Source organism: Brachyistius frenatus, unplaced genomic scaffold, assembly GCF_029030835.1.
Source record: "Brachyistius frenatus isolate BFR_SWC_R1_liver_20210118 unplaced genomic scaffold, ASM2903083v1 Contig_4, whole genome shotgun sequence".
Taxonomy (NCBI): domain Eukaryota; kingdom Metazoa; phylum Chordata; class Actinopteri; family Embiotocidae; genus Brachyistius; species Brachyistius frenatus.
The window spans coordinates 772,259-836,996 of NW_027210603.1; the positions used below are offsets into that span (position 1 = coordinate 772,259).

The window sequence follows — 64,738 nt, forward strand, 5'->3', positions numbered from 1 at the left end:
AGGAGAGAGCGAGCTGCTTCGATGACCTACTTTACATCATAGATGTGTTGTTGTGCTGCTCTCTCTTTAAAGCCACCGTGATATGTTCACGGTCAGAAACAGCATAAATTATTGACGCTGCTGACATGTCACGTCCGAGCGTGATTAAAGCTCTGCACACGTTACACGCCAGGCCTTCGTCAGCGTGTCACGTGAGGCAGCTGATTACCGTCTCTGCTTCACCTCGTGTTCATCGCTGATGGAGGGAATCATTATCACCGCAGTCAAGGAAAACCAGCTCCAAGTTCACATCGGCAACACGACGAATCAGCAGTTTTCATGTCATCAGTGAAACACGAGGAGGGTTGAAGCAAAGTTTATCTGTACGGGGAGTTCCTAAGAGTCCGAACACACACATGATGTCAGCGTCCTCTTCAAACTGATGTGTGGTTTTATTCCTAAAGCAGAGAGGACTTTACACGGAGGTATGAAATGTTAATGTTAATGTTAGGCTTCTGCAGACACTCGAAGATAAAACAGGATCGGGTCAAACCAGCTGCACACATCTGGATAGACATGAGCAGCAGCCCTGTTTCCTATAGGACACACTATATTTACTGCCCCATAATTTATTTTTCTGTGTAAAAAACAAAACAACAACAACAACAACAACAGCGGAACAAAGCAGTGCGTCAGTGAAATGTGCACTACTTCCTGTTTACTGTCCCTCACTGTAGTTGGCAGCATTTAATGGATGTAAAGATGATCCTGTTATGTTTCACTTCAACCATTAAATGTCGAACATTTCTAGTTTAGTCAAAGAGTGAACGACGGGATGATGTTGGACGCAGACTCCTGCATCAGCTCCCAAAGACCAGCGAACACATCAGCTGTCTGCTGCACTGGTATCAAGGAGTTACAGTATTCATCACCTAAACCTGCTTTAGAATTAAAAAAAGGAACGTGAGTCTGAATTTATACACGATGCAACCTTTATTGTGAATTGCACGTCTCGGACACCCAAGAAGAAAAGATCTGAACACTGCCTTTACATTGGTCAGTAGATTAAAGACTTTTTACAAGTGGAAAAGTATGAGATTACAAAATAAAACGTCTGAACAGCTGTAAAAAGTCAGATTACTTTCCTTTTCTCTGCTGGCTGTCTCTGGATGTGGTTTCAACTGTGTGAAGATTGCTGGTTCACTACAAACTTTCATAAAAAGCAGTCAAATTAACTGACTTTAAAAAATTCACAGAAAACCCACAGACAATCCGCCCAGGTTCAGTAACGAGTCTGTTTCCAACTCTGCATGTCACACAGCGTTTGAGCTGCTCGCTGCACCAGACGGGATTACTGCTGCAGAGTCGGTGCTGTCTGGGCCTCTGTGGTGGCCGAGACAATCTAACCCCTTCAGTCTTTAATCCATCCATCAGTCTGTGTGTCACATTAAACAATCTCAGCAGCTGAAGTATAAATAGTCACAGAAACTATTCTCCTTTAAACGCGTTGGAGTTTTTATCCTCACAGAGGGCTTACACACATAATAAAAGTGTTCATTAGTTGGCTGTCCATAACGCCTGCATGCGATGATGCATTAGCAGCCTGCGTGCAGTCCGGATGGCCGTCCAGCTGTTGCTCCGTGGGAAAATGACACATTACGTAACTGTGTCAAACAAACATGACGGGCTGAGTCGCTCGGCTCGGCGGTGACCTGGACGTCACGGAGACCTCGGCGCACCATTAAGGCTTCGCTTCTGAGAAAATGTTGAAGTATTTGTAGAAAACGCTGCCGTGTGGTGTGCGTGTCGCCTCCTGCAGACAGATGGCGAGCTGCTTCACCGTGTTTCTGAACGACCTGACAGAGATAACAAAGACGAGGGGAGCAGATGGCTGCTTCTGCTCAGGGTTACAGGATGCAGTGTGTGCGTCTGATTCTCTTTAATTTGTTCTGTTCTCAAAAGCTCATAAAGTCATAAAGCTGCTTTGACATTTTGTGGTTAAGTTTCGGGATGTTTTTTTTTATTATTATTTATTAGCTGCTGTAGAAAGACAGGACATGTCGTCAGGTGCTAAGATCGTCATTACTGTCTCAGCGGGACTCTTCTCACATGTTGAGAATAAAGCTGAAAGTCGAAATATTGAGAAGCAAAGAAAGAGTCTTTGTTTTTTTTCGTAGTTTGGCCTGAGCACTCGGCTGCAGCTTCACAGAGCCGCCAGCACGGCAGTAAAGTTCTGCAGCTGTGTTGCTTTTATTTCTCTTCTTCTCCATTAATCAACGCTTTGTTCTTCTTTTAAATTCTCAGCCCTGGATTTATTATTGTTTCTTCTACTTTCCTAAACTGGTCAGTTGTTTTTGGTCAGTATGACTTATGATGAGATTCATTTGGTGCCAGCTCGTCTCTCCTCCCTCCACATCATCCAAGTAGTTTGACTCATGACACTGACTGCAACAAACTCATGTGGCTGTTTGTCTTATTTGAATCCGGCCTACTTTGATTGTTTATTAAGGATATCTTTTCATGTAATGTCATGAAGATTAAACCTTAATATTTATGTATTCTTGTCCTGATTTTTGTTAAAAGAAAAGCACATTATTAACTACTCTACTGTCAATATGACGTCGTGTTTAATGGCTGTTTCGGGACGTTTTTTGGCAAATGGCTGACCCAGATTTCCACTGGCTTCTTGAAAGCTTGTTATTATGATTACGGCTTACATAAATGTGCTGACAGGGAAATAGTGGCTTCTGGGAAGAGGCCAACGCGACAAAATGGGGCTCCTGAAATGTTCCACTTTGCTGCGCTCAGCGAAACAGCGTGAAACGTTAATGTCAGGGTGCCGGATTGAAACGGTGCGGTCGAGGACCGGGTACCAGTTTCCACAGATGGAAACCAGATCCAGCCGTGGTGTGAAAGGGTGTCATCTCCCGCACCGGTTCTGTCTGAGTCGTGGAATTAGGGCAGTTCAGTGCCGACGGGACGACCGCACAGTTGAGACTAACTTCAGCTCACATTATTCAAAATACATGAATTTAATTTTTGTATTTTTAAAAAGCTTCGTTCACTCTGATGTGTGACTGATGAAACAAGAGACCTGCGGGATTCACGTATACATTTTGGGTAAAAATGAAATAGTGTTATTAACCATCTCTTAATGTTGTGTCATACGACCCAGTGCAGCTTTTTATTTGTGTTGCATTGTTTTGAAGTACATCAAATCACCATACTGTAATATTTTTTTAAGCATTTCCACTTCAAGCTCAATAACATTCAAAGGCTGGTTGGTAATTAATTTTTTGCAATGATAATTATCATCTAACTTTATAATATTTAATAACATAACACTGACAGGGCTCATTCTGCTGCCTAAAGAACTCTTATTTTGATAATTTACTGTTTTAAGTACTTTATGCACATTTTTTTAAACTAAAAATAAATAAATATCAGAATACTTGAATTAGTGTTAAATAGAAGAGGGATCTATTGTTGGTTTAACTACATTTTCTTGTACACATCACATAGAAACTGTATAAAGTTTGGATTCCTTCCTGGTGAGAACTTTCCTGGTTTTGTGTCTAACTCGTAGTTGCAGTCGCTGCAGCTCCTAAAGTTACTGTTGGGGCTTAACGCAGGAAATTGAAGGACATTTTTGTGCAGAAATCTGTCTGCACCATCTGACCCGAGAGGATGAACCCCACAATTAGCTGCAGTGCTTCATCCCTCTCCTCCCTCCGGCCGTCTCTCTCTGCAGCCGAGTCGTACGCCGTGGCGGGCGGCGACGGCGGCGTCCCTCCGCCCGCGGGCTCCGTGCTCCTCCAGGCCTCGGGCAGCTCCAGCCCCCGCTCCCACTCCCCGTCTGGAGCGTCGCGGCACCCCGTCAGCGCCCTGAAGAAATGGCTCACCAACCCCGTCCGCAAGCTGAGCTCCGATGCCAGGAGCGGCGCGGGGAGAGCGGAGAAGCAGCTCTCCCACACTGAGGCTCAGCCGAGGCCTCTGGAGACGCACGACAGCTCCGCCATCCTCCCCTCCGGAGACACGGTGAGACCTTCAGCCGCATTCCTGAGGAGACACATCTCACGTACGTGTCCCTAACGACTCTTTATTTCTGTGTGCAGGAGTGGAAAGACGGCCTGTCGAGTCCGGCAGCTACTTCTCCCTCACAGCCGCCGAGTCAGAGCTGCTTACCCGACCTGCAAGACACTCGGAGTCTCGTAATGTCACTTTTCTATTCTTTCTTTCCTTTACACACACATGCAGCATCCAGACGGGATGATTCAGAGGCCGTCTTCATGTCTGTCAGCACATAAACTGCAGCTGGAGGTGAATGTGCCTCTACAACAGCAGTTTAACACTTTTGATTCATGTTAATTAGAAGCTAAAAGTAAGTCTGGAGTATGTCATGGCTCAAAGGCAGGTAGGACCAAAACAGGAGGTTCAAAGTCAAAAGGTGAACGACATCAAGGTGCAGGAACAGAAATCACAAGACAGAGGAGGATTTCAAAATAAAAGAGGAAACGCAGAGCTGAAATAAAAACGGCAAAACAGAAAAGAAGTCCAAACCATTACAGATAAAAGGTGAATTTTATCACTCCGAGTGTTTTATTACTACAAACAGAAACTGTAAGATTCAACAAAAACACAGAGTAATAAATCAACTTTGTAGTTCGATGAATACTTGAACAGGATTGTGATTTGAGAGATATTTATATGTCTGTCATCATCCTCTACTCAGCCAGCTTTATTAATAAAAAGATCAAAAACAGAGTTGCTTTGGAAGAAGTGGAGGAAGTAAAAGATTTTTAAATATTTCAAATGCAAATGTTTGATCTGCTTTAGCGCCTGAACTTTATTTTCTAGGGTGAAAGAAAAATCAACAGAATCATACAAAAGATACAAGTCGTCGTATAAAATGAGATTTTTCTGATGAGAACATGTCGAGAAATTAGTCGAGGAAGTAAAAGTCAGACGCACTCAGTGGGGCCTCTCTGCTCTAAAACCTTCATGTTGGCTTCGTAGCTAATAATAAATGAGACAACACACACAAACACACACAAACACTCTCAAATATCAGGACACACTCTGGACTGCAAACACACACATCCTGTTTGTGTGTGTTTGCACATGAAAGTGATCTGATTCGCTCATATCGTTTGACTTTCAGCAGCCGAGACAAATATTTTCACACACACACACACACACACACACACACACACACACACACACACACACACACACACACACACACACACACACACACACACACACACACACACACACACACACACACACACACACACACACACACACACACACACACACACACACACACACACACACACACACACACACACACACACACACACACACACACACACACACACACACACAGACACACACACACACACACACACACACACACACACACACACACACACACACACACACACACACACACACACACACACACACACACACACACACACAGACACACACACACACACACACACACACACACACACACACACACACACACACACACACACACACACACACACACACACACACACACACACACACACACACACACACACACACACACACACACACACACACACAGCGTCTCCCACTGACCCCTGTGTGTACGGAGTAATCTCTGACAGGGAATCAGTCCTGTGGGCTTTCTGAGCTGATAACATCTGGAAGTAATCAACTATCTGAGCCGTGTTTAACGGGCTGACGGGGTCACGGTCGGGTTGAGGAGGAGCGGACGCCAAATTTAGAAGAAGAAGAGGCCTGAAGGAAAGGTGAGAGACGAGCCTGTGGCTGCCGGACAGCTCTTAAAGCCAAGTTTCAGAAGCATTACATAAGAGATGAGAAGAGTTTCACCCTGAAAGCACACTGTTGTGTTTGATAAATGAAGCCTCGGTTTAGTTTTATTTAATAGACACCTGCAGGTTTACATAGATTTAAGCATCCTTGTGCTGCCTGGATCCGTGTGAACAGTCTCACTGTTCCTTTAAAGGAAGTAGTTTGACATTTTTGCAGTTTTCATCTGAGATCGATGTCTGAATGGTAAATATAGTTAAACAGCCAGCAGCCTGTTAGTTCAGCACAAAGACTAGAAACAGCTGAAACAGCTACGAATCTGTCTGAAGCTAACGAGTCCTCCTACCAGCACGTCTACAGATCACAAATGAACATTTTATATCACATTTCTTTAATATAAACAAATACATAAGTGTAAAGATGACGGGATTACAAGTGCAAGTAACTCCACATACCACATAATCTCTTGTAAAAGGAGAAATTATAGTTTTTACAGTCAACTTTGTGACACATATGGTGCACATTGATTCGATTTAGAAGTTCCAGTAGTTTCCACAGAGCCTGTTTCCTCCTGTTTCCTGTCTTTAGGATGTTAGCTGTGATAAGTGGAGGCTGCTTCTAGATGCGTGAGATTGGGATCAACAGTTTCATCTGACTCAGCAGGACGAGGAATGAGCAGCGGTCCCGAAAATGTCGAACTATTCCTTAAAGCTCGTCTATCTGATGAGAAATGACTGAGAAAGATGCAGGTTGCGTTCAGAGCAACAACCGAGCTGCAGCGGGTTTCTCAGTTCAGACCTCTGCAGGGAGAAGAAGTCTGAATCAGCCTCCGACTGTTTTCAGGACGGTGTTTTGTGCCGACTCGGAGAGAGGACAAAGAAAAACAAAGGACAAACACAAAGTGCATATTTGACCTACAAATGTGCAGCGGTCCTGCAGGAGGATTACGGACGTGGTGCACCGGAGCGGAGGACAGAATGAGTTGAGACTACAGTATGTCGAGAGGATTACAGTCAAATTCACATTAGATTAAACTGCTTTTAGGAGAGGAGTGATATTTATTATATAACTTCTCTGTGTCCGTGGTCCGTCACACTGATCTGTGATACACGACTCGACAAACACTCGTCCTTTCTGACCAACCGTCTCCTCAGCTGCACGGGAGAAAATGACTGTCAGGTTATTTAAAATGATGCGTTACAGTCAGGAGATGCTGATGAAGCTTAATGATTTAAGATTGTGAGGATGGATCCTTCAGCACAGAGTTTCAATGATGCATTCAGAGGGTTTACTCAATTAGAAATACTGCTATAACTTCATTAAACTACATAAGTGCAGCAAAATGCACTTCAAGTATCAAAAGTAAGAATTCATTGCACAGAACTATTTGGCTGACATTATTATGCTGTATATAGATGTATTAATGTTTAATGTGTAAGACAGGTTGTTGGTTTTGATGTGTAAGTGAAGCTACTCTAAACTTCTTTATTACTCAGTTGTCGTTTACTGAAGGTCCGTTTCCTCCATCTTAAAAGTTTAATCTTAATCAAGAATTAATCTTAAAGTATTGTGAGGTGATTAATGGAGTTGAAAAAAAAAGTTCTGTTAAATAAATGTGTACTTTTAATTTTATTTTCTAAAATCTTTGCTTCTTTGTGGGATAATTTGACTCCCTGAGGCCTTTTTGCACGCTCTTAAAGCTTTTGAATTTCCTCCCGTAATCTATAATAATAATTAGAATTTACGTGCAGGTTTTATTTTTTTATTAAAGGAGTAAAAATCCTCCCCTGTTTGCCTTTGAATGAAATGTAGTGGAATAAAGTACAAATAGCTGTAAAATAAATGTTCTGTTATTTTCTGGCTTTGCATTTCACATCCACACAGATCTCCGCCTCCTCTTAGATGATGTGTGACAGCGATGTTTACCAAAAGCTGTAATATCTTTCTTCGTGTGTTTCAGAGTCAGAAATCGAGCATCAACACCTTCCAAGGGGAGGACAGCTGCACGGTGACCGACGACTCGGCCAGCCAGTGGTCGGCTGTGGTGGACAGCGAGGAGGAGAGGAACGCTGCCTTGGAGAAGAGCATGTAGGTGTTCAGTGTTTAAAGAAATAGTTCAGCAGCTTGGAAAATGCATGTTTTCACCTAAAGAGAAGAGTGATAACGCGCTCATGTCCGCAGACAGTTAGTTCCCCTTAAAGAATAGAAACAGTCTTATTTGGCCAAACTGTTTGAAAATGTCAAATATGTCGTTCTAATATCAGATTTAACTTATAAAATCCAGAGTTTCCCTTCGACTGGGACCCACTGCCCCTTGAAAGAAACACGTCTAAATATAAACCTAGTTTACAGCTGGACCCCGTGTGAAACTGGAGGGCTTTTAATTTGAAAAGTGACAAACATTCTTTATAGCTCCGCCCCCTCTGTTACGGTCCAGACGAAAATATTGTATTTATGTTATTGACCTAATTTATGAGCAGCCGTTTGTTTCCAGCTCAGCGTGAGAGTCTCTGCTGTGTTTCTGTCCTCTGATCTCTGTCTCACTGTGGGTGGAGCTTAAACCTCTGCTGCCTTTGTGTCCTCTGATCTCTGTCTCACTGTGGGCGGAGCTTAAACCTCTGCTGCCTTTGTGTCCTCTGATCTCTGTCTCACTGTGGGCGGAGCTTAAACCTCTGCTGTGTTTCTGTCCTCTGATCTCTGTCTCACTGTGGGCGGAGCTTAAACCTCTGCTGCCTTTGTGTCCTCTGATCTCTATCTCACTGTGGGCGGAGCTTAAACCTCTGCTGCGTTTGTGTCCTCTGATCTCTGTGTGTCTCACTGTGGGCGGAGCTCCGCCTCTGCTGGGTGCAGAGCAGAGGAGAGATCGTCCACTCAAATCCATCCTGTTGATAGCTTCCTTCTCTCAGACAGGTTAAAAAAATGAATAAATGATGAAATGAATTGACAAATATAGGTGAGAGACTCCTGCCCCAGGTTGCTGGTTCAATCCCTGCCTCCTCCACTCCACCTGCTGAAGTGTCCTTAGACGAGACACTAAAGTTACTGCCTTGCTTGGCAGCTCTGTCCCCATTGGTGATAAAAAGGATCTGTATAAGTTCAAACTGTTTATCCAGGATGGGTGTTTCCTCTTGTTTCACGCCTTTATGCTGAGCTAAGCTGTTTCCCAGCTTCTTACTTTGCATGACAGCGGTATCAACTATCTCTCCTAACAACCAGCAAGTGAGCAAATACATTTCCAAGTGTAAATTCCTGCTTTTATTTTGCTCAGTCATATTTTCTTCCTCTCTCAGATATGTGCTGACCGAGCTGATCGAGACAGAGAGGTTGTATGTGGAGGATCTTGGACTCATCGTGCAGGTGCGTCTCCGAACTGGTTCTCCTATTTAAGAAACGAGCAGTTTACGATGTGATTGATGACGTGTGTGTGTGTGTGTGTGTGTGTGTGTGTGTGTGTGTGTGTGTGTGTGTGTGTGTGTGTGTGTGTGTGTGTGTGTGTGTGTGTGTGTGTGTGTGTGTGTGTGTGTGTGTGCTCGCTCAGGGCTACATGACCACCATGTCCAGTCAGGGCGTGCCGGAGGACATGAGAGGGAAGGACAGGATCGTGTTCGGAAACATCCATCAGATCTACGACTGGCACAAGGAGTGAGTCGGAGACGTCTCGCTTCCTCCCAACAGTCTCTCACTTTCTGAGCTCCTCGTGTTTCACGGCGGTTCAGTGTGTGTCACGTCCCCTGTGGTCGCTGCGTATCCTGCCTCTGAGTGTGTGTGTGTTTATGTGTGTGTGTGTGTGTGTGTGTGTGTGTGTGTGTGTGTGTGTGTGTGTGTGTGTGTGTGTTTATGACTGGTCCTGCTTGACCTTCTCCGTCACGTGTCCCGCAGTTATTTCCTGGGAGAGCTGGAGAAATGTGTGGGTGATCCGGACAGCTTGGCCAAGCTCTTCATCAAACACGTGAGTGTGAAGCTCAGCGAGCAGCGAGTGAGGATGTGAAAGTCTCTCTGCGTGTTTCCAGTTTGGCTTCAGCTCCCGCCGGTGCGAAGCTTCGTCCCGCTGCCGTGCACACGTGTTTTCTTTTAGCAGATCAGTCGCCTGCAGGTGCAGCTGCAGAACAAGAAACGGTTCCTGTAATCACTCCGGTTTGACCAAAGAGCTCTCAGGCAGCAATCAGCCTTAAAGACGCTCCGCGGAGACCCGGCTGTGTGTGAAAATGAACTTTCAGACTTCTAAAAACTGTATTTTAACCCGTTTTGACTTCAAATCAGATTTTCATGAAACACAAAACAACTGATGAATTACAACTTTTATTGAGAGGCTTAAAGAAAGCCAACAAATTCACTCTTCATCAAAGTTCAACCCTGTTTCCAAAGAAAGTTGGGACGATGTGTAAAAGGTAAATAAAAACAGAATAGATGATCTGCAAATCATGTAAACTCATATTTAACTGCAAAAAGATGAAAGACGACATATCAAACGATGAAACTGAGAAACTTTATTGTTTTATATAAAATATGTGCTTACAGCAAGAAAATAAACTCTTTAAACTAACTTTTAGAAAGTTTCCATTCAGTGCAGGTTTTTCATCTCAGTCCATCAGAAGGTTTAATTAATCTGAATTAAACTGTTCTTTTTGATCCACTGGAATTTATTTAATGAAGCAAATTTCCTGCACAGATAATGGAAATAATCTGCAGGGAAACACAATAAACCAAAGAGGAGATGTGTCAAGCAAGACAAGCTGTTCCTTCTTCACACACACACACACACACACACACACACACACACACACACACACACACACACACACACACACACACACACACACACACACACACACACACACACACACACACACACACACATCTTTTGACATTTGTGATTTATTTGTGTCTGTTGAACTTGCAGGAACGCCGTCTCCACATGTACGTGGTTTACTGTCAGAACAAACCCAAGTCGGAGCACCTCGTCTCCGAGTACATCGAGACCTACTTCGAGGTGAGAGACGGACTTTATTGTTTGCTTTTTAAACTTCTCATATCTGACATCTGTCACAGGTGTGCCTCTGTTTCTGTCTGAACACCTGAAGCCACATTTCTTCTTCCTTCTTTTTGTGTCGGCAGGATCTCCGGATCCAGCTGGGTCACAGGCTGCAGCTCAACGACCTGCTCATCAAACCTGTTCAGAGGATCATGAAGTACCAGCTGCTCCTGAAGGTTGGCTGTTTAAACTCACTGTGTACTCACATGCACTGTTACATGGTAATATTACTTTTTCATGTAGTTTTGGACACTTTTTTCCCCCGAAAATTGCAACGTTATTAATGTGAAAATTGATGATAAATAAGGAAATATATGATAAACGAACAAATCAGAGAAGCTGTTTGCTTTGAAATAAACCCTTGAAGAGGACCACAGTGTCGTCAGTATATTTGACTCTTTAAAAAAAAAAATTATTCACCTTTCTTGTCCATCTTGAATTTTTGACATTTATTTCTGTTCTCGTGGGTATTTTGCTTTTGTGTTACTTCATAATCAGATTCAAGTCACAGATTCTTATTTGTTTATTTATAAAAAGTGCAATTTGTCTTTATTAAAAAAATAATTAAAATATAAGTAAACCTCTCTTTGACTGCCCCCCTCAGGACTTCCTGAAGTACTACAGCAAAGCTGGGAGGGACATCGAGGAGCTGCAGGTGAGAACTCTTTATGAAAAATACTTTTACATCTTATTTTTGTGCACCACATTTTGTTTTCACGCGCGTTGAACTGATTTTGTCCACCAGAGGGCGGTGGAGGTGATGTGTTTCGTGCCAAAGCGCTGTAATGATATGATGAATGTGGGACGGCTCCAAGGCTTTGAGGTAAGATGCAGCACTTTTTTTTATTTATTTATTTTTTTTATAATTTGTCTTGTTATATGTTTTTTTTTTTTTTTTTTTTTTTTTTTTTTTAAAGCGTTTGTGAATTACAAACTGTTTCAGGGTAAAATCACGGCTCAGGGGAAGCTGCTACAGCAGGATACCTTCTCTGTCAGCGAGCAGGAAGCCGGCCTTCTGTCCAGAGCGAGAGAGAGGCGGGTCTTCCTGTTTGAGCAGCTGGTCATCTTAAGTGAGCCAATCGATAAGAAGAAAGGCTTCTCTTTGCCGGGGTACACCTTTAAAAACAGCATCAAGGTAAGAGTTAAACTATCTGTAAATACAACCCCACTTACAAAAACGTTGGGATGCTGTGTAAAATGTAAATAATGATTATTTTCAAATCATGTAAATCCATATTTAATTGGAAATACACCAAAGACAACATTTCAAATTGTATTGTTTTATTGAAAATATATGCTCATTTTGAATTTGATGGCAGCAAAACATTTAAAAAAAAAATAGTTGGCACAGCGGCATCACCTCTTCTTTTAATAACACTCTGTAAACATTTGGGAACAGAGGAAACCAGTTTCTGGAGTTTTGAAAGTGAAATGTGGTCCCACACTTACCTGATAGAGGATTTGCATTGTTTTCAGACGTGTTCCTGAGCCCATGCAGTGATTTCCACGACAAAATTGTGTCTGTTTTTGATTAAAAATTGATGTTTCTCATAAAACAATACAATTTCTGTTTTAACATTTCATACGTTGTCTTTATTTTCAATAAAATATGGATTTATGTGATTTGCAAATCATCGCATTCTGTTTTTATTTACATTTTAAAGAGCGTCCCAACTTTTTGGGAAACGAAGTTTTACAACTTTGTCTTCAAGGTTGTTTTTTTGTGTGTGTAACGAAGACACTTTGTTCTGCAGGTGAGCTGCTTGGGTGTAGAGGAGGACTCTGTAGACGATCCCTGCTGTCTGGTCCTGACCTCCCGGGGGACTGACAGCAGCGTGACGCGCTTCATCATGCATGCGTCATCTCCGGAAATACAGCAAGCTTGGCTCAATGACGTGGTCCAGATCTTAGAGACTCAGAGGAACTTCCTGAACGGTACCACAGCTCAGCTTTTCTTCAGTAAAACCCTGGATTTAATCGTTTGAGTGATGTGAGGTGTCTTCCTGTCCGCTGCAGCTCTTCAGTCTCCAATCGAGTACCAACGCAAGGAGAGCAAGTCCAACAGTCTGGGCCGGACCATGAAGTCTCCCTCTGCACCGGCGTCCGGCCTGCGTCCTCACTCCTCAGCGTCCATGGACCGACGGCAGCAGCCCTGCCTGCTGTCCTACAACCACTCGCTGCCCTCCCTGCACTCGTCTCAACAACACTGCCCGGCGGTGAAGGTGGTGCGTGTGCAGCAACGCTCGTCATCATATCGGTCTTTTCTTCCACCCCGTCTTCACTCCGATGTCTCCGTGTGGTTCTCAGGTGTCTAACCCCGATGCCGGGACACCTGGAGTCGCTCTCCCTTCGCTGGCCTCCCACCAGCAGCTCGGCTTCTGCACAGAGGTCAACGGCCTGCCGCCCGGCAGCCATCGCAGCCTGCAGGTACGTCAGCGGGGGAAAGAGGACTCCGACACTGAGATAGAAGAAGTGACGTCACAGTTCAGCCCATTTATTTACCACATGGGACATCTTGTTTTAGTTGCCAGTTTTAAAGGTGAGGTGAGTTAGTCGCAGCGGTGGTCTGTGAGGCTGTTTGCTGTCCTGAGCACCGGTGATCGGGGGGGAAATGACTCAAACATCCTGTTGTTGTTTCTCCGTGGATGTGAACAAACCTGCTGGAGCCGAACCTGCAGCCGGTGTCGTTCACTCATCCAGTGGATGGAAAACCTCCCTGACCTGCGTTTTTTTTTTTATCTCATGTGTTCAGACTTCCACCAGGAGGAGGAAGGAGTCTGATCTCTGTGCTCGTGTTAGACGTGCAGACCTGGCCTCAGTCCACACAGTTGTTCTCGTCCTCTTGGCTCTCTCTCCTTCTTGTTTTTTGATCAGCAGTCTTTTCATTGTGCTTTAGATGCACAGGAGTACACACACGTTTCCCATGTTCCTAAAATAGTGTTTTTATCTGGCCTCTGTCAGACCTTTCTTGCTTAATGCTGTCTCTGGACACTTTGTTATCTTAAAATTCAGCACCAGTCAGATTAAAATACATCTCAGCATAATCGAAGAAGCTCAGAAAGTAATGTCCTTTAATCTCCTGTGTGATTCTGCAGCTGTAGAGAAAGCAGGAGAGTTTTACTGCAACTGTTTAGCAATTTAAATTGCTACAAGCTTTTTTAAATTTAAAACAAGCTGCTGCACGAGGCTTGTTTCACCAAAGCCTCATCTGCATTTCTATTTTTTTATTTTTAATTATTTTGTGTAATTTCCGACCCCTTCATTGATCCACAGCAGAGCAACACAACAATGAATTAATCTGACCCGAATCATTGAGGTTCTGACAGTTCAGGTTCCTGTTCTTGTGCACGCAGCTGGTGGTCAGAAAGAACCAGTTAATTTTGCCTAAACAGAATAATTCAATGAGTCATTGTTTATTCTCATATCTTGTTGTTTTTGGCCTCTGGTGGTTTAGAAATGAGTAACATTACATTTAAAACCTACATAAAACCATTTCATTTACATTTAGGCTCGTCCAGAGAACCAGAATCGGTGTCGCTTCTTTGAAACTCACCAATAAATATGAACTTCCTTCTTATTCCCTCTCAGCGTGTGGCTGCCAGTTTCCAGGCGATCACATTCAACGAGGGCGGGATGTATTCAGCACATCGGCTGAAGGAGAGCGAGCAGTGATGACACATGAACTCTGACCTTCTGGAGACGGTTTGTTTCTCTCCTGCAAAGAAGTCTGACAACTTCAAATCCTCCTTTAGGTTTAATTCTGGTGCAGGATAATTAGGATTTAATCTTGTGTAATCGTAGCTTTCTTTTGAGTGTGTAAATACAGATGCAGAGACTGTGCTTCATGATGTATATGTATAAATTTCTTACTATTTCCATTGAAATTTCCTTGATGGATATTTTTGTAATGCATATTATTTTTCACAAGGAACCAACTCCATGTTTATTCCCCCTGAGTTTTCAAATCCCTCGATGCAGTTCATGACTGCCCTCAAACAACCGTGAGCTCTGTTGTGTGTGTGTGTGTGCGCGCATGTGTGTGTTTTCCGTCTGGTGGGCTATTTTCACGCCGCCATTGTCAGCATTATCTGGACTCAACACACAAAGAACGTGTCACAATGAGGCGAAGAAGTGAACGAAGAGGAAAACAGAGGTGCTCGTCTGTCAGTCATCCTCAATGTAAATAATCGTGTGTGCGATCGGATCAATAAAAACCTGAAGCACACGTAGGATTAAAGAGGAACACTGAATCGTCATTCTTACTGAAGAAACTTCCTCACATGTTGATACTTTGGTTGATTTTCCAGGAAGAAATCGTATCCATCATTTCAAACTGTTGTGCCCGTGAAGTCTCTGCCCGCTCCAGTTCCCACTTGTAATTATAAATAGACCCAAACACCCCGGAGGATACACAGACTTTAATGACTTTACAAGTTACTGCAGAGTCGAGAAATAATGAAAGCATCAGCGGCAGTCAAACAACCAATGTGTACTCCCACTGTAAGAGGATGATGGCCATTAGATCTATTTTTGTCATTTATTGTCTTATGTAGCCATTTAACACTCACCTTTACCTTTTTAAATGTGTATTATTATCTGTTTTTACCTCAACTGTCTTCATACGGTAGACTTTCTGTTCAGAAATGTTTATTTATATGCAGAAAACAAGACTTTTTCCAGGTTTATTTAAAAAAAATATATCAAAAATGTAATTACATCAGATTTTTGCACTGTTTTCATTTCAGAACCGTGAACCTGTTGGTGTACAGCGCCATCTAGTGGAGCATAATGCTCATGATTATTAATGATTATTTACCAATGCCATAGGTTTGATGGCAAACCTATGGTTTGATATAATAAATATGTTTAGGCAGAATTTTTTTTTTTTAATAGTGATGATGTAGTTTGTTTTTAATCGTGTCGTTAACATGGGGAAAAAAACCATAAAAAAAAAAATCAAAGTGAGGGGAAGTAAGAAGCCGTCCTGCTGACGTACCCTCGTGCCAGGCATTAAATCTGCTGGTTGTTTTGCAGCTCAGAGATCGAGACCCACAGCGCATGAACAGCTGGAGTTAGAATGAATGAGCAGGAGGGACGCTCTGCCCGTGTTTGGTTGTTACGTTGGACGAGGTTACAGGTTAGGATAAAGGTTTGGGAACACTTGACTGACAGCGAAAAACAACCAATCACAGCAGCGTCCCTCCGGCCGATCCAACCTTTCACGGCTCCAGCCCCGAAGTCTTCCTCCATCCGGTCCCCCTGCAGTCCATCCGGTCCCCCTGCAGTCCATCCGGTCCCCCTGCAGTCCATCCGGTCCCCCTGCAGCTCAGCCCGCCTCTGGCGTGATGACACATGACGTCCCAGAGGCTCGTGGCTCATTTACACCGACGCTCTGGTGCAAGTGAGGTCAGACTCACACTGTTCACTGCTCCAATTATCATCTGTCCCAGCAGGTCTTCTCACGTAGACCCTCGACACACGTTTCCCTTTAGAGCAGCATCAACAAACCGTTTTTTTTTTTTTTTTTCTGTGTATAATCATGGTGTCTCACTCTGTTTTCTCGGATTTTAAAGACGTGTGATTTGGGACATTTAATTTGAATTGCATGAGTATAAAGATAATCAGGAGGCAGTGAACTATATATGAAGAGGGTGGTTTGCTATTTTTATACGGTGGGAGCATTTATCAATGCAGCACAAGAGGCTGCTGATATTTCAGCATATTTCATTAAACTACATTAACATTTTCATTTTCTCACCAGAGGATGGAGGTGGGTGGGGGAGGGGGGGGGCACCCCTCCTCATGTCGCCTGCTCAGTACGACTGTAGATTTATTAGCTGTGATTTTTCTGAAAACCTGATGGCCTTTTTTCCTCCTTCACACATCCTGTGTCCTTCATAATAATTTCTGGTTAACAGATAATTAACATGTGATGATAAACATTTATTTTCCACACCGTTAGTTTAATTCATTATTTAAAAAAAAGTCACTGACACTGACAATCATCTTTGAATTCAGTTATGAGATCATTTGTGTAACAAAGTGAACCAACACAAAACAAGACTTGATGATGCAGCTGCCAACATCTGCGTTCAACTCTTTAATGACAGAAAATAAATGATATTCACAGTAAACATGAAATATGATCTGAATCCAGTGGGTGAAGAAAACAAGGCAAAAAAAAATCAAATTATTTTTAATTATTAAGCGCACTCCAGCAACTATGAAATTTACAGAATTTAAATTAAAGTGTTTAATCAAGTTTTTTACATTTTCAGGACAGAGATGTCTTGAAGGACACTTGACGAGAGCAAAGTTTTTTCCACAGACATTTTAATAACATTTAAAGTAAATAAATATTTTTTTGAAAAAAGGTTCATGATGCTGCAAACGACTCATACAAGTGTTTCTTTTAGGTGAAGCAGGCAGGTTATATTTCCGTGTCAACACAAAAACGTCACCATTAAAAAAAGTTTTCCGCTCGGCTAAAGATCCGTTACGAATTCTAACATGGGACGAAGTTTTGAACGCACAGCTACACGAAAGATTTTCAGAACGGGATCACGGATGCTTCTCGCGTCTGTCAACAGAGCTAACATCGCATTAAAAAAAAAAATCCAGAACAGACGGAAACGTCACAAAATAGTTTCAAAATATTCCTCTCCAGATTTAAAGAGGAAAAAAAATAATCAGGTAAATCTCTGGCACCTCGTTAATAACAAATGGCTGTTAAAATCTTATTAAGAAACAATACAGTGACACAAAGGCGCCATCTAAAGGCCATGGTATAAAAGAACAGCGTCATCACTTCAGGCATGAGTATAAAAACAGGCTCTGGTGCTTCGCTCGGCTCCTTTCACTCAACATCATTATTAATTCTGCCTGTTTTCTTCTTTCATCATGATGGAAAATAAACATGCACTTTGGTTCATCCCACGTTTTCTTTTAGGCAGCATGTAAAGATGCGATCACGTTTCACCACACCAACGCTCTTCGTCTTTAGATGCTCGTTGAAGAAAGTTCCCCCGGGTCAGTGGGGGGTGGAGGTGGGGGTGGACACTGGGTGTGTGCGTGTGTGTGGAGGGGGGAGCGATGGGGGGGGGGGGCACGACCCAAAGTTTCTCCTCCTCACAGGTGACACAAAGGATTCTGGGTAGAAAAACCAAAACACAAACACATCAGAACACCTCAAAGCCATCAGCGGAACCGTCGCGTGGCTTCGTTAGAAGGACGCCGTCGCTCCGAGTCCACGGGACCGTCACTTTCTCCGAAGTGTCCTTTTGTCCTCGATCGCGTCCCCGACCTCCCTCTATTTTCAGATAGTGCAAAATTGAAGTGGAACCTGCGATGGAGGACCGTCTGGACGCTACCTGTCGGGAGGATGTAGAGCCAAATAAGATCTGTCAGCATGAACTTCTAAAACCCTGAATTAAAGGACGAAAGGACTCGTTTCACTACAGCTGCTTTCCCTCCAGAAGAACCTCCATATTCTGGACGACGGGAGGGTTTTTTTTTCAGCCGTGCACCGACAGATAAAACATGCTAAAACCGAAGACCGGAAACCGTTTCAAGGTTTCCGAGACGAGGCGAACCGAAGAGGTCGTCCGACATCTTATCTGACGAGACGCGGAGGAGGAGAACTTCTCTGGCAACTCAGGAGGAGCGGACGGACCTTCGGGACGGGGAGGAGAGGCGGAGCTAATTATGAGTCAAACACTGGAACCGGTTCTTGAAGAACAGGAGGCCGTTCTTGGTGTGCGTGGCGTCGGAGGAGGCCGGCGGGTAGCGGAACTTGGCGTACGTCTTGTCGCTCCCCGACTGGCTCGCCCACGGCAGCTTGATTTTGGTGGCGTGATTGACGATGACGTCATCGCAGGAGCCGACGTGCAGGGATCCCAGGCCATCGATGAAAAACTCTGAGAGGGAAAAATATCAAATTCATAACTTCAAACTCCTAAAATGATTAAAAAGCAGACAAACTTTTTTTCAAACCCACAAAACTTTTTATATTTTAATGACCGAACATTAAAATCAAAAATGATGCAGAAGAAATCTGAAATACTTTCACTTGATGACATACTGCAGGCGTAAAAACATTATAAAAGAAACTGAATGAGTGGAGTGGAAGAAACCGCTGATAAAACTGAAGTTTAATTAAACTGAATTAAATAAGAGCGTTCAGTTGAATTACAGACGAGGACTCTTCGATGGTAGCGTGTGCTGATAAGAAGATTTCACAGTTTAATTGATGAGCCAAAATTATCTTCACATATGATGCTATCTGAATAACTTGAATCAGATATAGATCTTTAAATAAAAACCTTTTGGCTGCCTTTTTCATTAGTAGTTTTGTGAAGTTGACCTTTGACCTTTTAGATATACAACATCATCATTTTATCCTTTTAGACCAGGGGTGTCAAACTCATTTTAGTTAAGGGGCCACATCTCAAGTGGGCTCAAGTGGGCCAGACCAGTAAAATCATAGCATAATAACGCATACATAACGACAATATTTCTCTGTTTAAATCACTGGTGAAGGTTTTTGGATGATAAACCCTATTTTAAGGTCTTTCTACAATAAACTAGAAACATAAAGACCAAAAACTCAGACATCAGCCCACTGTTTATCTGCCCGGCTCTCCTCTGCAGATTCCCTCGCTTTGTGACGCGTTTGACGTCAAACGCGTCACAAAGCGAGCAGCGAGCGCTTCCTCCTCCGGAGCAGACGTCGCATTTACGCTGTTTTTAAAGCAATTACTGGATCGATTAAAAAAAAAATAACAAAATGTTTGTAGTCATAAACCTCCATATTCTCATAGAAATGCAATTTATGTCTTTCTGTAATTTTCACACTTAGCAAAGTCATCCGGCGGGCCGAGCTGGACCCCCTGGTGGGCCGGATCCGGCCCGCGGGCCGTATGTTTGACACCCCTGTTTTAGACAATCGTGTAAAATATATATATTTTTTTATAATTAGCGAATTAATTCCTGTCTTATGGCCACAAACATCTGTGAAGAAGACCACGAGATCTTTAACGAGATCATAGTTTGTTCCGGGTGACATACTTCCTTTAGCACACAAACAAATAGTGCTCTTACGTATCAGGACTCTGACAGCAGAAACTCTGAACATCTTCACCACAAACTAAAAACACTCCTCCTCCTCCTCCTCCTCCTCCTCCTCCTCCTCCACCTCCTCCTCCTTTACCTTGAACAGTAGAACTTTGGTATCTTAACATGGAACTTACTGATAGAACTTTGTAGTTTGGCTTTCTGGAAGAAATGGTATTTTCTTGATTCCTGTTGTTCTGGTTTTGAACCCTCATGGTTGAAATTAACTTATTGTAAGTCGCTTTGGATAAAAGCATCAGATAAATGAAATGTAAAGTGATGACCTCATCATGTGAACACATCACCCTCCAACATATCTGGAGCTTTAATTATTTTACCCAGAAATCAACGTGTTTTCGTGTCCTCGTGCTTCCTCCGACACCTTATTTTGAGAACTCTTTATGCCCCGCCCCCTTCCTCTACGGAGCCAAGATGGCGACCGTTTTGAGTGGAAAGTGTCCAGAGTTTCACACTTCTTTTGAATTTTTTTGGACCGTTTTGAGTGCATCGTCCTGGCACTTGTTCTGTTCTGTATGTTTCTGTACTGACAGTGTGAACACACTGATGAGTGAGAACACCAGTACAACATCTGGAACGCAGCACTCGTGAACGTTCGTGCCAAATTTAAAGACATCGTTTCCTAAGAAAGTGAAGGAAATGTCAGCTGCTGTTATTACGATGAGTCACATCATTTTACTGTTCGCTACGTGAAACATTTCCGCGTGAGCGCGTTGACTTTACTCACCCAGGTGAGCCACCCTGGCGAGGCGCGGGTCGAAGCCGACCTGCTGCACTTTGTCGGTGCGAGCCAAGAAGAAGTTGATGACCCCGTCGGTCACCACGCAGTTGGGGAACCCTCGGATGACGTGATGGAAGCCTCTCCGCATGTGTAAACAGTCGCCGTTCTCCTCTCCGGGCTCGATGGAGATGGTTTGTCGGTAGGTGGCAGTGTAACCCGTGGCCTCCCGCACGGCCCCGCCCACCTGGACACACACACACACACACACACACACACACACACACACACACACACACACACACACACACACACACACACACACACACACACACACACACACACACACACACACACACACACACACACTGATGTCACCAACATGTCAGCAGTAACTCGTGGCCAGCAGCGGTTTCCTCCTCCGTCTCTCACCAGATCCAGAGTGGTCCTCTCCAAAACATCCACCAGCTTCTCCAGCTTGGTGTTGGCCGTGAAGATGAAGTCGTCGTCCACCCACAGCACGTACTTCGTGGTCACCTGGGAGACGGCCAGGTTTCGGCCGGCAAACCAACCCTGCGACACGAGACACGAGACGGTCAGAGAGCGTGAACGGAGACGGCGGAGACGCGTTAAAGGACTCGTCGGCGCCCCCTACCTTCCCGAAGGGCATGATGTAATGCTCGATGTACGGCCCCGAGATGGTTTTGGGGTTCTCGCTGTCGTCGGCGATGACGATGGTGACGGTGGGGTAGTATTTCCTGATGCTGTCGATGAGATCTTGGAGCTTATTGTACCGCAGGAAAGTCTTCGTTGCTATGGTAACAAGGGCGCTGACGTTGTACTCTGCAGAGAAGAGATAGAGGGGAGGTTTCTTTAGGAAGTGCCAGGTGCTTCAGAGACAGCAGAGACGCAACACATTAACGGGTGGCGGTTGATCTGTGGTGAGATGTTTGAGCTTCATGTTTGCCGTACCTCCTTCGGCTCCTGTGTTGTACAGTTTCGGTGTCACGCCGTGATGAATCTTGATGCTGAAGACGGCTTGATGTCCCTCCGTCTCAAACTGCACTAAAAGATGAAAGGATAAATCTGATTAGTGCAATGAGATCAAACTGATTCCAGCATGTGAGAAGTTGAGAGGAAGTCACTGCAACTGCTGTTTATTCTCTATAGAAACAAAACAAACAGTATTATTATACTGGATTCTGATTGGCTGCCCAGCTCTACCTGAAGAGGGAGCAGGTCATTCTTCCTGCTGGGATTATTACGCAACAGCAGCAGTGAGGACATTAACGGGTGATAAATAGAAAACAAGGACGAGAATACGAATGATCTTCGGCAGACGTGATCATTCGCTATCTGGTGGAGAATTTAGTGACAAGATTGATGTCACATCAAAAACTGCAGTTCCCCTAATGGCCACTTGAGGCAAATCCCCACAGTCTAACTTGAAACGTTGTTTACAGTCTAACTTGAAACGTTGTTTACAGCCTGGTACAAAAAAACTGTTTCGGCCTCTCGAGTTTATTTCCGAGTGAGTGAAAACTGCACTAAAGTTATGCATAATTAAGGGCGAGGCTGCTTTGAATGACCACCTGCCTGCAGGTTGCAGCAACTGCCCGTCTCTGTTTTCACTCCTGCACTGACTCTGTCCTGTTTTTGGACTATCTGGGAGTAACGCTGAGTCAGGTGCTGCCAAAATGCCAAAATCACCAACGAATTGTATAAACCCACTAAAACCACAAGCTGTTGCTTTTATAGCAGATGTAACGTGTTAATGAGTGAGCTGTAAAGATGCAAGGAAACGACTTTAAGCTGCTGGCTTCATATTTACTGCAAACGTATGAGAGCGGTATTTAAATGTATTTACACTGAGCATTCGATTCTTTACATGGAAAAACAGGAAATTTGAATTAGCTCGCTGGCTTTTTCTCCAGTTTTGTCCGATTCTTTTTAAAATGTAGGAATAAGGAAGTCCACGGCAGACGAGACGGGCGATGCAGGTGTGCGAGGTCTCACCTGTGTCTGCGGTGCTGGGATGAAACAGGGTGTTGGTGTAGGTGACGAACTGCAGCTGTCGGTTCAGGTTGGGCAGCAGGCTGCTGGACAGCGTCATGTGCATCTCGCCGTCACCTTTGAGTTTCACCGCGTCCACCTCCGCCGCCACGTTCAACGTTCCCAGCGTGGCAGTGACGTTTATCTGCAGAGAGGCGGAGGGAGACGGAGGTGGCGTGAGAGGACCGCAGACCTCCATCGTAACCGTAGAGACAGACGTACTGAAATACTCACTGAGTAGTGATCTCTGGGAAGGTCATGCAAGGCCAAGCCTGGAAACATTCAGCAGACAGACGTAAGTCACTGCAGCCATTGTGATAGATTTAATCCACTTCCTGTTTCAGGTTTCAGTACACTGTTGAGAATTTATTGTCAGTTTGTCGTTTCAACACTAATGCATGACTCAACAATTCAAAGCCCTTTTCCGGGAAACTGGATTTCAGCTCGTTTGAGAGTTCCTTATTGTTTAGTAACATTAATTCACATAGCTGAGCTCCACCCAAACCAGCTGAATTAGCTTCTTTTATGTGAACAATAACAAACTGATACTCAACGCACACATTTTGTAGCACGGCAGCTTAAATTCAACAGCATGTGCATGTTTTTTTTCACATGCTTTTCATTTGAAAAGTTGTGGCGTTCGGTCGACCTGCGGTGTAACTTTGATCTCTCACTCAGTGTCAGACTCTCTTTATGGCTCCGCCCCCCAAAACTTGCGGTCCAGACGAAAATATAGTATTTATGTTATTGACCTCATTTCTGAGCAGCTGTTTGTTTCCAGCGTAAATTCATTTTGACTGTGTATGTGAGGTCATACCTGGGATGATGATTGTTTTCAGTGGTCGTACCTCCACCCCCTGGGTTGGATACTGTAAGGGATTGTTGGCCTCTGCAATAATGAGTGCATCTGCAGGTGTCTTTGACCTGAAGGGGGGAAAAGTCTGCATCAGGAAACTGCCCAGCATCCAAACAGGATACATCCAGTAACATATTCAGGAGAAGAATAAGTACATTTCATTTCATTTAGCGGACACTTTTATCCAAAGCAACTTACAATAAATGTATTTCATAGTAGACAAATATGATTAATATTCAATGAGTGTGTTTGCTCTGTATAATTTAATATGTCATCCAACTATTCTTCTGAGATGGAGGTGGAGTAATGAATCCTCAGTGGTACCTAAACACCCGTATTTGAAAAGGTGAAATGAGGGCATGGATGACTTTCTCCATCCCAGAGAGACACAAAGGTCTCAGAAATGATTTTGAGTTCACTGAAGCTGATTTAAATCTGACCTGAAGAGATAAAATCATCACTTTACGCCGTAATAGTTATTATTATTTCGTGCCTCGCAGGATGAAGTGTGACCCCCTCTCCTTTACCTCTTCTGAAAACTGTTGTACTCTTTGGCCCGTCTCCTCTTCATCTCCTCCAGCTCGCCGGCCTCGAAGGCGGTGTGCAGCGGGTGAGCCGACACCCGCGGGAACAAGAGCTGCGCGAAGGGCAGGTTCACTCCTCCGCTCTCGCCCTCGCACACGCACACGTTACGGGCCAGGAGGCTGTGAGGTCACAAACACGGAGGCAGCTCTTTACCTCAGATCTGCTCAGGAGTCGGTGAATAGATAAAAACAACGCAGCTCTTACCTCGCCACACCGTCCCTCACGTGGAAGGGGATATTGCTCAATTGATGGTCCGGTTCTGGCAGCCTGTCCTCCAGATGGTGATCTACTAAGGGCCCCGGCCGCTGCCACACGTCCACTGTGGTGTAGGCCCGAGTGGGCCACGAGTGGAGGAGGGCCAGCACCAGCACCACAGACACCACGAGGGCGAGCAACACCGTCTTCCTCAGGGACCGCATCCTAAAACCTGCCAGACATGTGGACCGGATGCTGAATGACTTACTGGTTACACCATGAAACGTTTCCTAACACACCTGAGCTGTTAGTATGAGTGAGGAATCGACATTTTAAAGTTTAGCTGAGGATAATACAACAGTGAGACTCTATTAGGTATACTTTTCTCTCCTCTGCAGCTCAGCACATGAACAGTGCTCAGAAACCATTGAAAGCTATCAGTTCCGCTTCAATTTTAGGATGAGGTGAGTTTTTACACAGAACAGAAACTGCTGAGTCGTCTTTTGTCATGGAAACAAAACACACAAAAAGATCCGATTCTCCTCCTCGTGGCTCCGTAGTTGTGGAAGATGTTCCAGATGCCCCGGGGCTCCTCTCATGGTGCAGCTACTCATCGGTGATGGATGTAGAGTGACGACTGATATTCTCGATGGTATCTACGTGTCTACTGTGGCTTTATAAAAACACGCTCTGATTGCTGGAATGTGGTCCGAACAAAAACAAACAAGTGGAAGGAAATATTCAAGCAGCCGCAGATAAAACTCCAGCAGTCCTGCATGAAGTCAGTTTGATGCTGCGTTTGATCTACAGTCTGCATTTTAATGGTTAACAAATCTTGCTCCACCATCAAGGAGTAGTTTTCTCCTCCTTTCCTTTCTCTCAGCCCACATTTTTTCCATTCTCTTCCTCCGTCACATTAGTGAAAGCAGATGTTTCACGGTTCAGAAAGTTGCGCACGAACAATCGTCTCTTTCTCCTCCAGATATGATAAACAAAAACTCTATTTGTGACTGTGTGTGTGTGTGTGTGTGTGTGTGTGTGTGTGTGTGTGTGTGTGTGTGTGTGTGTGTGTGTGTGTGTGTGTGTGTGTGTGTGTGTGTGTGTGTTTGAATTACTGGTGTTGTGGGGATGTGAATCTGTTTACGAAGTCACATTGTGGGAACTCACCTCCCTTTTAAGGACAAAAACTGTGTCCTCATAACAAATAATTTAGTTGAAGACTTGTTTTATGGTCTGGCATGTTGGCCTGATCGTCCTAGTTCGTAAAAGTCTTCAGGAATAAGTGTTGTCCTCTGAAGTGATGGAAACACAGATCTGTGTGTGTGGGGTGGGGGGTGCAGCCAGCCTTTGTGTTGTGTCTGAGACATTTTGTACGCTGAGAGGAGCTGGCTGTCTTCCTCGGTCTACAGAGCAGTGATCTAATTTCCGAGCAGCACATGCGACAGACTGAATCAAAACCTCTCAGAGACATTTAGAAAATGAACTTCTCTTAATTTCCAGGTATGGCTGCATGTTTTTAAACTATTTCTCACCTCACTGCTTCTATCCGGTCATTGAAAGGACAACCTGGTTAGACACCTGCATCTCCACAAACCATGTAGACAGTCACAGAAACAAGTGAGGACCTTCATCTGGAGACAAGAAGACAAATGGTTAGTCATAGAATGAAGTATTGGTGACAGATTAGATTCAGAGGAAGTGCACGTTGCACACAAAATGACTGAAAACTACATATCGCATGAAGGCACAACCGGGCGGCCATATGGTGCTTCAGCAGCTGCTTCCATGGTCTGATGGACCCCGAGGGGAATCCTGTGGGGGTTGGGGGCGGCTAATTTAGCTTTATTGTGGCACACTGGAAGAACAAAAAAAATCGATAAAGAGTGAAAGAGCTGATAGGATAAGCAGTGAGCAGCCAATCAGCAAAGCCATTTCAAAATATCTCTCACAAAACAGCTTCTGAGTGGTGCTTTCAAAAGCATTTCCTTCAGTAAAATGCAGTAAACTGAGTGAGCGTTCTGCATTTTTTATTTCTCCAGTTAAATGCAGGAAAGTGCTCATAACTCTGTTTATCCAAGTATGTAGCTATACAACAATTTCATCAGCATCTTTTCACTATAGATAAATTGTTTATTACAAAAACCCCTTAAATGATTTTAGCTGTAACAAACCAGAAAACATGAAAACAGAGAAACACAGAGCACAAAATAAAGAAAATGGCAAAATAAAAACATAATGCCCGACTGATGCTGGATTTTTGGAGCAGAAAACTGATACCAACATTATGAAGAAAAGAAATGCTGATATCAATATATCAAACGATATTTCTTACATATACAGGACTTAAAGTATAGCTGTCTGAATACTCAAATGATTTACAACAGAGGCAGGACAATTTACACGTTGTTGTTAGAGCAGCTGCTAAACTAAAGCTTCTTTTTCTCCATTATATTCTGTAATAAAAAAACAGGTTGTCATGCCAACATATACACCGATACCAACTTATATGTGGGTTGGGCTCTACTTCAAATGTTTGTTTTTTGGTGAATAGAAAGCATCAAATGACAGGTTGTAAGATAGCCTGATATGATGACATCTGTCAAATAAAAGTAGGCCTTTAAATCGAACCCAATAATCAACACAGCAAGAATATGAAGCAATAAGTACAATTATAATTCAAATTAGTGTGAAAAACAAAAGAATAAAACATGTTTTAATTAAATGTGATGTGTCCTGATGCTAATTATACCCCTCAGTCCTGGTAACGGCTGTACCCTGTCCAGTAGCCCTGCATGTGGATCCAAATGTTCCATTTTGGATGATAATTAGCATCAATGGTGCAACAATACTTAAACATAAACGCAGAGGTGACAGATGATCCAATCAGAATGAAAGTGCTGTTTCTAATGAACCCCTAAAGGAGCCTGTGAGGACGCCGTGGACATGTTAGAGACACGCAGTCTGGGTGTCCCTCCCAAAGTGTGCGTGACGGAGATGTAGCCTTCAAATTCTGCTCTAATAAATCTACATCTGCACCACCTCCTCTGAACATTTAAACAACCTTTCATATCATGTAAAATGTGTCTCTAATGCAATCCGGAACAGCCAACAGAGACGCCATCAGGCCCATCAGCCGACCATATCGTGAATAATAATTTTAAAAAAAAACAACAACCCACAAGCATTCAAAGGCTTGAACGTCTCTGACTCAGACTCGAAGCCTTTTATGATGAACCACATCTCCAACACAAACGTATTTGATCGACATTAATGGCTGACAGAATTCCTCTGAATGAAACTGACATGTTCCCCTCAGAGCCGAAAACACCGACAAAAACACCCGCCGTGCTGAAGGTACATGTACGGGCCCTTCACAGAAAAATCCCCCCAGAAAAGGAAACTCACCTCAGTTAAGGCGCAGCAGCAAAGCTGTTTCACCTCCTCCTGCACCGAGCAGCTCGCCCCTCTTAATGAATTTGTTCCTTGGCGATCTTGCAAATAGGATTAGATGGAGAGGGAGGAGGTGGGGGGCGGGGGGGGGGGGGACCGGGGAACGGAGCAGAGACAAATAATAAGACGGCCGCAAATCGCAACACTGCGGGCTGTGGAAGGACGGATGCTCCCCCTGCAGCAACCGCGGCTGCAGCGCAGCGGAGACGCGTCGCACCTCAACGCAGGCGGTCGGTCAGCGGAGCGGCGGCGGCGGCGGAGACATCACGGAGCTCCGACAAACGATGCAAAACACATTTCATCATCAGCCCGCTGTTTGCGAGATTCATTCAAACTCACGCATCGTTTATTATTCCAAAAATTAAAACCATCTTATTAGCATAATGATGCACGCATGGTTAGATGAGTGTGTTTGAGCGTCTGTGCACAAATGTGTGTGTGTGTGTGTGTTCAAAAGGGAAGTGTATGTCCTAAATTTCCACACTAATATTCAGTTAAACACACAGTATTAGTTAATAATTCAACCCAATGTGTGCTTATTTGTGCTTATAGTGCAAACAATGTGAACTGTGGACCTCAGAATTCGTAGAAAACAGTCGCCTGAGGTTTCCAAGTAAGAAAATAATCCCAATGATTGTAATTTGGCCAAACTGGGTTGTTGTGTCACACCTTGTGTCACGTGTTTCCTATCTTACGTTTCCCTCCCAAAGTGTGAGTTTCTTTAAAGTCGAGGCGTTGACCCCCGACATGTGCAGTGTTTATAAACGTCTTTAAAATCCAAAAAGGGTTTGAAGTAAGTCACGTTTATTTAGTAGAGGTCCGTTCACAGAGCACGGTCACAAAGTGCTTCACAGGAATTCAGGTCTTCAAGACAGAGTAAGACAAAGACTCCGTCCATTCGCTACCTGCCGGTGTCGTTAACAAACTCACCCCGGAAATAGAATGCAGGTGAGAGACACAGAAAACCAGCCAATCACAAAGCAGCCCTTTCTCTCGCTGACCAATCCGCTGCCACCATGTCAGGCCTTCGCTGTGTTGTTGCTATCAGACAAGTGAGGAGCGAGTCAACGATGGCTGCCTCCACGGTGCGACGGCTGAACAGATTGTACGTTTTCCTGTTGATATGTCCCCTCTGCGTCCCAGCCTCCTTGAACCTGGAGGAGCTTAATGAGATGAAATACGGGATTCAAATCCTCCCGGATCCCGTCATCATGGGGCAGGTGAGGGAGGGAGGGAGCAGACGCTAACGTGTAGCTTGTTGGTAGTGAGCAACCAAAAAAAAACACATGGAGGAAGTCAGAAACAGGATGTCAATAGTGTAAATGCTGAATCAACATTCACTCAAAAAAGGCCAGTTATTTGTTCTAATTTCATTTCTTGGATACGGGAGAACACTGCCTCGGACGGAGGCGCTAAAATAGTTAAAACAACTACTGTAAAACATTACAAAGGCTTCAATCATCTTCCACGTGGAAACAGCCCCCGGCCCTCCGTTCGATGCTTCAGTCTGCAGGGTCAAGGGGAGAGAAGGTGTGTGGAGGACGGTTCCCCACAGAGAGCCTGTTTCACCCTCTCAAACGCCCACTGGCACTGCTCCGTCCACTGGACCGGATCTGAGGCACCTTTCCGGGTCAGGTCGGTCAAGGGACTGGTCAGATCCGCAAAGTCCAGGATGAACCGTCTGTAATAAGCCGCCAGCCCCAAAAACCGCCTCGCCTCTTTTAGTCTTTTAGTGCGATAGCAGCCGTCTTGTCCACCTGAGGGCTCACCTGCCCGCCGCCCAAATGGTACCCCAGATACCGAACCTCCCTCCGTCCAACCGCACACTTTCCTGGGTTGGCGGTAAGCCCCGTCTGCCTCAGGGACTCCAGCACCGCGCCCACCCGCTGCACATGCTCCGCCCAGGTGGTGCTGTGGATGATGACATCATCCAGGTAGGCGGCAGGATATGCAGCGTGCGGACGCAGCACCCGGTCCGTGAGGCGTTGGAACGTGGCCGGGGCACCGAACAACCCAAAGGGTGTTATGAGGTGGAGTATAACAGGACCCAAATGCAGGCTCACAGACTCGGGTATCAGTTCCAAAATACAGTCTTTATTCCAACAAACAAACAAACAAACAAACAAACAAAAGGTGGCACCTACAGCGTCCACTTCCTTCCAAGTCAGGAGGGCAACTCAACCGACTGATCCGGGGAGACGAAGCCGGCAGGACAGCGGACAGGACCGCTTGAAAAACAGTCTCTATTCTCCGAGTCGGGAGGGCAACTCAGCCAACTGATCACTCCGACAGGTAGCTCTGCAGCAGGAACAGGAACAGGAGCAGGAGGAACGGGAACGGGACGGACGGGTGACGGACGGGTGACTGGCGGTCCTTGCGGTGATCAACAGGCACTCGCAGTAACTCGCCATGTCAAGCTGTTGCTAGTCGTTGTAGTAATGCACCGACAACCAGAGGAGTGCCGGGGCAGGGTACATATAGTCCGGGGAGGTGATCAGGGAGATGCAGCACACCTGCAGGAGGTGATCCGGGGTGAGTGGCTGCAGCTGCTGGGACTGGTGAGGGGCGTGGCCACGGGAGGTGAGGAGAGGAGGACACAGAACAAGCAGACAGGAGACTGAGGGGACACAGGAGGAGAGGAGAGGAGGACACAGAACAAGCAGACAGGGGACTGAGGGGACACAGGAGGAGAGGAGAGGAGGACACAACAAGCAGACAGGGGACTGAGGGGACACAGGAGGAGAGGAGAGGAGAGGAGGACACAACAAGCAGACAGGGGACTGAGGGGACACAGGAGGACAGGAGAGGAGGACACAGAACAAGCAGACAGGGGACTGAGGGGACACAGGAGGAGAGGAGATCTGGGTAAAACAGAGGAGAACAGGAATCCTGACAAAGGGAAGTGTGATGAATCGGTACGATCCAACCGGAGTGGAGAAGGCCGTTTTTTCCTCGGACTCCGGTGAGAGAGGAATCTGCCAGTTGGTTAAATCCGGTGTCGTAAAGAAACGCCCGGTGCCCAGTCGGTCCAGGAGTTCGTCAACCCGGGGCATTGGGTACGCATCAAATCGTGACATCATTCACCCTGCGATAGTCCACACAGAACCGAATAGATCCATCCTTCTTGACAACAAGAACGGTGGAGCTACACCAGGCACTGTTGGACTCTTCTATTACGCCCATCTCCAGCATAGCAGCCAATTCCCTCTGAACAACTTTCCTCTTGTGTTCAGGTAACCTGTAGGGTCGCGGCCTCACTGGGAGACGTCTCAATGTGATGCACTATGAGGTTCGTGCTTCCTGGCCGGAGGGAGAACACGTCAGCAAACTGCTTCTGCAACTGGGTCACGTCTGTGACCACCGACCCAGCGTGTGGAGTTTAGCTCGCAGGTCCAGGACGTTTTGGATTTCACTTTTACCGGGGCTCAGAACTTCCTCCTTTTCTTTAAGGAGGTCGAGCACCCCCTCCTCCCTCTTCCCCCCGTGGTTTCCTGCTAGACAGCAGCTCAAAGGGAGGAAATCCGGTGGAGGCCTGAGGGACCTCTGGCACTGCAAACAATAGAGGATCAAACCACCGCACACCCCATGACCTTATGAAACCTAATCTGTTCCCAAGATTAGAGGATGTGTAAGGCGGGAGCTCCATGTTTTTCCCCCAAGTATCTAATTTCCACGGACATTATGGGATACTCGTGAACATGCACACACCTGATGCCTCCACCAACGCCCCGGGCCGAACCAGGCTCTGGTGAATCATCCACTGTGTACAGCCAGAATCCACCATTGCCTGATGTTCCCCCCCCTGGATCCTTACTGGATAACGGTATGTCGCCGGTGGACCGGGGGAGGGTGTTGGGGGGGCCGGCACCCCGGATCACCTGACCTACGTCCGGGAGTGGACACGCCCCCAATCAGTACCTCCTGGAGCTGAACCAAACCACGCCCCCCCACCACACAGCTCTGTGCCACGGGAACTCGTCATTTGCACGCGGAAATATTCACAGATGAGGGAAAGAAAGTTCATGAAACAAATCGCAACACTGCGGGCTGTGGAAGGACGGATGCTCCCCCTGCAGCAACCGCGGCTGCAGCGCAGCGGAGACGCGTCGCACCTCAACGCAGGCGGTCGGTCAGCGGAGCGGCGGCGGCGGCGGAGACATCACGGAGCTCCGACAAACGATGCAAAACACATTTCATCATCAGCCCGCTGTTTGCGAGATTCATTCAAACTCACGCATCGTTTATTATTCCAAAAATTAAAACCATCTTATTAGCATAATGATGCACGCATGGTTAGATGAGTGTGTTTGAGCGTCTGTGCACAAATGTGTGTGTGTGTGTGTTCAAAAGGGAAGTGTATGTCCTAAATTTCCACACTAATATTCAGTTGAACACACAGTATTAGTTAATAATTCAACCCAATGTGTGCTTATTTGTGCTTATAGTGCAAACAATGTGAACTGTGGACCTCAGAATTCTTAGAAAACAGTCGCCTGAGGTTTCCAAGTAAGAAAATAATCCCAATGATTGTAATTTGGCCAAACTGGGTTGTTGTGTCACACCTTGTGTCACGTGTTTCCTATCTTACGTTTCCCTCCCAAAGTGTGAGTTTCTTTAAAGTCGAGGCGTTGACCCCCGACATGTGCAGTGTTTATAAACGTCTTTAAAATCCAAAAAGGGTTTGAAGTAAGTCACGTTTATTTAGTAGAGGTCCGTTCACAGAGCACGGTCACAAAGTGCTTCACAGGAATTCAGGTCTTCAAGACAGAGTAAGACAAAGACTCCGTCCATTCGCTACCTGCCGGTGTCGTTAACAAACTCACCCCGGAAATAGAATGCAGGTGAGAGACACAGAAAACCAGCCAATCACAAAGCAGCCCTTTCTCTCGCTGACCAATCCGCTGCCACCATGTCAGGCCTTCGCTGTGTTGTTGCTATCAGACAAGTGAGGAGCGAGTCAACGATGGCTGCCTCCACGGTGCGACGGCTGAACAGATTGTACGTTTTCCTGTTGATATGTCCCCTCTGCGTCCCAGCCTCCTTGAACCTGGAGGAGCTTAATGAGATGAAATACGGGATTCAAATCCTCCCGGATCCCGTCATCATGGGGCAGGTGAGGGAGGGAGGGAGCAGACGCTAACGTGTAGCTTGTTAGCTCGAATGTGTGCTAACGTCTGTTAGCGTCAGAGGTTTTGAAGGTTGTACATGAACAGATGAACAGTACCCGTCTGTCCGCGAGGTAACATGAGCAGAAAGAAGGTATTCTGTGACATTATATGAAGACTTATTTATGCTGCAGGTGTTCTAAAGTGACATACGCAGCATGTCAGCTGTCACAACACCACCTCCTCTTCCTCAGTCCCACCTGCACACAACCCGTCTGGACTGGAAACAGCTGGTCATATGCGGAGCCGCAAACCATGTAGTTAAAGATCCATCAACGAGCCACACTCATACACTGCTCTGCCTATAATACAATACAATACAATACAATACAATACGATCTGATATAATACGATCTGGTTCCTGATAAGATGCTGCCACTCTCCCTGACAGTTCTCCTCTTTCAGACCAACACAGAGGAAGTGATGATGGTGTCCAGTAAGTACAAGCAGCTGTACGAGTGTCGCCTCCCGGCCCAGGCCGTCCGTTTCCACCAGGACCCGGCCTCCGAGCCCGACTCGGAGGGGTACGCTGGACCGGACGTCCCAGACCTGCTCGGGCCGATGCACGATGCCCCGTGTCTCGTGAAGGTTGGTCCTCCACGGTGTCGTCACATTCAACCCGCATCACACCGACGACAGCTGTCACTCATCCGTTCTGTCTGCAAATGGCACGTGTGATGCAGTCATACATGTGTGATACGTCAGGGAAGTCCTGGGATCGGATCCTTCGAGTCATATTTCATGTCTATGTTTCCTAACTGGATACAGATTCAGGATCAAAAGCGGTTCACAAAAAAAAAGGAAATTCACACTGATTATAGAAGCTCATACTAAGATTTATAAAACTGAAAATAAAGATACGACCTCGTATGAAAAACACACATTAAGTATCTACAAAAGACTCAAAATCGTATGAAAATTGACCGCCAACACAGTAGAAAGTGTACATAATGCTCTCATTTTCCTTGAGATGTAAACAGCTTTGAGTTTTGAAGTGAAAGCAATTCATGGTTGGACTGTTTATGCATTTGAGACATTTGTTAGAAATCTGTCACAGGACGTCACTGCAGGACGTAGTTTGAATGTTTTCGGATACAAGAGTACTCGTTTGTATTTCCAGTTTTCCAGTGCAGCCTCAAGATGCTCAGCAGCTGCACTGGGCTCCACGGTGAACCGATGTAAAAGCAGAACATGGTTAATTATAAGACCTCTCATACACAGTTTATGAGAAGGTTCCCACGGGTCAAGAGACGTATGTCGTTCTTTAAATGTTTTCTGTCTTGTGTTTCTTGCAGACGAAGGACTGGTGGACGTACGAGTTCTGTCACGGTCAGCACATCAGACAGTACCACCTCGAAGGCGAGTGCTGACCGCAGCGGGTTTTTTTTAAACCTGCAGCTTGTTTTCTACGTTGTTCCTGACAGATGTTGTTCTTCTCTCCTCAGACACAGAAATCAAAGGGGACGTTCTCTTCCTGGGTTATTACGGCTCTGAATTTGATTGGAGCAATGAAACTGCAAAGGTAAAGTTGCCTCCATATTTTGGTTGCATTTTTATTTTTTTTATCTTTTGGTTTCCAGTGGACATTAACATTCACAGAGTTGCGTGGTTGTATAATATGACTTAAACCTTTTGTAGGAGTTTAAAGCTGAAGGTCTGGAGCCCATTTTGGAGTGAAGATTTGCGACGAGATGATTTTTAAACTCACAAATTTGCAACCTGCCAGTTTATTAAATTACAGATGAGTTGAATTACAACATCTTCCCTGTTTGTCTCGCAGGCCTCCAAACAGCACCGGCTGAAGCGATACCACAGTCAAATGTATGTAAATGGCTCCAAATGTGACCTAAATGGAAATCCCAGAGAGACTGAAGTGCGGGTGAGACCTCATTTAAATTGACAAGACATTTATATCCCGTCCAAACCGCAGCGGCTTTGTCTCGTTTTGTCTCGTTTTGATTTGTGCCTTTGCTCGTCCAAACACGAGGTACATCTATATGCAAAGGTATGCACACACCTGGGAAAATTACATATTGTGTTGACTTTGGAAGTGAAAGCATGTAAATGAACCCACAAATACACAGAATTACTTCAATTACACACAAAAAACCTGAAAGAGACATCAAACGACTACCAAGAGACACAAAATGACCACAAATAGACAAAACGATGGCAGCAACCACAAAATAGCGACATAAACATGCAAAACAAGAAAAGAGCCAAGAATACCCACAAAGAGTCGAACAAAAACACACAGACACAAAGTGTAGAGACATAAAACTACTGCAAAAAGACACAGAAAACTACAAATACTAATTATTATGAAATGAGTGGTTCTTCAAATAGTAATGCACTTTCTATTTCAAGACCTTAAAAAAAAAAAAACGGAACTGATTGTGGCATGTGACCTATTTGGGTCATCCTGCGGCTTCAGTTTCATGAAATGTTAAACTTGTTTCGGTCTTAATTTACTTATTCGGACTTGAATTGTCAGATGATGGTGACGATTCCTGAGTTGATAAATTCTCACAGTCGTGTGCTCCTCAAAGCGAAAGACTGAGGATGTGAAAATAAAGCTTCGGTCTTGCGGGTTCTGCAGGAAAGAGTCACGAGAGGGAAACTGGAAATATTCTGCTTAAAGGCCGTGTGACGATCAGTTGAACAGGAAGCTTTGCACAGATAAAAGGAAGAACAGACTCGGCTAGATATTAGAAAATTCTTATCATGCGATCTGTCAAGAAAGGCTTCAAATAAAGATCAAACTTATGTACATGTTTGGAATATCTGGCGGGGGTTTTAGAAACGCTGTGCGTAGCAGACACCTTGAAAGTATCTTTGAACTTGAAGTGATCTGGAAGGACGAGTGGATGAAAACTCAACAATCAAGACTAGAAAGCTTTGATGTTCACAGCGGGGCGGTTACTCAGTGCTTTGAGTGCCCAAACTTCTGCACATGTCCCAAAGACTGTTTGTGTTAAAACAACATTTTAAGCTCATAAAATTAAAACTGTGACGAAGAATTTTAAAAACTCTTTTCCAGACAGGGATAGTCTGGGTTTTTATTCATTTTATATTTTTTGGGCTGAGTGTTTGCTTGTTTCAATTTTAGTTTCCATTTATCAAAATGTAATATTTTCCATCTACTGTATGTAGCTGTAACGTCAGTTAGCTGGTTGTTGTCAGTGTGAACGTCTGGTATCATCAGTGCTCACCGACACAAATTAAAGATGTAGATTATTAGGTCGAGAGCTAATGACCGCTATTTTTAGATCAATTCTTTGACTCTGCAGTGGAAACCCTGGATCACATTTACTTCTTAAAAAAAATAAAATATATATATATTTTGCCTTACACTGTAAAAAGTCAGAGCACATTTCTATGCTGGACTTATCCAGACGGTTTTCCTCTGCTCCTTCCAGTTCGTGTGTGAGGAGGGCTCCGGCGACTACATCGCCCGAGTGGACGAGCCTCAGTCGTGCCGCTATGTGCTGACGATTCACACCAGTCGCACCTGCCAGCATCCTTTCCTGCGGCCGCCGTCCACTGCCAAGCCGCAGGGCATCGTGTGCCAGCCGGCGCTCAGCGCACAGCAGTACATGGATTACGTCAAGGCGCAAGTCTGTGAGTGGACGATGACACGAAGGTCAAAGTGTTGTAGTGATTTGGGAGATGAGAGACGGAGGACATGATGTGGGAAAGGAGTGTTTGGAAGTGTGATAGTGATAGAAGACAGGAGGCTAAAGGTGGTAAAACTTGATATATTTTTTAACATGTATTGGGTATTAGATGCATTAATACAGGTACATGATATAAAAAGCACCCATTTTGATTCCCTCCTGTCGTAATCAGAAATGCGTGACATGATCTCCCTTTGTGTGCTTTCTTTTGTCTTTCTGTGCCTCCCTCTTCCGCTCTTCCTCTTGTTTGTTTCCAGCGGACACAAAGCGAAAAGTAGAGCAGATCTCAGAGGAGCTGAGGAGCCTTGATGAGATGTTAGCTGGTAATGAAGGAGCAGATGGAGCCGTGGAAGTAACGGCAGAGGAGACTCCAGCGGCACCGAGCGCTGACCCGAACCAGGCCGACGGAAAAGGTGCGACTTTATCCACTCGTGACCTTCAGAGTCAAATCACTTCATCCACGTATTTATTTGAAGAGGCTTCATGTGACTCGAGGTGCTTTTGTTTTGAAACAGGTGCAGCTGATGTTTCTGGAGAGGCTGCGTCAGAAGAGGCTGAAGACTCGGACTTCTGGGAGGGAGTCACAAAACCCGGGAATTCAAAAACAACCACTTCGCAACAGGAGAATCAGGTAAACCAACATGTCTTGGAAATACGTTTATTTGACCTCAAAACGAATGATGGCTGACAGGTGACTGAAAGCAGGGTTCCCACTGGTCAGGGAATTACATGGAACATCAGAGAATTTTTGAATCAAGGGATTTCATAATTTTTTAGGCCAAGTTCTGAAAAATCTGGAAATTATATATGTTTACATTTTAGTTGCTATTTATCAAAATATAATATATTCTCATAAAATAATGGGTCTGTTTCTTGTCCGCTCAGCACAACGATAGCCGATAGCCTGTTCGTCTGTTCTTTAGAGGTCGTGGAGTTTCAGCTTTTTAATAGTCAGGAATCCCACAAAAGACTGGACTTTAAATTGTTTGGAAAAAAAAAAACAGCTGACGAAAGAGTGCAAGGTTCAAAATTCAGATGTAGTCAGAAATATTTATTGATTATAACCTGGACAAAGTTCAGACTGAAGAAACACATGAGTAAAGTAAACTCCAGTTTCTTTACACATTGATTTGTAAGCTTTTCTTTTCAATGTGAAGATTTGAATAAAGTCTCCTGAGTCCGTTGACCACTAGAGGGCGCCGGCTGACTCTCCTTTTATTACTCAACTCTAACCTGATTTTGTTTCCCTCACAGGCAGCAGATGGAGACTATAACTCACAGACAGACAATGAAGTCATGGACGATGGTGATGAAGGTGCTGCTTTTATAACTCACGAGGAAGAACTAAAGCCATCTCTGATCATTCACATTAATAAATGACAAATCAAACAGGATGGGAAGAAGCAGTGTTTCCTTTGCAGGGTTTTTTTTTACCTGATACACAGACTGAATAACTGTTAGTTATTTACACATTTATGATCTTCTTTTTTGTTCTTTTTTAGTAGAAAAGTTCAACTTTAAAATAATCACTGACCCAGCAGACCTGATGAAATTCGTCCAACACCTGAAGGAGAGTAACAGGAAGGTCAGTGCTTCTTGTTCTTTTTAAATCTCTTGGCCTGTATTTGTTTTTCTTTGCACTGCATAGTTATTCTGATCCATTTTTTTTTTAGAAAGCACAAAACCAAGCCAAAGATAGAGGTGAGAAACCAGCAAGCAGCGGGACGACAGAGAAGCTGAGCGAGGAGGAGAAAGCAGAAGATGAACGGCTGCTGCAGGAGTTCGAGGACGAGATGGCCGACCTCTCGGTGCCCTCCGACAAGATCGAAGAGATAAAGGATGAAATGCAGAAGGAGTTTGACAACATCATAAATGAGGTGTCAGAGAAGAGACGTTACGTATGTCAGGGGCCTCCACCCTTTCTTCTTCTGAGAGCGACTATGTTTAGTAACACTTATTCACATAGCTGAATCAGATTCTTTTGTGAACAACAATAACAAACTGATACTCAACACGCATTTTGTGTCACAACTTCTTAAATTTAACAGCATGTGCGTGTTTTTAATTTGAGAAGTTGCTGCATTTAGCTTCACTCTTTATAGCTCCGCCCCCTCTGTTGCGGTGCAGCTGAAAATATTATATTCATGTTATTGACCTCATTTCTGAGCAGCTGTTTGTTTCCAGCTCAGTGTGAGAGTCTCTGCTGTTTCTGTCCTCTGATCTCTGTGTGTCTCACTGTGGGTGGAGCTCCACCTCTGCTGTGTTTCTGTCCTCTGATCTCTGTGTGTCTCACTGTGGGCGGAGCTCCACCTCTGCTGTGTTTCTGTCCTCTGATCTCTGTGTCTCACTGTGGGCGGAGCTCCACCTCTGCTGTGTTTCTGTCCTCTGATCTCTGTGTCTCACTGTGGGTGGAGCTCCACCACTGCTGTGTTTCCGTCCTCTGATCTCTGTGTGTCTCACTGTGGGTGGAGCTCCACCTCTGCTGTGTTTCCGTCCTCTGATCTCTGTGTGTCTCACTGTGAGCGGAGCTCCACCTCTGCTGTGTTTCTGTCCTCTGATCTCTGTGTGTCTCACTGTGGGCGGAGCTCCACCTCTGCTGTGTTTCTGTCCTCTGAACTCTGTGTGTCTCACTGTGGGTGGAGCTCCACCTCTGCTGTGTTTCCGTCCTCTGATCTCTGTCTCACTGTGGGCGGAGCTCCACCTCTGCTGCACTGACAAGGTGCGGAGCAGACACAGGTGGAGGGAGAGAGGGGAGATCGTCCACTCGGTAATCCATCGCGTTGATAGCGTCGTTCTCTCAGACAGGTTAACAAATAAAATAAACAAAAAAATTATGAAATAGAAGTGTAACCTTCAGCGAGCTACTCAGAAATGGGTGGTGCTGCAGGTTGGAGACCCCTGATGTAAAGAGATCAAACCTATTAATGCGTCAAGTTTGTGACCAGGTTCTGTCCGTATCGCAGGCTCAGCAGGAGCTGGAGACGGAGGGTCTGAAAGGAGAGTTCGATCGCACTCAGGCGACGCAGACGTTGGAGACGACACTGGACAAGCTGCTCGATCATCTGGAGGACAAAGACGGCCAAGACCCGGAGCAGCAGACATCAGGCGCCCAAAGAGCCAGCGACCCCACCAGGGGGAGCCCCAGCTTGGCCCCCAAGCAACCAGGTAACTGGGCCTCCATCCCCTCCTCCAGTCACCTGTGTCACCTCAGCCATCTCCATGTTTCATCCACATTTACAATAGACGTTCATCTTCCATCCCAGAAGAGACGCACACATGGAGCTCGATGCAAAGAGGATTTCTGCTCTCAGGTTTCTGTGGTCAGGTGGTGGTCACTCATGTAGCTGTGGGTGACTTTATTTTCATTAATCCAAATGGAAATTACTGAAACGCAGTAATTTCATGTATGACACATGTGATGTTTATCAATCAGTGCTTTTGGATGACCCATTTCTGGCTCCTCCCACCTCCATCCTGTGACCCTCCTGCCGGGCTCTCTGAGGTGAACTGTTCTTGTTTGTCCCTCTTTTGTCTCGTCACCCCCAGACCAAGCGGCTGACGACCATGTTAAGATCAAAATTACTAAGTATAAGACGGGCAGCAGCCCCGATGGGGAGGTCAAAGTTCAGGAGATGGGCGAAGGAGACCCGCAGTGGCAGCACATAAAGGACGTGGTTAAAGAGCAGCTAGAGAAGGCAGGACTGAAGGCTGAAGGTAATGAAGGGGGGAGCGCCCGAAAAAACACTCACGGCCTTTTCTCTCTTCCATCTGTCGTCTTGAGCATTCAGTGCTGTACTTCCTCCTCTCATCCTATCAGAAGTCACTTGATATCATATCAGAAATTAAAGATCAGGATAGCGGAAGAAAAAAAAAAAAAAACTCAAATGAAAGACAAATGAAAGGCGTGTCAGCCATGTGTGTTCTTCCTTTTCCATCCACTGTTGTCTTTGTACCATTCTTCATCCTAATTACGAACATGTGGTTCGGTTCTCTTCCTCTGTGCACGTGTCCGACCATAAAAATCTCCTTTTGCCGTATTTTTCTTTTCTTTTCTTTTCAGGTAAAATCGAGGTGAAGATCTTGACGCGGAAGAACGCCGAGGAGGCCGGTGATCAGTGGCTGACTGAAGAAGATACAAAGTCCTTCAGGGAGCTGCTCATAAACCTCCTGGTAATTTAAAAGCCTTTTTATTGGGTTTGTTTGCATGACGCTGTGTGTTTTCATGGCAGCAGAAGCATTTGCTTATCAGTAAATCACTTCAACTTGACTGTCAATCCACCATGTGAGATCAGAGAGATAAAAGTATTGTTTCTCAGCATTAATACAAAGATAAAACAAGAAAAGTATAAACATGTAACAATAAAACAGACAACAACCACAGTGACGCTTAACTGCAGTGTATGCAAGTACAAGCGGTCAGTGTGTAGAAGGATATTATTCTTCTGTTTTTCACCCTTTGTACTCAGATAACTGGCTGCAAATTTGATGATGACTGTAAAATTAAATCACATTTTATTACATTACATTTCATTTATCTGACGCTTTTGTCCAAAGCGACTTACAATAAGTGCATTTCAACCATGAGGGTACAAAACCCAGAACAACAAGAATCAAGTATTCCAGTAACAGACATATTTGAAGATTTCTTGCTTTGTTTTTTGTGTTTTTTTTAAAGGTTTAAACCATGAACAGGCTTCACTGTTTAGTTTTATTGTTGAGCTACTTTGCCTGAACACCTTCAGCTACTTCCATCCTAAAAACTGAATGAGATGAAACATTAAGCTGCTGTTTAACACAATGAAAAAGGCCTTTTAAGGACACAACTATTGCTTTGGTGTCATCTACTAGTTCAAGATCTAGATCAGGTATTTCAGGATATTTGTGCTTTTATTCCAGTTTCAACATGTGTTGTGTTGTACGCTCAACTTTGAGTTCCCGACTCGATAATAAGTAACCTCATCGGAGAGTCTCTGTGATTTGTTTTGGGTTTTTCAGCCACTCCTTCTTGCGGATCACTTTAAGCTCTGAGATACTTCAGGACATCTTCATGTTGTCTTTAAGATCTTCCCTCAGCCTCTTTTAAACAGCTGACTGACATTTACATCCAGAATCCAGTCTTCCCTCAACATGTCAACCTCCCTGTTTAATAGTGGATTACGTGTCATTTTCCTCAAATGGTCCTTTTCTTCTCCAAAAATACCTTTTGTGATTGTTGAAAAGACCTGTTTAACTTCTTCACACCTCGCTGCGACTCTGGTTTGTCCAGATGTAGCTTTTCATACCTGAAGATGACGTTGTGTGTACGACAGTGGAAACTGAACCTTCCTGCAGCTCCTCTGCGGTCACTTTTAAAAAAAACAACATTTTTTTACCTTTCTGTACAGCAGTAGTTCATGTTTTTTCTGAAGGTTTTTGTTTATCTTCCCCTTGAAGCTCTTTGATGTCTTTTTACAGCCTTCGTGCTGTTTTGTCGGCATCAGCTGACTTCATTTTTAGATGTCAGGTGCTCCGAGGGGAACTATTGCTATCGGTGTTACAACAAAGAGGGAAAGATGAGATCAGCTCAGGAATCAGACCTGTCCACTGATCCTGGACCTGCTCAATGAGTCCGTTCAGGTCTAACAAGCCCAGAGACTTCACGTGGCTGACCATGTCAGAATTACTGTTTCAATTTTTTTTTATAAATAATTTTTTTCCAGACAATAAGTTAACAGTTCTGTAACATTTGAAGTTTTTATGGGTGTATTTCTTTCTTTCTTTGTAGTTATCCAGAGGTGTCCAAACTTATGCATACACCTGTACACAACTATGTGTTACACTTTCCACAAAACAAAATCCTGTATGTGTTTTGTAATCAACATTCAGAACATCAGGTTACTGACTGTTTATTAGTGATTTCTTTTTTCTTTTCTTTTTTTGGTGAAACAATTTTAACTTTTTTCTTTTTTTTTTGTCAGCAGGTTTAAAAACATTCAGTCAGAAAGCTTGTGTGTTTTGTTTTTTTTAAACCTCTCTTCTTTCCTCTCTGCAGACTGGAGGCACCGAAGAGGTTTACAAAGAGCAGAAAAGGCAGCAGGAGCTGGAGAACAACTACAGGTTTGTGTGGGGAGAGTCCCAGGAGGAGTCGCAGTCATCCAGCACCTCCGACTCAGACGACGTGGACATATGAGCTCGCTGCGTGCAGCTTCTGTGATGGTGAACTCTTGTGGAGACCAGCAGCGAGGGGAGACTATATTTATATATATATATATATATATATATAAATATAAGAAGATCCTACTTGATTAAATTATTGCTGTTAAACCTGGAAGACAATATCGACCCAGCTGTTTGCACATTCAGAAAGCGTGTCCGTGTGTCTTGAATAGGCAATAATAATGTCGCTGTCTTTAACAGGCACCGTTTAAATGTTGCACGATGAAACTGCGACGTCTCAGCTGCACGCGTGCGGCTGAATGAAGATATGCATTTTCCCCTTTTTGATGGGACTCCGTTTTGATAGTCGGCTAAATAGAAGTGCGTTCTTGGAGATATTTTTCAGTTTCTCTGAATATGTGCATCTTGTCCTGAGGTTGTCAGCAGCACACCGTTTGTCCACACTTAAATTATGACTTTCTTTTGTTTTCTCTGTTGCCGTTGACGACGCGGGATGTTGTGCAACTCTGTGGCCTGAATGAGTGTCTGCATAACAGGTTTCTATTTACTGTCAAGTACATTTGTGAAATGGAAAACAAAGGACTCGGCTTCACATTCCAGCTCCCACCGCATTGGAAACTTTCTGATGTGCTTTGTTTTGATAATTAAGTGAACAGAGATTTCTCAACTGTTTGTACACACGCTGTGTCACCAGATATTTTTCAAAAAGCTTCTAAAAACTCAGACTTTCTACATCATTTCGTACAGATTTGTGTTTTCCTTTGGGTACTTGCGTACTGTTAAAGGAAATGAAAACACTGAACGATGAACCTTTCAAGTGTGTCCTTTCTTCTTGTTTTTGACAAGAGCTTAACTTTATTTAATTTACCTTAATTTAGCAAAGGAAAACAAAGGCCGCTACAATCAGATTCAGTGTACCAAATTAACAAATACGTGTACTTAAAGGGCTGAATTTGTATAGTTTGTGAATAATTGTGGCTACCTGGAACTTAACATGTACATAATTAGAGTGTCCATATGTTTTTGAATGGATTTGTTGTATATTAGGACAGATTAAGTTACCTGAATAAATGTGTTTAAACTTTCTGAAGTGATTATGAAGCTTAATTTTGCAAAGTCACATACGCTAATGGAGGCTTTTTTCTTCCTCTCCCTCAGAGGGTTCAGATCAGACAAATGTGAGCAGTAAAAGCCTTCAGGCGTTAGGGTTAGGTTAGGGTTAGGTTAGGTTAGGGTTAGGTTAGGTATTTACTTTGTTAATCCCCGAGGGGAATTTTTTCACTACAGCAGCATACAGAAGCAATAAGATAATAATAGAACAATAGAAAGCAATAAAATAGCAGTAAAAAATATAAAATATAAAATGCACAGTATATACAGTACAGTATATATCTATATATATTATATACAAACAACCAAGAAACACAGTCAACAGTGTAATTGTTATGTGATGGATTTTGCCAGAGGTGAGTTATTGTACAGTCTTATTGCGGTCGGCAGGAATGATCTCCTGTATCAGGAATGATCTCCTGTATCTGGAATGATCTCCTGTATCTGGAATGATCTCCTGTATCTGGAATGATCTCCTGTATCTGGAATGATCTCCTGTATCTGGAATGATCTCCTGTATCAGGAATGATCTCCTGTATCAGGAATGATCTCCTGTATCAGGAATGATCTCCTGTATCTGGAATGATCTCCTGTATCAGGAATGATCTCCTGTATCAGGAATGATCTCCTGCATCTGGAATGATCTCCTGTATCTGGAATGATCTCCTGTATCTGGAATGATCTCCTGTATCAGGAATGATATCCTGTATCAGGAATGATATCCTGTATCAGGAATGATCTCCTGTATCTGGAATGATCTCCTGTATCTGGAACGATCTCCTGTATCAGGAACGATCTCCTGTATCTGGAATGATCTCCTGTATCAGGAATGATCTCCTGTATCAGGAACGATCTCCTGTATCAGGAATGATCTCCTGTATCAGGAATGATCTCCTGTATCAGGAATGATCTCCTGTATCAGGAATGATCTCCTGTATCTGGAATGATCTCCTGTATCAGGAATGATCTCCTGTATCAGGAATGATCTCCTGTATCTGGAATGATCTCCTGTATCAGGAATGATCTCCTGTATCAGGAATGATCTCCTGTATCTGGAATGATCTCCTGTATCAGGAATGATCTCCTGTCTCTGTCCTTGTGACAGCGGAGCTGGAGGAGTCTTTTGGAGAACGTCCTCCTCTGTCCCTGCAGCAGGTGGAGAGGGTGGTCAGGATTATCCAAGATGGACAATAGTTTGTTCAGCGTCCTCCTCTCCACCACCTTTTCCAGACTGTCCAGTTTGTAGCCAGTTTGTTAAGTCTGTTGGTGTCTCCGGCTCCAATGCTGCTCCCCCAGCAGACCACAGCGAAGTACAAAGCACTGGCCACAACAGACTGGTAGAACATCTCCAACATCTCGCTGCACACATTGAAGGATCGAAGTTTCCTCAAGAAAAAGAGTCGACTCATCACCTTCTTGTAGACAGCGTTGATGTTGGTCTTCCAGTTCAGTCTGTTGTCATGGAGACACCAGGTACTTGTACTCCTCCACCATGTCCACCTCCTCTCCCAGAACTCTCAGCGGTTGTGGAGCCGTCGTCTTCCTCCTGAAGTCGACCACCATCTCTCTGGTCTTGGCCACGTTCAGGAGCAGCTGATTTCTTCACTGAATGTACACTGAATTTATAAACACAAATAATCTAGATTATTTCCCCACACAAAGAAAGAGCCAACTTTAGTTTGAAGTCTGTTAATGTATGACACAACTAAGTAGATAAAAGGATGGGGTCTGTACTGGATGTGACATCTCGGTATGTTGGTGACGGTGGTGACTTGCTGTAGCAGGGGACTTTATTTTTATTTTTTATAATTAAACTTGATTGTGCAGAGCCCTCGTTGATATATGGTGGTTTTAAGTTGAAGGCTGGGCGGAAGTTACTGACGAGATAAAGTTCCTCATTTTTTTTGACGTCGAGTTATGTTTTTTTTTTTTTAAAGGAACTTAACAGCAGGATATGGACATTTTAAAGAAGTAAGAGGGAAAGCTGAGACCTCATATAAGAGTTTTATCGGCCACATTTTGTGGCTAATGAATCCCTGTTAAAAAATATTTTAAATTTTAATGAAGTAAAACACGCATCTGCACTTTAATTTCGGATTATTTGACCGGAAGTGATCGTTGTTCTGGACGGAAGGCAGCAGTCGGACGAGTTCACTCGTTCATCCGGCGCTGATGTTTTCATCTGGGCCACAGTTTGCGGTAAACTACCGGGTTCGTGGGTCTTCCCGTTAGTCCCGTCGGTCACTTCAGCTCCGCCACGTTTCCGATGTGGCCGCGCGACCACGTGACTTCACCGGAGTTAACGGCGTCGACCGAATACCGGACTCCCAGTTAGCTTAGCGCTCGGTGTGCCAGCCACGGGGAAGGAGCTAATGATTGACCGGTTATGACTCCATTAAAAAACGCCTTTTCTTCCGGGGACTCCTCCGCTTCGTGTTTGTCGCTCGCTGTTTTGCCGCGAGAGGTGTCGCCGCGGGGCCGCGGAGGTATGGCTCGCTGAGCTCCGTCGTCTCGGTGGAAACTGGACCGGATTTCTCTTTTTCAAAGTTGGTGTTGTGATGAATTAGCAGCTGGAGGTGGAGGTGGAGGAGGTGGAGGGAAGTCCTGCTGCTATGGTGTCTGCGTTATCGCTGGTGAGTAAACCACACCTAAAACAGGAAGTGACAGATGTCACTCGGTCGGTTCTTCACCGGACCCACTTTTCAACTACAACCCGAAACCCTTCGTGGTGAAACTTCACATCCTCCTCCTCCTCCTCTTCCTCCTCCTCTCCAGCTCCTGCCGAGTTGAACAGCCCGGTCCAGCATGAAGGCCCTCGGAACCAGATTCTCCTTTTACGCGGGGTTCGCGGTGGGAACCTTCACTCTGTACGTGTTCCTGCGGCAGATGTGGTTCGAGAAGACGGCGTCGGCGCAGCAGGCCGGCGGCTTCATCAACGTGCACGAACTGGAGGACGAGAGGAAGATCTGGAAGAAGGAGAGGTCGGCTCTGTTCAACCTGAAGCACCCTCACCACATCGGTACGTCCTCTGTCATGTATGCCTGCTGGGTGTCTGCTTTGAGGGGGCCAACCCTCAGTGAATCGACCCCTGATAAAGGGTCCGTTCATCCGTTTGCCTCCTCATGCACCACGAACACAACCCTTCAGGAGCTTCCCTGAACACCTCAGTGTCAACCAGCTCTCTGGTTTACAGGGGAGGACGTAAAGCTGGTGGTCAGCTACTGTATTTTGTACTCTGTTTGTTATTTAATCGATGAGAGGGATATGGTGTTGAGGTGTATCAAATACCCAATTAGAGTACACAATATGTACAATGAGTGTTTTCTTTGCGGATGAATCGAGTAAAGTAGAATATTTGGTCAAACTCGAGCTCTTTTCCAGACAAGGAAAGTCAGGAGATTTTGGTTAAAAAAAAAAAAAAAAAAAAAAAATTGAGGGGGGGTTGTTGAATATCTGGGAATTTTGTTTACATGTTTAAATTTTAGTTGCCATTTATCAAAATAGGATATTTTCCATGTAATCAAAACATAAAAACATAGGGCAGAAGAAAAGATCATTTAAAAATGTATTAAAAACTGTGATTAAAATATTAAAAACGGTCATTAAAAACCTTCCGCAAGCTAAAAATAGGATAGAAGTTACAGTGCAGTTTAAGACCTCCTCAGATCTGGTTCAGTTAAACAACCCTCTGTTTTAGTTTTAATATTCCCACATTCACTCAACTATTGGTCTCCGGTTACATAACATTTAAAAGCATGTAAAAGATTAAATCACTCTCTTTAGGTAATTGTTTTTGTGCACAATGTTATTCAATAGTTGCAGGCTTCCTCTGTGGTCAGCTACAGTTTCCTTCATTATATATAAAATGCTGATAATCAGTATGTTAATAATACACAACTACATAACGACTTTACATTTGGTTTTCTCCAGGAAGTCTCTTAAATTTTATGTAAATTGTCAAACTGGAGGCAGGAATCCAACGAAACCTGATTCTAGGTAGGTCGGTAGGTAGGTAGGTATATACTTTATTAATCCCCGAGGGGAAATTTTTATTTTTTAAATTGTTTTTTTTACCGACTTTTTACAACCAATATCAGTTGCTGTTTAATCGAGCTTTGGGTAAAAGTAAAAATGATTACAATCAGTCGTCGTCATAAGACGTGAGCTGGTTAAACTTGGATTCACAGAAAATGAGGAACAATGAACATATTATATAAATACATCTCAACAATGACACTCATTCACGCAGGTAAAGTGTTCATTTCTCAGGAGTTTTGCAGGTTACATAATCTTTTAACATATTTAAGAGATTCAATCACATTCTTCAGGTAATCATTTTTCAGGTGTTGCATGCTTTCAGCTTGACCTGGTGTGGTTTACTTAATTTAAATATCATACAATCAGTGTGTTAATAAATAACTAAGTAAGGACTTTACATTTGGTTTTCTCCAGCAGGTCTCTTAAATTTCATATGAATGAGAAAAGGAGTTCCTGGAATCGGAGGCAGAAATCCAAAGAAACCCGATTCCCAACATTTTTTTACAAGTGCGCTTATTCACTGCACTGTTTATTAAGATGAAGCATACAATAACATCATTGTTGTAAGACAGTCTTTATGTTAATTACATGAAATTGTTCTCTGTAAATCAGGAATTGGGAACATATTGTGGACTCACGCTGACAATGAAATCCTTCTCTCTGTACAAACAGACACACACACACACACACACACACACACACACACACACACACACACACACACACACACACACACACACACACACAACCACAAATACTGCTGAAGAAATATAAGCTGGGAAAGCTCTCTGAGGAACAAGTGTCTCCTGCTTTAAGTTCATTTAATTATTTAAGTGGACAGAACCAGAAACCAGTAATCCTTAATTTGGAGTTGACCTGAGAAACTTTTTCAAAGTCAGTCTCATCTATGATTTGTGGTCACAGTTATTAAATATCTACGCAGCCTTACGAACCAGACCTCATACATGAATCCAGTTAGATATTTTTTTTCTACCTGAACTTTGTTGTATAATCTGATGTTCAGCCCAAGATGTTTTTAAAATGCTGGATTGTTTCATGTAAATCTACATTTTTATATCATGCCTAGGATTAGGAATTATTTAAAATCATATACAAGATTAAATACTCCACAGTCATGTTCTCACCTGTGAATGCAGCGTCATGGTTACCAGGTTACTGCAGCACCTCATCTCTCATCTCCCCGACAGACCCGGATTCTCTGTGTACTCTGGTGACCAGTACATGTAAACACACTGTGTGTGTACTCTGGTGACCAGTACATGTAAACACACTGTGTGTGTACTCTGGTGACCAGTACATGTAAACACACCGTGTGTGTACTCTGGTGACCAGTACATGTAAACACACCGTGTGTGTACTCTGGTGACCAGTACATGTAAACACACCGTGTGTGTACTCTGGTGACCAGTACATGTAAACACACCGTGTGTGTACTCTGGTGACCAGTACATGTAAACACACCGTGTGTGTACTCTGCGTCTCTGACTTAACTTTCATACTAATCAATCTAAACATCCCCACCATATAGCCTCTATTTATCTGTACGGAGGAAACATACACTTAATGACCATTGGACACTAAAATACTGGGCATTAAAGGATCATTTTAATATGAAATCTTACCTTTTAATCATGAGTCACTGGTACAGGATTTAGTTGTTGTTTTTTTTTTTAACACAGATGACCAAAACGTTGCCTCATTTCAATGCACTCATTTCCCCTCCAGGAGGTTCAACCGCTCCTCTGCTTGTGTTTCCCCACTTTTTTAAAAGATGTCACGGTGTGAAATGACGTTAATGTTTTTCCCCCCGACCAGGTGAGGATAGCCGCATGGCTGATGAGTTGTACAAGAAGGTGCGTATTCTGTGCTGGGTGATGACGGGCCCCAACAACCTGGAGAAGAAGGCCCGGCACGTGAAGTCCACGTGGAGCCGCCACTGCAACATCGTGGTGTTCATGAGCTCCGTGGACGACCCCGACTTCCCCACGGTGGGATTAGGCACGAAGGAGGGCCGCGATCAGCTGTACTGGAAAACCATCCGGGCCTTCCATTACGCCTACGAGCACCACGCCGACGAGGCCGACTGGTTCCTGAAGGCGGACGACGACACCTACGTCATCGTAGACAACCTGCGCTGGTCTCTCGCCAACCACACGCCCGACGAGCCCATCTACTTCGGCCGAAGGTTCAAGCCCTACACCAAGCAGGGCTACATGAGCGGCGGCGCCGGCTACGTGCTGAGCAAAGAGGCTCTGCGGAGATTCGTGGAAGGTTTTAAAAGCAAACTGTGCACTCACACCACCTCCGTGGAGGACCTGGCGATGGGGCAGTGCATGGAGAAGGTGGGGGTGCTTGCGGGAGACTCCAGAGACACGTTGCACCGGGAGACCTTTCACCCCTTCGTCCCTGAGCAGCACCTCACCGCCAAGTTCCCCAAGAGTTTCTGGTATTGGAGCTACTGCTACTATCCCATCTCAGAGGTGAGTGCAGCCCTCTACTGTCGGCGTCACCCCGAAGCGGTGCGAAGAAACCGTGTCTCGGTTTGTTGTCGAGCCGCCGTAGCGTCAACGAGTTCAGAGAAATGACTGAGTTGTTACCAATTCAGAGTTTCTTTCATGCGGCGCTTTTACAGCCTCGTAAAAATGTTGAAGTTTGTCGTGTCCAAACTGTAATTTGTTATTTAATGTGACGGCGAAATATCTTTTAACGCGTCACACCGTCTCTGTTTTTGTCTCAGGGTCCAAACTGCTGCTCGGACGTGTCGGTGTCTTTCCATTATGTGGACGCTTCAGTCATGTATTTGTTGGAGTACTACACCTACCACCTGCGTGCCTTCGGCTACAGATACCGGTACCGGCCCCCCACGCCGGCCAGCTACGGCATCGGGCAGTCCGATGCAGAGGAGCAGAGCGAGCCGGCGTCTCCGGATGAAGAGCGAGGAGAGGCGGCTCATCCGTCCAGGACCGACCGGAGACAGGACGCCGTTCCCCCTCCTGCAGCCGCGAAAGACCCTCCGGCCGCTCCGGCGGGCTGATCGCTGAGCGGATCTGTCGGGGGGAACTGGTCATATTTCTACGGTTGATCTGAAGTTTCTCCTCGTGCAGACGTGTTGTCAGGAGACTCCTGAGCTCAAGGACTGATGCTAATGTGAACTGAAGGACGGAGACGTGATTCATTTACATTATTTCAGTTTTCTTATCTGACTCCAGGTTGTAAACAAACCCATAAAGTGTTTTTTCAGAGATTTTGAATTTCCATTTTATTAGAGTTAGATTTCCTTCCTAACTCCAGCCATCCGGCTGAAACTTGATTTTCCATTCTACCTTTTGCAAATCTGCTGGACCTGTTTGACTTTGTTTGCCACATGGATGACTGAGAGATGTCCAAGTCTCCGACTTCCTGTGGAGCGTCGTCGTGACAAAATTGTTGAAATAGTTTGACAGGCTGCTGCGTTCACAACATAGGAGACTGTAATGTTATGTTCATGTTTTTACTCACTGTTAGTCACTTGGTATTTTATTTCACATCAACAAAGTCTTAAATTTGCCTCAAATTGTCATTTTTAGCATTTTTAGTCAAAGGTTTATTTAAATGACTACGACTGCAATTTACGATGATCTTAACGATGAATCTACAGATTATTTTCTCACATTACTTAGCTGATTGTTTGGTGTATGAAATGTTTAGAAAATGCCCGTTTAATGACCTCAAATAGTTTATTTTTCCAACGAACCGTCAGAAACCCGAATATGATCCGTTTGTTATGACGTGAAACAAAGAAAAGCAGCAAAACCTCACGAGAGAGAAGTCGAAAGACTCGAACAATTAAGAGCTGCCGAGTACAATTCATGAATAATTAATTCCATAATAGATAGATAGTTACTTTATTAATCCCACAATTATTATTTTTAAAATAATTCTTGTCTGTTATCAAGTTAGTAAAAATAAAGGCAGTTTTCTGTCAAGTGAATTACTCGTATTTAGTCCCATAGATGTTTGAACAATAATATGATCTCAACATTTGGAAAAGTAAATGTTCATATACTCTCAGCCTTAATTTAATGAAAGTTGCCAGTTTATTAGGTACACTTAGATCAGAGAAATGCAGCATAACCATGAAGAAGAAAAACTCTTTTCTTTGCCAGCATGTTTTTACACACCAGAATTGGACCCAGCAGAGTGCCTTGCTCAATAATCCAAGGAGATGAAACGGGGAGAACCTGCCGAGCTGCTTCTCGGCCCCTTTTGTTGTCGTGCTATTGTTTGCTGGAGATGGAAGACCAAACAAAAGTAAACCTACAGTTCATTCAGGGGGTTATTTTAGGACTGCATCAGTTTTAGCTACGTGTTCCTAATAAACTGGCATCTGAGTGTAAATCATCTCTTTTCCATAACCAAATCGATATAGACCGTAGTCGACATCCAGTTATTTGTGTAGGAGAGCGTTGTTTCATGTTTCTGCGTGGCTGACAGAAACGTCGCGAAGCGCCCGCGATGCTTTAAACAAAAAGTCCAAATGACCGAACTCCGACCATCCAGCCAAAGATTTCCACCAGAGACGAGACCACCGTAAGGACGGATCGGCCGTCACTGGTGTTTGTGCAGTCATGGCGATAACGTTCAGGGCGTTTCCTGTTATGGAAACGCTCCATTGGTTTATCTTCCCCGATCTACTCTAAACAACCCACGGTACAGATATCTGTCTGTGTTTCCTGAAAACGACACTGAACACACGGACACCCTCCACCCCCCCGCCCTCCCGCTGACTCATTAGCTTGTGCCTTGTAAATTGAGATTGTATGAGCCATCACCTGCACACATGACTTTGCACTGTGACGTTACCACGACGACAGTAATGGAGTCTGATCTTCGTGAATCCTTCCATTGTAATGCGAACGGCCTTCAGACGAGCCAGCGGACGACTCGTTCACGACACTTCCTTAAAACTAGCCTGATTTTCTTTTTTTTTCTTTTATACACTTTAATTCCCAAAAGCGTGTTTGCTTTTTTAACGTCTGGGCAGGTCGGAGCGTTTCTCATGTTGTTAGTACGTTATGAGTATTTTAAAGTATTCATAGCCAGACAGAGAAGCGAATATCTGGGAGATGCAGTCATGACCAAGTACAGGAAGAAGCGCCGTCTCAAACAGTGAATTTGGCATCTGTGTGTAAATTGAAAGTACTTTTTTTGAGCGGAGGCCGTTTGTCCTTTTAACCACTCAAACCTTTTATTTTCTTCAAGGTTCAAAATGAACAAAGACCTTTTTGGAAGTGTTTACACTCAGTTCCCGTCTGTGCATGAACACAGCATGTTCCAGTTTTTCTTTTTGTTCCTGTTTTGTATTAAAAAAAAATTCCAGTTTGAACCAAATTTGCATGTTTCACAGTTTATTGTGAAGTGCTGCTCAGTGGTGCAGCAGGCTCCGCCTCCTGCAGGCTCCGCCTCCTGCTGTCTGACAGGAGTCACTCAACACATCCAGACCTTGACAATCTTCTTCAATAGTACATTTTTAAAGGGAAAGGTGTACAGCGCTGTATTTATATTTGAGATGTATTTATGTTGATGCTGACGTCTAAACGGAGTCGGTACACTTCAATGTTTGTGTCGGTGTGTGAGCACAAAATCAGTGTGGGAGATCCTTTTTATTGAATGGTACTATAATCACTATAAATAAATGCATATTTTATTGTACACGTTCTTCCGTCTGAGTGTTTGAACAGTGATGATCGTAGTCCTCTGACGTCCCACCGGGAGGATGTTGTAACATCTGTCGTAAAAAGCGTATTTGTCTTCCTTGTTTATTTTCAGGGAGGATGTGGGTTGAGTTTCTCAGATGTGCCACTCATGTTTCATGAACTTTCTTTCCCTCATCTGTGAATATTTCCGCTTGCAAATGACAAGTGGCACAGAGCAGTGTGGTGGGGGGGCGTGGTTTGGTTCAGCTCCAGGAGGTACTGATTGGGGGCGTGTCCACTCCCGGACTAGGTCAGGTGATCCACGGTGCCGGCCCCCCCAACACCCTCCTCCGGTCCACCGGCAACATACCCCTCAGTCTCCTGTCTGCTTGTTCTGTGTCCTCCTCTCCTCCTGTGTCCCCTCAGTCTCCTGTCTGCTTATTCTGTGTCCTCCTCTCGTCTCCTCCTGTGTCCCCTCAGTCCCCTGTCTGCTTGTTCTGTGTCCTCCTCTCCTCCTGTGTCCCCTCAGTCCCCTGTCTGCTTGTTGTGTCCTCCTCTCCTCCTGTGTCCCCTCAGTCCCCTGTCTGCTTGTTCTGTGTCCTCCTCTCCTCTCCTCCTGTGTCCCCTCAGTCCCCTGTCTGCTTGTTCTGTGTCCTCCTCTCCTGTCCTCCTGTGTCCCCTCAGTCCCCTGTCTGCTTGTTGTGTCCTCCTCTCCTCTCCTCTCCTCCTGTGTCCCCTCAGTCCCCTGTCTGCTTGTTGTGTCCTCCTCTCCTCTCCTCCTGTGTCCCCTCAGTCCCCTTTCTGCTTGTTCTGTGTCCTCCTCTCCTCTCCTCCTGTGTCCCCTCAGTCCCCTGTCTGCTTGTTCTGTGTCCTCCTCTCCTCTCCTCCTGTGTCCCCTCAGTCTCCTGTCTGCTTGTTCTGTGTCCTCCTCTCCTCACCTCCCGTGGCCACGCCCCTCACCAGTCCCAGCAGCTGCAGCCACTCACCCCGGATCACCTCCTGCAGGTGTGCTGCATCTCCCTGATCACCTCCCCGGACTATATGTACCCTGCCCCGGCACTCCTCTGGTTGTCGGTGCATTACTACAACGACTAGCAACAGCTTGACATGGCGAGTTACTGCGAGTGCCTGTTGATCACCGCAAGGACCGCCAGTCACCCGTCCGTCACCCGTCCGTCCCGTTCCCGTTCCTCCTGCTCCTGTTCCTGTTCCTGCTGCAGAGCTACCTGTCGGAGTGATCAGTTGGCTGAGTTGCCCTCCCGACTCGGAGAATAGAGACTGTTTTTCCAGCGGTCCTGTCCGCTGTCCTGCCAGCTTCGTCTCCCCGGATCAGTCGGTTGAGTTGCCCTCCTGACTTGGAAGGAAGTGGACGCTGTAGGTGCCACCTTTTGTTTGTTTGTTTGTTTGTTTGTTTGTTGGAATAAAGACTGTATTTTGGAACTGATACCCGAGTCTGTGAGCCTGCATTTGGGTCCTGTTATACTCCACCTCATAACACCCTTTGGGTTGTTCGGTGCCCCGGCCACGTTCCAACGCCTCACGGACCGGGTGCTGCGTCCGCACGCTGCATATCCTGCCGCCTACCTGGATGATGTCATCATCCACAGCACCACCTGGGCGGAGCATGTGCAGCGGGTGGGCGCGGTGCTGGAGTCCCTGAGGCAGACGGGGCTCACCGCCAACCCAGGAAAGTGTGCGGTTGGACGGAGGGAGGTTCGGTATCTGGGGTACCATTTGGGCGGCGGGCAGGTGAGCCCTCAGGTGGACAAGACGGCTGCTATCGCACTAAAAGACTAAAAGAGGCGAGGCGGTTTTTGGGGCTGGCGGCTTATTACAGACGGTTCATCCTGGACTTTGCGGATCTGACCAGTCCCTTGACCGACCTGACCCGGAAAGGTGCCTCAGATCCGGTCCAGTGGACGGAGCAGTACCAGTGGGCGTTTGAGAGGGTGAAACAGGCTCTCTGTGGGGAACCGTCCTCCACACACCTTCTCTCCCCTTGACCCTGCAGACTGAAGCATCGAACGGAGGGCCGGGGGCTGTTTCCACGTGGAAGATGATTGAAGCCTTTGTAATGTTTTACAGTAGTTGTTTTAACTATTTTAGCGCCTCTGTCCGAGGCAGTGTTCTCCCGTATCCAAGAAATGAAATTAGAACAAATAACTGGCCTTTTTTGAGTGAATGTTGATTCAGCATTTACACTATTGACATCCTGTTTCTGACTTCCTCCATGTGTTTTTTTTTGGTTGCTCACTACTTCTGCATACTCAATGATTTCAACATTTAAATTTGAAATTGTTCAACTCTTTCAGGACTTTTATGCTAGCGTTCAACTTTTTTCAAACATTTATCATTTTCAAAATATTAAGCATTTTTTAACATCTTTTTAACATTTGAGTGAATGAGGAGATTCTTTAACTCCTCTAAAACTTTGTCATTGTCTCAACAGCAGCCAGACATCATCTCTCAGATCCCTGATGTTTCCCGTTTCCCCGGGTTTCTTTGTCTGACTGATTATTTGTGTAACGTGGCCGAGCCGTCCTCTCTTGAGTTGCAGCTCCACCTCACCTGCTCCTCATCAAAAGTGACAAAACTGTGTCAAATAAAGTCAACAAAGGTGGTAGTTTCAGTCTTGCATAACTTGTTTTGTTGTTGTTTCCTGGATTGGAACTAGTTCAGTCATCAGCTCCTGTCTGCCTGGCCCCACATGCCTCTTTTGTTTTATAATCAAACTTGACAGTTTCTGAACACTCTTGAATTTTGATCATTTGACATGTTAATGAAAGCTGGTAACCTCGAAGTTAAATGTCAGATCAGCCAAAAGCAATTTGTCACAGGTTTATTAATAACGATGCTTTTATGCAAACCAAGAAATAACAGTGCAGGAATGTCAAACAGGATCAATATATGATTTGTTTACAGGAGAGAATTAAACGGTAATCTTTTCTGCTGAGAACACGAGTAGTGAAGGTGGAGCTGTGGTCTGATCATCGTCGAAGGCGAACAGCTCTTTTTCTGCGCTGGTCATTCAACTTGGATGTGAGCGTTGCTGCTTAATCTTTAAATCTGTTTACTTTCTTTTTGATCCAAAGACAAGTAAAAAATGTAAACAAATTGTCAACCTGCAGGGACATATCGAATCAGCCAAGCTTTTACTGCCAAAAGTCAGTCCTTTGTCATGAAGCTGCTCAGAAAGGGTTTTAAAAAATAAGGATATAATAATGATGGAGATCCAGGAAACAGAACTAAAACAGAAAAACAGAACTGGATTACACTTCGAGAGAAAGTTTGATATTATAACCAGATTTTATTTTGTAATATTGCTGAAAAACACAGTAACAACAGAGCCATTGATCGAGTGTATTCCTCACATATACATCAGTGAGTGGAGTCGATGTAATCAGCAGAATACTGAATGCTTTGCTGAATGAACTGCTGTGTGAGGTCACTCTCAGGTCCTCCGCCCCAACAGATCATCCAGGATGTCATCGACATGTCCTGGAAAAGTCAAACAGACGGGAAGTTAGGATGAAGTCAGAGCAGAAAAATATTCCTCCCTGAATTCACGTTCTTACTTTTTCTGGACACTGCGGTGTTTCTTTGGCCTGCGGAGACAGTTACAGGTCAGTTTGATTCTCAGTCAGAGTATTTATGGGTGTGAAACTACAAACACAACTCACTGTTCGGCGGAGCCGCACTTCTCCGTCCCATCAGACTCACAAAGCCGTCGTAGTCCACGTCGCCAAACCTCTTCAGCACCGCGTCCTCACCGACGCATCCGCCCGGCTTCACCTGCAAGCGGAAACCATCATCGTGCCTTTCAGTCTTCAAATAAAACGTGTGCTGCGGTGAGCCGGAGGATCGGAGGACGAGTACCTGTCTCAGAGACATGTAGGCGTCTTCTTTACACCAACAACTCACAGGAAGGAAGACGAGGAGGAGGAGCGCGACCAGCGAAGCAACACTGCAGCAGTTTGGAGTTTTCTCCATCGCTCTGAGGAAGAGTCCCAATATTTAAAGCAGAATAAACACGGTGCATATCCAGGATGAGGCTGCTTTATGGAACACAGATGACCTTTGCAGGTTTTTCTGTCCATGTGTGTCTGTGTGGTCCCGGTGTGCCCTTCACAGGATTCCCACGGTAATAAACATGTCCAGGAATATCATTTCCAAACAGGGAAACTCAGGGGATTTCATCATTTTTCAGTCAAATACTGTATTTTCATATTTTTGGACCCAAAAATGTGAAGTTCAAGAGCTCTAAAATAGGAGAGTGTATCTTCTATATGAATATTCTTTTGAAAAAAAACTATTGGTTTGAATACGATCCCGATTTCCCCCAAAAAATGTGGGATGCTGTGCAGAATGTAAAAAGGCTGGCATCAAATTTAAAATGAGAATATATTTTTCATAAAACAACACAATTTCTCAGTTTCAACATTTGATATGTTGTGTTTGGTCTATTTTCAATCAAATTTGGTTTTACGTGATTTGCAAATATATTGGATTTTGTTTTTATTTACATTTTACACAATGGAAACAGGGCTGTAATAGTTTTTCACTGTTCACATCACCTCTGAAGGACGATGAATCGCACGAACCTGCACAAAAGGTCTTTCCAAATATAGTTTGACGGATTAATATTTGACCCTCAAGTGTCTCATATGAGGTTCCAAATATCTTAGTGTGACGAGTCCAACATGGAAACGTCTGTTGTCCCACTCAGCTACTTCAACATAATTTGTTAAATAAACTTTTTAATTAATTTTTTTTTTTTCAAACCTTTTCAGAGTTTAGGTGTTAAAACTTTTGAACTTTGAGGTTATAGGAAGGCTTGTATACATTCCTATGGTATTTGCCCGTTTGAAATTCACAGTTAAACACTGAAACATCCTTAAACTTTAGACTTTGATGCCTTTGGCTCAGAGGGCTTTAAGGGCTTAACGTCGTGGCCTCTCCAGTATTCACTGATAGAAAGAAGTCCAAAGACACCCAGTGTTTGTGAGTCTCAGCCTTTGTGTACTCTACTAACTCCCATTCACACGAGAAAGTGTTCTGCACACCACAGAAGCTGTTATTTCACGTCCTGTTTTAAAGACCAAATGCTTGTTATGCGTTTTAAAGCTTAAATCAGCTTCCTTAATGTCATCCATTCAATCAGCACAACAATTTTCTTCAACAAATGACTTTCTGTTGTCTTTTTTATGCTTTAATGAAACTCTGTCCTGAAATATGCAGATGACATAAAGTTAATGTACCAAATGAATGTTTTAAAATGAGGACATTTATTTTCCATCAGACGCTAAGCTTATATTTCTTCAAATTGCTGAGCCATACAGTGTCCCACAAACGGGGCTCAGATATTGCCAGACAATCTTCTCTACACAATTATACAAAAATATCACGACTGCAATTATTCTACAGTGAGATACATGCAAAACTATAACAATTTCATTAGATTAATTTTCTTTCCTCCTATATATAAAGGCGAATATAAAAAAAAAAATCTGTGAGTATTATCAAATAAAATGATGAAATATTTGGACAGCAAAGAATAAGATAAAGCATGAATGTTTTCCACTGTAATGACCAACATTAACAGTTAACATTAAGTAACACTTAACAGCGAAGGCAGTGAAAGTACCCAGAAATCAGCCTATTGGGTTCAAAGATTTACGTTTCTGGGCTCTTTTTTACTTTTATTAATTTGTTTGATGCCTGAATGAGACGTACAGTCGCTGCATTGATGCACCGATGCACTGATGCACTGATGCACTGATGCACTGATGCACCAATGCACTGATGCACCGATGCACATCAACACAGAAACCGTCTCCACTGATGCTGACGTTTATTTAGACACAACATGAAAGCCCTCATCTTCTTTCATTACACCATGAACTGATGATCTTTTCTTAAACACGTCTCTTTATTCTCCTCTGATCCGACAGCTGCTGCTGTATGTTCCTGGTTTTAGTGCATTTCAGCTTATTTGTAATTTATTGCATGAAGTAACGGTGAAACACGAATAATTAAGACTCAATTCCTTATCAGGAGCAACAGGATTTCATGATAATACTGCATTTATCTCAGTCTTATATCACATAAAATATTATGTTGTTATTTGATGTCAAATATTTTGCTCATCAGTTAAGCAGATGTTTTGTGACCCTGTGATGGACTTATTTCCATTTTCTGAACATTTTTGTGAAGAGCGACGCAGTGATTTTAACCTTATTAAGCTGTAAGTAAAACAGCAGAGGCGTTTCATTTCATTCAGTCCAATAACACGATATATGCTCGAGTCTTTAAGTCATTTCACAGCAGCTGAAGCTGCATACAGGTTCAATATGCCTTATTCATACAAGTCTGAATAAGAGAAGAATAAAGTTTGTAAAATTGAATGAATAATGAATAAATCTTTTTTTTTTTTTTAGATTAAACAGAAATTATTAGGAAATCACAGTCCAGAAATTGCAGAGAGCTTTGCAATAAACTGTCTACAGACACTGTTATAAATAAAAAGGTAAATTACAGCAGTTGTTGCCAGCCGTTGATTTATAGGTTGATTATCACTGCAAAGGTTCCAGGTGCTGAAACTCAGCAGAACGATGTTTTGTAGTGAAAATCAACCAACATATTTTTTCATCCAGTTAACCAAGGAATCATGAAACAAACAGAAAATAAAAACAGAAGAATAAAAACATGTTTATTTCTTCTCTTACCTTGATGTGATCTCTCAGCGTGAACCTGTGATCAGTTTCAAAGAAGCTCTGAGTCTAAACCAGCATCTCCATCCCGATTATTATAGTGCTTCAGCTCATCTGTCATCCAATTAGCACTCCACCCACCAGCCAGTCCCCCATCACACCCCTACACACACACACACACACACACACACACACACACACACACACACACACACACACACACACACACACACACACACACACACACACACACACACACACACACACACACACACACACACACACACCACCATCGTCGTCGTCCCACTGAGTCGGGATCAATCAGAAAACCACATTATCCCACCTCTATCCCGGTAAAACCTCCTAAATGTGATTAAAGAACGAATGAACTAGTCGTGGAGGATTTATTTGTTCTAGCAGAATGAGGAACTGTTTAACGTGCTCCTGATATTTTGTTCTCATAGACAGTCACTGTGTTTGGTCGTTCTGCCTTTCGGTTTTTTAATATATATTCCTTGTAAAACTCTCTCTCTCTCCCCGACCTGCCTCACCTGCAGCCACTCTGCAACCAGCCATGTCGGTATCTCAGCTCCCAGAGACGTCTTTAACCTCCGCTTTCCTGCCTGCCCGGCCTGTGTTAGTTTAACAGTTGTTTGGGGACCGGACAATAGAGGCTGCATCGAAACCCCCATCATGCATTGCACCGCTCACCTGGGTGCAAAGTTGGGTTTGAATGAAAACACCGGTTTCCTATCGGATGATGGCCACGACATCATGAAGTCCGCCACACGCCTGTCGTTCTCCAGCACGACTTCAGACGCTGCAAACGACAATCGACAGGCGTTAAACTGAAGCAGGCAGCGAACCACACGGTGGTTTTATTGATTGTATTCACAGTTTGATTATTGGGCCGTGGTACCGGTATGCTGCTCCATAATTACTCATTTCTATTAATATTTTAAGAATAGTCAATTATTCTTGATATTTATTATCAGCTAACCAAACCTGCTCCCATAACTTCTTTGTTTACTTCAGTCTGGCTCCGTGTCGTGCGTTTGATTCCTTTCCCTTGTGAAAGTCTTTTTCAAGTCCAGTTTCCAGTTTCCATCCAGGTCTGCTCAGACTCGGATCATAAACAACCGATAAATCGGATTCTGAGAGAACACAAAGTTGTTGCCATGACTACGGACGACGCTTCAAATCTCGAAGTTGCTGCAAAGAAGCTGCAGATTTTAAAAACGTGGATGTTTCGATCACAGTCGGTCCTCAGTCAGGATCTGACCACATGTGGAATATAGTCACGGGAAGACAGAAAACCTTCTGATGACATACTGAAGTTGACCTTTGACCTTTTACATGTAAAATATCCTCAAAGTTTAGGACTTTTGTGTGAAATTTGTAGTTGTGGCCACGAATGTTGGTGATGTCACCGCGACCTTTTGACCAACAAAATCTCATCAATTCATCTTTTAAATCCAAGTAAATGTTTGTGCCAAATTTCAGGAAATTCGGTCAAATCTTTCCTCACAACGATGGGACGGACGGATCCGAAAAACCACAGGGTGTGTGTGTGTGTGTGTGTGTGTGTGTGTGTGTGTGTGTGTGTGTGTGTGTGTGTGTGTGTGTGTGTGTGTGTGTGTGTCCCAGGAAATGGGGTGGATAATGCGCCGGTGTAACTGGACTCGTAGCGACGCCCTGCTCTGTCTGCGCTGTGATTGGCTGCTGTGGGAGCGCGTGGGAGTTTTTTGGCTCTCTGAGTCGATGAGGACTGAAACGAGGAGCGGAAACCTTCTGGATGACCCCTCAGTCCACAAACTTTCATTATGAACCAGCAGTTTATATGGTGATACTTGAACAGAAATCCTTCTGTCACTCAAACAACACTTCACGTCACTTCTGATGAACACTGTGTTTACGACAGCAGCAGACATTTATTTTCAACAGATGAGTCCTTTTTTAACAAAACTCGCATTAAGTGAAACAAATATTTTTTGGGTTGTTTGTTTTTCTCGAACGACAACCGACAGTGACGTCGCCCGTTGGTTCGTGAACGTTATGAATCCTCCAGTTCAGATTCTGTCCGTCACCATCTTTGCTAGTTCAGAGCGGTTTGGAGCAGGAAGTGACCATATTTGGACGAGCTGGGGGAGGAGCCAGCGGTGGATCTGACCAATCTGACTGGAAACCGGAGGACATCAAGCTCCAATAGCCAATAGCGGAAAACTGACTGCGCCGCAGGCCTGTCAATCAAACAGACACGCCCCCCCTCCTCCTCCCACCATCACAGGAGGTAACACAGACCCCGAATGGTTAATTACAACCACAAAACAGCTTCTGATAACTTCTGATTGGACCCGAGGGCATTAATCATGCAGTGTCAGTTCCCTGCAGAAATGACTGCGTAAACATCCAATTAACCATCTGGGGGAGCTGCTGTCTCATGTCCAGACTTCCTCAATTAAATAGGTGAGAGAACACAGTGATGACGGCTGTCTGTTTAATCTGACCGAGGATCGTGCTGCTGGTGTTCACCAACCTTCTTTTTGTTTTTTAGCAGTTTAATCCTGCAGATTTGTTCAGTTTTGTGTGCAGTAGTTTTCCCGTTGGACACCATCTGTGTAGAGTTTGACTGAGTTTTGCTCCTAAATCCAAACACCCGAAACTTTTACACTTTCTTCTGACACAGAGATGTTCTGTTCAGTCTGCAGCTCGTATATTGAGCATCTTACAGAAATGTGGAGTTACGACCCTTTTAAAATAATAATTTCATGACGTTGACGATAAAGTCCAGACTTTCTTTGCTGTTTATCTTTTTCAGCATGTTGATGGTTAGTTTAGATGCTTTGTGGCTGTACTGGATTCATATATTTATGTCATTAACCTGTAATTTGTTGGTCAGTGGAGTGAAGAGGGAGGGAGGACATTGATATACATTCCCAGATGTTCCAGCACTGCAACAAGTAGGACCTGATTATACTTGAACTGATCTGAATATTTCTTTCATCACCGACTGCCAGCATGCAGCACATTATTTTAAAACAGCAGTAAATAGACAAGAGGAAGATAAAATGGCAGAAACCTGAAGACAACAGATGCTGACTGGATTGCAAAGTATCAGGATAATCAAAATATGAGCAGAGTTTATATCAAAATAGAAACTTTCCCTTAAACCCTCTTTTTTTTATGACAGCAGTGGAAACCAGCTGTGAGCCGACACATTATAAACCGTATAAAGCTGAGAAGTGAACTTGTTTGCTGCAGCTGCCTGTTTACACATCCAGCAGAAGATTAACACTCAGCAGGTGTGGTGTTTCTGGTCATCTGAGGAGTGTTAGTCTCATGTTTACTCTGGTTTAAATATATTTTTTGTTTTTCCAGGGTAGCTCTTCATCTTCTAAATCCTCCACTGCGTCGCCAACTGTGTCTTTCTGTTGAAAACTGTCTTTTGTGGCTGTGAACAAAGTTTTCAGACAGAAATAATCAAAACCAAAATGATGATGACGGAGCTGAACTGTTCTGTTGAGCAGAGAGAAACGTCAGAGTGTCTTTGTGGGTTCATCTGGATTCATTGTTTTTTTAAATAAAATGTAATTCATAGCATCTTTAAGTGTCAGATGTTTTCCATCAACACAACTCTTTCAACTAAAGTGAGTTTGAGGAAAAGACAGAAGACTTCACGTTACTTTTCTGGAAAACAAAAATAGCTTGTTGTTTTCTGCTTTGAGTAATTTTTTCTTTTTTTTTATACAGTTGAATTTATTTTCTGAGAAGTTTAACTCTAAATGTGTGTTTGGGTTTCTGTTGGTCCATCTACCACCATATTTGGCTTCTTATGGTGTGATTAATAAAATATTCAGTTTATTTTTTCCCTGTTTGAGAGAGTTCTGTATCATATCACATATCACATCAGGCCAAGTTTATTATATATCTATATATATATATATATATATATATATATATATATATATATATATATCACATTTTAATGCAGGAGGGAGGAGGATCATCTCATGTTGTCTGTGGTAGTGCTAGTGCTGTGAACTCAACATGTCTCATAATCAAACATCTGTAAACTGCTGCTGGAGCAAAGTTCATCTCTGACCTGCTGCTGCATACCTTCCTCTTGCTGAGTTTTACAGCACTTTGAACGGAGGTTTTTTATTCAAAGGAACTATTCAACTAAACCTGTCTTATAATATAATATGTCTTTATAAAAGACACAGAAGAACGACACCAGCTCAGATGCACTCATGGATTCATTGGTTGAAAGTACAGATTATAATTTTTAGCCATCGTCTGATGTAGAGGTTAATCTGCTCACCTGTTGTATGACATGTTGTATTCTGGTCATACAGAAATAAAAC

At 44.1% G+C, this 64,738-nt stretch overlaps 5 protein-coding genes across 12 annotated transcripts in view; 3 read left to right on the plus strand and 2 right to left on the minus strand.

Moving 5' to 3' along the window:
• Positions 1-15,724, plus strand: part of arhgef25b (Rho guanine nucleotide exchange factor (GEF) 25b) — a 22,757-nt gene extending 7,033 nt beyond the window's left edge. For both annotated transcript variants that reach the window (XM_069708101.1, XM_069708093.1), the window contains exons 2-16: positions 3,731-4,017; positions 4,095-4,190; positions 7,766-7,893; positions 9,096-9,162; positions 9,344-9,447; positions 9,685-9,754; positions 10,706-10,795; positions 10,921-11,013; positions 11,442-11,492; positions 11,583-11,660; positions 11,781-11,972; positions 12,592-12,772; positions 12,854-13,062; positions 13,145-13,264; positions 14,426-15,724. In XM_069708101.1, the coding sequence (XP_069564202.1) occupies positions 3,731-4,017; positions 4,095-4,190; positions 7,766-7,893; positions 9,096-9,162; positions 9,344-9,447; positions 9,685-9,754; positions 10,706-10,795; positions 10,921-11,013; positions 11,442-11,492; positions 11,583-11,660; positions 11,781-11,972; positions 12,592-12,772; positions 12,854-13,062; positions 13,145-13,264; positions 14,426-14,509 (1,850 nt within the window). In that variant the 3' untranslated portion in view covers positions 14,510-15,724. The remainder of the gene's footprint in view (positions 1-3,730; positions 4,018-4,094; positions 4,191-7,765; positions 7,894-9,095; positions 9,163-9,343; positions 9,448-9,684; positions 9,755-10,705; positions 10,796-10,920; positions 11,014-11,441; positions 11,493-11,582; positions 11,661-11,780; positions 11,973-12,591; positions 12,773-12,853; positions 13,063-13,144; positions 13,265-14,425) is intronic.
• Positions 15,725-16,901: 1,177 nt separating this feature from the next.
• Positions 16,902-28,174, minus strand: b4galnt1b (beta-1,4-N-acetyl-galactosaminyl transferase 1b). 3 transcript variants are annotated; one of them, XM_069708130.1, is made up of 13 exons: positions 27,778-28,174; positions 26,124-26,227; positions 25,905-26,003; positions 24,382-24,604; positions 24,120-24,296; positions 23,554-23,660; positions 22,971-23,008; positions 22,701-22,881; positions 21,657-21,749; positions 21,340-21,527; positions 21,117-21,257; positions 20,694-20,931; positions 16,902-18,753 (listed from the first exon to the last, which is right to left on the minus strand). In XM_069708130.1, exons 4-13 carry the CDS (start codon positions 24,594-24,596, stop codon positions 18,536-18,538), a joined length of 1,596 nt encoding a protein of 531 aa, XP_069564231.1. In that variant the 5' UTR covers positions 24,597-24,604; positions 25,905-26,003; positions 26,124-26,227; positions 27,778-28,174; the 3' UTR covers positions 16,902-18,535. The 3 variants fall into 3 exon arrangements, with proteins under 3 accessions (XP_069564231.1, XP_069564223.1, XP_069564213.1); XM_069708122.1 differs by having other exon boundaries at positions 26,104-26,227; XM_069708112.1 differs by lacking the exon at positions 26,124-26,227.
• Positions 28,175-32,726: 4,552 nt separating this feature from the next.
• On the plus strand, positions 32,727-43,906 carry os9 (OS9 endoplasmic reticulum lectin). Of its 4 annotated transcripts, none has more exons than XM_069708142.1 (15): positions 32,727-32,935; positions 33,393-33,575; positions 34,283-34,346; positions 34,433-34,509; positions 34,768-34,866; positions 36,407-36,608; positions 36,922-37,077; positions 37,180-37,295; positions 37,919-37,979; positions 38,167-38,249; positions 38,338-38,562; positions 39,628-39,829; positions 40,211-40,378; positions 40,725-40,834; positions 42,696-43,906. In XM_069708142.1, the coding sequence occupies exons 1-15, from the start codon at positions 32,732-32,734 to the stop codon at positions 42,831-42,833; spliced, it is 2,088 nt and encodes a 695-aa protein (XP_069564243.1). In that variant the 5' UTR covers positions 32,727-32,731; the 3' UTR covers positions 42,834-43,906. The 4 variants fall into 4 exon arrangements, with proteins under 4 accessions (XP_069564243.1, XP_069564251.1, XP_069564267.1 ...); XM_069708150.1 differs by having other exon boundaries at positions 38,170-38,249; XM_069708157.1 differs by having other exon boundaries at positions 32,729-32,935; positions 38,338-38,541.
• Positions 43,907-46,377: 2,471 nt separating this feature from the next.
• On the plus strand, positions 46,378-53,680 carry c1galt1lb (core 1 synthase, glycoprotein-N-acetylgalactosamine 3-beta-galactosyltransferase 1, like b). Its single transcript, XM_069708256.1, has 4 exons — positions 46,378-46,563; positions 46,706-46,949; positions 49,805-50,469; positions 50,727-53,680. The coding sequence occupies exons 2-4, from the start codon at positions 46,736-46,738 to the stop codon at positions 51,021-51,023; spliced, it is 1,176 nt and encodes a 391-aa protein (XP_069564357.1). The 5' UTR covers positions 46,378-46,563; positions 46,706-46,735; the 3' UTR covers positions 51,024-53,680.
• Positions 53,681-56,502: 2,822 nt separating this feature from the next.
• Positions 56,503-60,457, minus strand: tac3b (tachykinin precursor 3b). Of its 2 annotated transcripts, XR_011311654.1 has the most exons (6): positions 60,390-60,457; positions 57,541-57,658; positions 57,345-57,456; positions 57,240-57,269; positions 57,036-57,162; positions 56,503-56,909 (listed from the first exon to the last, which is right to left on the minus strand). XR_011311654.1 is itself a non-coding variant. In XM_069715091.1 (5 exons), exons 2-5 carry the CDS (start codon positions 57,652-57,654, stop codon positions 57,116-57,118), a joined length of 303 nt encoding a protein of 100 aa, XP_069571192.1. In that variant the 5' UTR covers positions 57,655-57,658; positions 60,390-60,457; the 3' UTR covers positions 56,931-57,115. The 2 variants fall into 2 exon arrangements, 1 of the variants encoding a protein (XP_069571192.1); XM_069715091.1 differs by lacking the exon at positions 56,503-56,909 and having other exon boundaries at positions 56,931-57,162.
• Positions 60,458-64,738: the final 4,281 nt, after the last annotated feature.

What these genes read in the sequence shown, in the direction of transcription:
- b4galnt1b (XM_069708112.1), bottom strand. Translation starts at nt 24,596, where the DNA reads ATGCGGTCCCTGAGGAAGACGGTGTTGCTCGCCCTCGTGGTGTCTGTG. An exon ending in ACATCATGCCCTTCGGGAAG is followed by an intron (nt 21,258 to 21,339) that starts GTAGGGGGCGCC and finishes CTCGTGTCGCAG; the next exon opens with GGTTGGTTTGCCGGCCGAAA. An exon ending in CGCCAGGGTGGCTCACCTGG is followed by an intron (nt 18,754 to 20,693) that starts GTGAGTAAAGTC and finishes TTTCCCTCTCAG; the next exon opens with AGTTTTTCATCGATGGCCTG.
- tac3b (XM_069715091.1), bottom strand. Translation starts at nt 57,654, where the DNA reads ATGGAGAAAACTCCAAACTGCTGCAGTGTTGCTTCGCTGGTCGCGCTC. An exon ending in AAGTGCGGCTCCGCCGAACA is followed by an intron (nt 57,270 to 57,344) that starts GTGAGTTGTGTT and finishes CTGTCTCCGCAG; the next exon opens with GCCAAAGAAACACCGCAGTG. An exon ending in CACCGCAGTGTCCAGAAAAA is followed by an intron (nt 57,163 to 57,239) that starts GTAAGAACGTGA and finishes TGACTTTTCCAG; the next exon opens with GACATGTCGATGACATCCTG.
- c1galt1lb (XM_069708256.1), top strand. Translation starts at nt 46,736, where the DNA reads ATGAAGGCCCTCGGAACCAGATTCTCCTTTTACGCGGGGTTCGCGGTG. An exon ending in GAAGCACCCTCACCACATCG is followed by an intron (nt 46,950 to 49,804) that starts GTACGTCCTCTG and finishes CCCCCCGACCAG; the next exon opens with GTGAGGATAGCCGCATGGCT. An exon ending in GCTACTATCCCATCTCAGAG is followed by an intron (nt 50,470 to 50,726) that starts GTGAGTGCAGCC and finishes TTTTTGTCTCAG; the next exon opens with GGTCCAAACTGCTGCTCGGA.
- os9 (XM_069708142.1), top strand. Translation starts at nt 32,732, where the DNA reads ATGTCAGGCCTTCGCTGTGTTGTTGCTATCAGACAAGTGAGGAGCGAG. An exon ending in ATCCCGTCATCATGGGGCAG is followed by an intron (nt 32,936 to 33,392) that starts GTGAGGGAGGGA and finishes CTCCTCTTTCAG; the next exon opens with ACCAACACAGAGGAAGTGAT. An exon ending in ATGCCCCGTGTCTCGTGAAG is followed by an intron (nt 33,576 to 34,282) that starts GTTGGTCCTCCA and finishes TGTTTCTTGCAG; the next exon opens with ACGAAGGACTGGTGGACGTA.